This window comes from Coccinella septempunctata, chromosome 1, assembly GCF_907165205.1.
Source record: "Coccinella septempunctata chromosome 1, icCocSept1.1, whole genome shotgun sequence".
NCBI lineage: Eukaryota > Metazoa > Arthropoda > Insecta > Coleoptera > Coccinellidae > Coccinella > Coccinella septempunctata.
In genome coordinates, this window is record NC_058189.1 from 19,175,698 (window position 1) to 19,247,786 (window position 72,089).

General features: G+C 37.4%; 4 protein-coding genes and 1 pseudogene across 4 annotated transcripts; 2 read left to right on the forward strand and 3 right to left on the reverse strand.

Moving 5' to 3' along the window:
• Positions 1-5,125: 5,125 nt before the first annotated feature.
• Positions 5,126-5,859, reverse strand: LOC123318848 (histone H1B-like). Its single transcript, XM_044905609.1, has one exon. It carries the CDS (start codon positions 5,851-5,853, stop codon positions 5,188-5,190), a length of 666 nt encoding a protein of 221 aa, XP_044761544.1. The 5' UTR covers positions 5,854-5,859; the 3' UTR covers positions 5,126-5,187.
• Positions 5,860-9,805: 3,946 nt separating this feature from the next.
• On the reverse strand, positions 9,806-10,335 carry LOC123318886 (histone H3). Its single transcript, XM_044905658.1, has one exon. It carries the CDS (start codon positions 10,262-10,264, stop codon positions 9,854-9,856), a length of 411 nt encoding a protein of 136 aa, XP_044761593.1. The 5' UTR covers positions 10,265-10,335; the 3' UTR covers positions 9,806-9,853.
• Positions 10,336-10,481: 146 nt separating this feature from the next.
• On the forward strand, positions 10,482-10,845 carry LOC123319030 (annotated as a pseudogene).
• Positions 10,846-12,436: 1,591 nt separating this feature from the next.
• Positions 12,437-27,780, reverse strand: LOC123322901. Its single transcript, XM_044910983.1, has 3 exons — positions 25,971-27,780; positions 23,817-24,041; positions 12,437-12,788 (listed from the first exon to the last, which is right to left on the reverse strand). The coding sequence occupies exons 1-3, from the start codon at positions 27,778-27,780 to the stop codon at positions 12,487-12,489; spliced, it is 2,337 nt and encodes a 778-aa protein (XP_044766918.1). The 3' UTR covers positions 12,437-12,486.
• An 8,087-nt stretch (positions 27,781-35,867) lies between these two features.
• Positions 35,868-36,247, forward strand: LOC123322903 (THAP domain-containing protein 1-like). Its single transcript, XM_044910984.1, has 2 exons — positions 35,868-36,009; positions 36,132-36,247. The coding sequence occupies exons 1-2, from the start codon at positions 35,868-35,870 to the stop codon at positions 36,245-36,247; spliced, it is 258 nt and encodes an 85-aa protein (XP_044766919.1).
• Positions 36,248-72,089: the final 35,842 nt, after the last annotated feature.

Genomic DNA, 72,089 nt, shown 5'->3' on the forward strand with positions numbered 1-72,089 from the left:
CATCTGCTTGTTCTTAGATCTTTCAGGGCATTTTTCAGAACTTGGCTATGTCGGTTGAGGTTCCTTCTATTCAGATCATTTTTGTTCATCCTATATATTCTTCTTAGTCTTCGATTTTCTTGTATAAGATCTTTTACTTCTTTAGGCGTATCGCCATGCGGATGACTTGGAGCTGGTCTCTTCACTCTTCTCGTGCTTTTTTCGTAAGCTTTCAATATAATCTCTTCCAGTTTATCAACCGCACATTCCAGATCGTCTGGAGTGTTTATTGTTGGAATTTCTGTTATTTCCGATTGTATTAAATGGCTGTATTTAGTCCAATTGGTATATTCTCTTATTTCCAACAGTTTTTCTCTTGGTTCTTCTCCAATTGTCAATTCCACGGGATTGTGGTTTGAGGTTCCATCTTCCAAAGTTTCAATCGAGAATTCTTGACTTATATTTTTCAATATCGCGATATCTATTACATCTGGTATTCCTCTTCCAAAAGCAAGATATGTCGGTAGCTCTGGTCCAATAACTATGGCATTTTGTTTTTCGGCGAAATCCTTGAGTTTTTTGCCATTTCTATTCTCTGTTATGCTATTCCATAATGGGGATTTACAGTTGAAATCTCCGATGGAGATTTTCGGGTTTGATCCTTCCAACATGTTGTTTATCTCTTCTTCCAATAGATTGTTTTGTGGTGGCTTATACGCCGAGGTTATTTCGACTCTTTGCCGATTTAATTCGGCAACAATCGTCACTTTTTCTGTTTTTCCTTGTGTTTCGTCGGATCTACTTTTAAAGTAGTGTTTCAGATCTGTTCTCACCAATATTGCTACTCCTCCTCCGGTGTTTGTAATTCTGTCACATCTATATGTTTCATAATTCATGAAATTCAGTCTTCTGTTCCGGTTTATTCTTGTTTCCTGTAGGGCTATAATATCAGGTTGTCTTTCTGATATTATTTGTTCTATCTCGGCTTTCCGAGTGTTGATCCCGTTTATGTTCCACGAGATTATCTTGAGGGATTTCTTCCTAATATCCGTAAGGTCCATTAATTCAGTTTACTGAATAATGCTTGGAGTTTTTTCTCCATTTCCCTCTCAATTTTCAACATTATCTTGTTGAAAATTTTTTCTGTGAAGATATCTAAATCATCGGCTGATTCAGATATCTTTTTCTTATCTTGTTGACTGTTCACAGCTTGTTTCATTGTAAGCTTTTTCTGTCCTTCTTTTTTCTGGACGGGTTTCGGAGTCTCCCTCTTCTTTTCCTGCTCTGTAGGTTGGGTCTTCGCTACTTCCTGAATTTTTTGTTCAGAAGTTGTTGTTTTTGTTACCTTCTTTTTCTGTTCAACTGATTTTCGGGAATTTTTCTTTCTGGTCACCAACTTGAACTCGCTACATCCTTTGTAGCTAGCTGGATGGCCCTCTTCTCCACATAAGACGCATGTGGCATTTCTCTCTTCACCTTTTCTGGTGAGTGTGCAGTCATTGCTGCTGTGGCTTCCTGAGCACTTTACGCATCTCCACGGGAAGGAGCATTTGTTTTGTGCATGCCCGTACCTTTGGCACCTAAAGCACTGGCTTGGACTTTCAGGCCTCTTTTTATGCTCAACCACAATACAGAGGTTGTAGAGTCGCTTCACTTCGAATATTTCCTTTTTCTGGGTTTTAACCAGGTAGAGAGGTATTTGTTTCTTTGTCTTGTTCGATGTCATTCTGGACACCTCAGCGTCTGTTATTCCCTGGAATATCAGGTCGTCCTTAATCAACGCAAGATCAGCGTCGATTGGTAAATGCCTAATAACGGCATATATCTTCTTCTCCTCCTCCATTTGGTAGGTAAAAAATTCTTTACCACGCTGCTCGAAGAATTTCGTGATTTTTCTAAAATCATCTACGGTTGACGCGATGATTTTTATACCGTCTTTAACTGTAGTTGCACGGTTGTAATTTATCCTTTTTGTGTAGAGAGCTTTAGATATCTCTACCCAATCTGAGGTGCCCATCATCGTGATGGGTGGAATTTTATCTTTTTTAGGCACTTCCATTGCCTTCTTGACAGTCTCCTCATCAGAAGAGGAGCTTTCTTTTCGCGCGCGTTTAGTTGGGGGCGCGTTTGGGGCCTTCGCGACTTGGGTTGTATCATTTTTCCTTGTTTCGGGTTGTGAAACAGTTCCTATTAGGGAATTATTCTTGGAACCCTGTACCGGCTTTGTGATTGCGGCGTACGTGGGAGGTTTCGTCATATTGTTGCGGGTCATTTCCTCCCTCAATAGGCGCATCTCACCGACCAACTGTGACACAGTTTCAGTCAGTTTGACTATTTGAGCTTTCAACTGCCCATTTTCTTCTCTGAGCTTTACAAGCTCCTCGTGTTCGCCTTCGCTGAACTCTTCAGCATCGGTCGCTTCCATGTAGGAGCCCTCATTATCTGAGGTTTCCGACATGGTTTTATAATCAAAAATCTCAAAATAATAAAATATTCAGAAATCTTCACTAAAATAGTCTAGTATAAAACTATGGTATAAAGTCGAATGTTTTATACGCTATGATAAAAATCAGAAAAGAGATACGAAAAATAAGCTCACCTGATGTTTTCTGCAGTACCAACGAGAAATTCTCTGGACACTTAGGATGAACACCAACTTTGAGAATTTTAACGAATTAAAATTCCGATAACAAATATAGAACCTACAAAAACTTCGCAGACGGAATCAAATATTCCGTAGCTTGGTTAGTGGGCACTTTCACCTCCGCTTTCTCTTTTACGGCACTGTGACACTTCGACTTTCTCGTCCGCTTTCTCTTTTATAGCACTAGGAGCACTGTAGCACGTCTTCTCCTGTCAAGTGAATGACTCGGAATGAAAAAATGGTCCTCTTACCGACACAAAATATGAGATAGGAAAATCTCACATTTTTGGCTCCGCCCATGAGTTATATACATTTTTTATATTTGATAATTTTTTATTCAGTACCTACCATTTGAAAATTCGAGTAACCTAAAATGTCCGTAAATATTAAAATTTTAATGAATCTTTTTTAAAATGATATTCAATTAACAGATTTCTGCAGAATACAGAGTATTTTCTGAGAATTCAGTAATAACAGTACCTAATATAAACTGGACCTGTACTTAATTACCCTCGTGCTTATAGGCACCCTTTTCACAAATGTTTCATTCTGTAACAGAGATGCCATAAATCTAAAATATACAACTTTGTCGGCATTCTCTATAAGTTACGTTTCTTTTTATGGGGCGGCTTCTTTCAGAGCTGTCAATCTTTGCTTCTTTCAAGCCCCCTGCCGAATATCTGGAATATTGTTGGGGTTTATTGATTCTTAACACATGATAATTGTTATTTTTCATATTCAGTTTCTTCATAACTAAACAAACAGAAATTATGAATAAGTTGAAATTTCCAAAATGACCTTCATAAATATCAAAATGCAATTAAAATTAGCTTAACCCAAATGTTTTGTCCTGTCATTTGTAAACATGCTTCGGAGTTGGTTTATAGTACCACGGTCTCTAGAAATTTTATGAATGCAAAAATCCGGAAACCACCCCAGTTCAATATTCCAACAATTTTGGCTTTTCCAAACTAGTTGGTTTATAAGTACCAAGGTTTCTTGAAATCTTATAAAAGCAAAAAGTTTCATTTTTGGTTTCATTTGTAAGTTGAGACTCAACGATTAGTGTATGTGTTACTTCACAGTAAAGGTGCTTGAAATTTTTTTACTTTTTTTCATAACTTCGCCAGTTCAATAGTTCCAGTAGAGTTGAGTCGATACGTGAAACAGGTACCTTGTACCGTGAACAATGCTATCAGGATATACCTTCGAGTGCGTGTTTCGATCTTTCTGCTAAGATGTCGAATAAGAGAAGCCCGATACGGCTTTATTTTTCTATCGTAGACCTTGAAAAAATAATGTGTTCCTGCGACATCTGTAAACAACAACTGTCTTACAAACATTCAGTGTCCAATTTAAAAAACATTTCAAGCGAAAACCTGCCTTTGTGGATATTTTTCCCAGAAATTCAAGCGATGAAAATAATCCTTCTACCAGTGCTTCGAAACGTCCATTACCCAGTGATGAGGATAATGAGAAAAATAAGGATACTTCCGAAGAACCTAGTTCTAAAATAACTAAATTGGACGGTGTTGTGATTGTAAATACCTAGTGATAATAATTAACCGAAAAAAAAAGTTCAAGATGAAATCGTCACTTTTCTACATGAAAAAATTACAGGACAAGAAGCAGTTAAGGGTTTTTAGTGGGTCTCGAGCTCAAGAGAGTGAGAATCCCCAGAGGGTGGTTCGTCTGACTTGCAGATTTTCCCCCTGCTACACAAAAAAAAAGAATTCCGTGCATTTGCCTATAAACCTTTCATCTTTTAGTCTGTTTTCTTCTCACACACTATATTGCTGGGATTTATGTGTTTATCCTCTATTGGATATCACTTTATTCGATTTTCAATAAGTTTCTGTTAGTATATTAAAATCTTTTTAATTGATCTCTTGGTCTCCTTCGGTAAATTCGCATTCTCCTTTTGTCTTCATTTGGGTCGTAGTTCACTAGTCTGCTGAGTTCTTGATTCGGATGGTTTTTCGCTGTTTCGAATAATTTCTCTGCTTTTTTGTTCATGAATTCCGTTATGGTTTCCCATTTTAGGTCCCTATAAATCTGTCTATTCATGACAAACCAAGGTGCATCTATTGCACATGGTAGCAGCTTGTTTTGATTTTAATGGTCAATTAGTCAAATAACGAGTTCAATTTCGAAAGAACTGAACTTAAACTCGTAATGAAACGTAGTTTTTCAATTGCGATGACTATGTTGAGTACCTCGGAAAAGATATTAAATTTCTGCCGTATATTAATTTTCATGATTTTTTGATCAAGATCGCTATCATTCGATAGCTAGAGTGAAATTCTGAATATTCTGCACCTGAAATTATTCGGCTAAATTCCTGACCGTCAAGTGATTTTCAGAATTCGGGACTTATGTGATAGCATTTTCAAAAATATTTACATTTTCCGAAAAAAATTACCTACCGTGTTCGATGGAAACATCTTTTCTGACATCGTTTCTCTAGCGAGTGAAAATCTATAAAAGTAATATTTGATAGAAAATTGTAGAGGCCCTGAAAAGGGCCGGTTTAAAATGTTTATCCTTCCAAAATTATATACGTTTTACTTTTTCTTTTTGGGAGACGTTACTTTCTTCGGAGCCGTTACTGATTTGACCGTTTTTGGTTTCGGTGCTTTGGGCTTCTTCGTCGGCGATTTGATTGCCTTCTTAGCTTTCGAGGGAGATTTCGTTAATTTTGGCTTCTTTTTTTCTGTAGCAATTGCCGCTCTCTTTTTCGACTTACTCACTGTAGTTGTAGACCTGGCAGGGGATTTGTTCTTCTTCTCGGCTGCCGTTGTAGATGACGCATTCTTATTTGCTCCATCGGCCGACTTGACCAATTTTTTCGTAACCTTCTTCGACGCGTTTGTTGTAGATCCGCCAGCGGCCAATTTGAAAGAACCAGACGCTCCTTTTCCTTTGGTCTGAATCAGGGAACCGGACTGTACAGCGGACTTCAGATATTTTCTTATGAACGGTGCAAGTTTTTCAGAATCGACCTTGTAATTCGAACCGATGTATTTCTTGATAGCTTGCAACGAGGACCCGCTCCTTTCTTTCAATCCTTTGATGGCACTGTTAACCATATCGGAAGTTGGAGGATGGCTGGGTTTGACATGTTTAGACTTTGCTGAGGTTTTTTTCTCGGCTTTTTTAAGCGTCTTACCAACAGCACTAGCAGGCGTAGTTGCCTGTCGCACTTCAGACTCGGAGGTTGATAATGACATTGTGTTAAGCACTTCGGGTTTGGATTACTTCCGATAGTGGGATCCATATTACCGAAGTTGACGGAAATTTGACGGGCGATTGGCTCGTAAATTATTGCTAAGGACTTGAAATTGCAAGTTTACTGCGTAATCTCACGGAATTTAAAGCTTTTTATTTGTACCAATTATTGGGTTCATCATTGCATCGTATTTCGGACGAATGCGATATGGGAAATAGGCCGATATATCATTTTTGACGGACCGAAATGATTCTTCCCAGACTTGCCAAAGTCGCTCTTGTCATGGTTCCTGGATATTCTTATCATTAGTTATTATTTCGAAATTTGATTCTCCTTGATCGAACAGCTCATGATGAATAGAACTTATTCTTTTATTCATTGACCATCAGAATCGACCATCAAAATCCGCATTTTTACTGGAAGTAGCGAAATTTTCTAATACTTTGTCGAATCGACCACTGAAAACTGAATTTCTATCATAGTATCGACTGAAATTCAACGTATGTGTCTCAATTCCAAAACTTCGTATAGTTTCAAGATTTGGCTCGAATTGATCTAACAGTTCCTCGGAAATTGATCTCATACTTTGTCTAATCGGCCACTGAATTTCTATCGAGAGTATTGAACTGAATTCGAAAACTATAAATATGAGATTCTAGGATTGAACGCCCACACTAAACCTCTCCGAAACCAGCCCTAAACAAAACTTCAGGAAATTTCAACAAAAGATGCCAAAGAAATCAAGGTTGGAAAGAAGATATAAAAGGTGGAAACCATCAAGAGAATTTCATTAAAGGTGAATATTGGCACAAGGAACAAATCAAAACAACTATTCTCTCAGCGACGTTTCGGAAATTTTATTTCCTTCATCAGGCTACAACAAAAGGTAATCATTACATTCAGATGGACTCAAAAAACAAAGAAAAGGTTGTGAAAAAAGTGGTCAAAAATATATAAACTAATATATGAATATATATTTATATATATTTAGACTGATTCAAAAAAATCGACTTTCTTTTTTTTCGGCAAACACACCCCTTATTATCTTCAGGGCATCGAAAAAAAACGTCTGTGAAGATATTAGCCAAAAATCTTATTATTTAGAGGTCGCTCTTCGAGGATTTCTATTTTCCCTACTAATAGCAGGGGAAAATAATTTATTTCTAGTTAAAAAATTCCAGTTCGCAAACCAATGGACGGATACCATTGAGCGATATATTTTTATGTAGGGAGTTTAGTGGTCTACAAAAACTGCCCCATAAAATTTTTGCATAAAACGGCTTTTCGAAAAGTTATTAGAGCTTGAAATTAAATTTTTGTCGAAGTAGCTGTTTTTACTCGGATATCGGGAAGCAGTTATTGGAATTTACTTTGAAAATCAGGAAATCGTTCTCGAAAGTTACAATTGATATGATTTTATTCAGATTTAAATCATTCATGACATCCCCAAATTGTCAACCTCAACAATTGTTAGGGTGTTTCATACTCTTCAGAATCAAATTATTTAGCATCTCTTTTTTCTCATTCACTTGGGTCAGAAAGAATGATTGGTTTTGTGCTTGTGATTAGTGTTTGATCTTAAACTCGGTACTTGTCTTCAGTTTCATCCATAATACAATTTTGTGTATTCATTATTTTTGCAAACCCAAAATGGCCGCATTTGCAAAATTCTCGCTATATGATTTCATTGGAGAAGACATTACGTAGTGAAAGTAACATATAGATGATAGGATCTTTCTGTTGTTAACGATTTAACGGAGCGAGTTATTGGTTTAATTGAAGAATGTAATAACTACTAAAAGAAGAATGAAGAATTAACAGTTACAGTTTCTTTTACAATTGATCAACGAACATCGTCATCGTTTTCCGGATTGCAACAAAAAAAAATTGAAATTATCTGTTTAGAACATATTATCTATTATAGATGTTGAATATACCAACACCAATATTATTTCCCACAACCGAATGAATGCTTTCTATATGCGACTTATTTCTAATATCATTAAACCTACCAATTCCACAAATATCGAGATATTTGTTGAAAAATTGTTGAAGTTCACTCTTTTGTGACAGCGGCCATTTTGGGTTTATAAAAATAATGAATACAAAAAATTGTATTATGACTGAAACTGAAGTACCGGGTTTAAGAACAACACTAATCTGAAAGAGAGCATAAAACCATTCATTCTTTCTGACCCAAATGAATGAGAAATAAGAGATGCTGAATAATTTGATTCTGAAGAGTATAAATTTCTAACTCTCTAACAATTGTTGAGGTTGACTATTTGAGGATGTCATAAATTATTTGAATCTACATAGAATCATATTAATTGTATCTTTCCAGAACTATTTTCTGATTTTCAAAGTAAATTCCAATAATTTCTCCCCGATATCCGAGTAAAAACAGCTACTTCGATAAAGATTTCATTTCAAGCTCTAATAACTTTTCGAAAAGCCGTTTTATGGAAAAATTGTATGGGACAGTTTTTGTAGAGCACCTGATTCCCTACATAAAAATATATCGCTCAACGAAATCCGTCCATTGTTTTGCGAACTGGAATTTTTTAACTAGAAACAAATTTTTTTCCCCTGCTATTAGTAGGGAAAATAGAAATCCTCGATGAGCGACCTCTAAATATTTTCGGATAATATTTTCAAAAACGTCATTTTTCAATGTCCTGATGATAATAAGGAGTGTGTTTCTCGAAAAAAAAGAATGTCGATTTTTTTGAATCAGTCTAAGACATATTTTATCTTTTGAATGTCAGCAATACATTTTTAGCTATCAAACAATATAGCATATGTACGAGTTTTAGCAAAGGTTAGTGCAACGGGGTACCATACAATTTGGAGTATGATACAAGAGCTTAGTGAAAAACCTCAGTAAAAAAACCCTGTCTCTCCGTGAGTAGTGTAGTGATGTCAAATATATGAATAAAATGTGAATAACCGAATGACTGAAAAGGAGGAATCAAAATTTTTTTTTGATAAATTATGTAAAAGCGAAACATCGAATAAAAACTGACATACATTCATTCGTCCTAAAAATATCATCTCTTCAATAGATCTTACAAGATTTTGTTCTCTACATAGCAGAGCATTATTTTCATAGTGCTGTAAAATGAAAGTAGAAGTGAAAGTGCCCACTAGCACAGCTGCTACGGAATTTTTGATTCCGTCTGTGAAGTTTGTGTAGATTCTATACGCGTATGTATTATCGGAATTTTAATTCGTTAAAATTTTCGAAGTTGCTGTTCATCTGCCAGTCCAGTCCAGGTCTAGTGAAATAGGCCAAGAGGTGAAACTACATTGTTTAAGTCTGATCAACTGGGTGAGATAAATACATTAAATGTGAGCTGACCAATAGTTATGATGCGAGTAGGAGCAGTGAATGAATCGTACAAGTTAAAATGAGAAAAGAATAGTATTATTAATATACATGATATTTATCATTGAGCAACATTTACAGAGACGAACTGCTTACAAGTGAGCACGATTAGAACGTCCATCGGAAAAACAGAAGATACAATTGATGAATTATGAGAAGTGCAAAACGAGAGTACTGCGATAACCACTAAACGTTGGTTTCAAGAGGTGCAGAAGGCTGAGAGCCAACATGTATATCGAGTAAGATGAATGAACGTGAGAATGTATCATGAGAGCACAAATTTATAGTGAGTAGATTGTCAGGAATAGACAGATTTATAGGGACCTAAAATGGGAAACCATTTCAACACGAATTGATCAAACAGTTGGTGGTTTTATAATTTGCCGAATCGGCAAACTACAATTCGGAAAATTTTCAAGAATTCGTCTGATGAAGGATTCTGATGTGACTACGCAACATTAAGAAATCTTACCAAAAATTCCCTTTTCCGTTCAGTGTCAGTTTCGTACCGAACTGTATAACCGTGGCGATCGAAGTATCGTACGAGTAAAAAAGTCATCTAGAATTTTGTGGTTCTGAAAAGAACCGATATGCAAGATTCCCGAATCGAAATTTAGGCACGTTCACCCCTGATACGTCTAGCAAGTTGAATGTCCTTCGGCATGATAGTTACTCTTTTGGCGTGGATCGCACACAAGTTTGTATCCTCGAAGAGTCCAACCAAATAAGCTTCGCTAGCTTCTTGAAGTGCCATTACGGCGGAACTTTGAAATCTGAGATCAGTTTTGAAATCCTGAGCGATCTCACGTACCAACCTCTGGAAAGGCAACTTACGGATCAACAACTCGGTACTCTTCTGATAACGTCGTATTTCACGTAAAGCAACGGTACCCGGACGGTAACGGTGAGGTTTCTTCACACCGCCTGTGGCTGGAGCACTTTTACGTGCAGCCTTGGTGGCTAATTGTTTTCGCGGAGCCTTACCCCCGGTCGACTTTCTAGCAGTCTGCTTAGTACGAGCCATAATGAATGTTAGTGAATTCCTCTACACGAACAGGTCCGCGACGCAATCTGAACAATTCTATCCGTCCCCACCACCGTCGGCCCATATTTATAGACTACGTTGCCGTTCCAATGCGTATCTGAAAATCTATTGGATGCTACGGAATTACTGTGGTGGGGCGGCTGTAGTTTATAAATACTGGTCAGAGACTACGTTGCTCTTATTCTGTTTTCGCTTACGTATCGACTTTCTACTTCGACCCTTTCTAACGTTCTACAGACATGACCGGACGAGGTAAAGGTGGTAAAGGTTTGGGCAAAGGTGGAGCCAAGCGTCATAGGAAAGTACTCCGAGATAATATCCAAGGTATCACCAAACCCGCTATCAGGAGATTGGCTAGGCGTGGAGGTGTCAAGCGTATTTCTGGTCTCATTTACGAAGAAACTCGTGGAGTGTTGAAGGTGTTCCTGGAAAATGTAATCAGGGACGCTGTCACATACCGAACATGCAAAGAGAAAAACTGTTACCGCCATGGACGTTGTATATGCCCTCAAACGTCAAGGACGTACATTGTACGGTTTCGGCGGTTGAATGAGTCATTATTCAGGTTGAAGTATAAACGGTCCTTCTCAGGACCACAACCATTTAATGTTTGTTTTATCCAATATCAATGTCGATTGCTAATAAATACTTCGTACTAAATTCTTGAGGATATGTACGTATTATTTCACTATGATCACTAAGCCCGGATATGAAGAGAATCCTTCTTGGATTCTGTGGCCAAACCCTCCGTCCATCCTCAAGATGAAATTTTTTTAAGTAGTTCCGATCTGAGACTCGAGGACTTGAAACCTCGGTGACCGCCGAGGTAATCCTTTCCTGAGAAAAGGTGTTTGCCGGACGATTCCAAAGTGTGCTTGGACTCGCTCATTCATGTTCGGTGATAATAACCTCTATAGAAGATCTACAAATCCACAAAGTTCGTGTGCTGAATGATATTTAATACAAATAATATAGTGCAGAAAACCCTCATTTTTTTGGTTAATTGAATTATTTGGCGTGTGTCCAGCGCCTTCTTTAATGGTCCTTCGTGGCCGAATTAAAAATTCTATTTGATATCTCATTTGTGCGCTTTGTTCCACCACTAAAATATAGCATATATGAACCGAACAAATTCGTAAACGAGATTGTTACCTGAAGTGTCGAAGTTCATTTTCTGTAAGCGGTACTGAGCCAACCCTTATCTCAACAACCTTCTGCGAAAATAGTCGTTTTTCGCTATGAATTGTCTGTATATCAAAATGTATTTCCTCAATCTTCGCCTGCAGTTTATTTTCGGTTTCTAGGGACTAATTGCTCCGCTCCGCATAATTGGTTGGCAATCTTGAATTGTATACTATCGAAGGCTTTGAAGGTAGACTCCAGGGTTTTTGTTCGATCACTTTCTGCAATGATCGCCGCATTTAGAATGCACCCAATTCGTTCAATGTAAACCTTTCGTTGTTTTTTACTAAGCAAAAGTCGTTTCTCTTCACTACTCAGAGACATTTTAACTCAGTGAATGAATTCTGCGAAAGGTAGATATTGAAAAACGACTATTTTCGCCGAAGGTTGTTAAGATAAGGGTTGGCTCTTGGCTCAGTACCGCCTACAGAAAATGAACTTCGACACTTCAGGTAACAATCTCGTTTACGAATTTATTCGGTTCGAAAATAATATATGCTATATTTTAGTGGTGGAACGAAGCGCAAAAATGTGAGAGAATTATTAATAGACGAAAAAAATGAGGGTTTTCTGCACTATATTATTTGTATTAAATATCATTCAGCAGACGAACTTTGTGGATTTGTAGATCTTCTATAGAGGTTATTATCACCGAACATGAATGGGCGAGTCCAAGCACACTTTGGAATCGTCCGGCAAACACCTTTTCTCAGAAAAGGACTACCTCGGCGGGTACCGAGGTTTCAATTGTTTTATAGGTTTCTCGTCCTGGAGTCTCAGATCGGAACTATTTCAAAAAATTTTATCTTGAGGATGGACGAAGGGTTTGGCCACAGAATCCAAGAAGGATTCTCTTCTTAACCGGGCTTAGTGATCATAGTAAAATAATACGTACATATCCTCAAGAACTTAGTCCGAAGTATTTATTAGCAATCGACATTGATATTGGACAAAACGAACATTATATCGTTGTGGTCCTGAGAAGGACCGTTTATACTACAACCTGAATAATGACTCATTCAACCGCCGAAACCGTACAATGTACGTCCTTGACGTTTGAGGGCATATACAACGTCCATGGCGGTAACAGTTTTTCTCTTTGCATGTTCGGTATATGTGACAGCGTCCCTGATTACATTTTCCAGGAACACCTTCAACACTCCACGAGTTTCTTCGTAAATGAGACCAGAAATACGCTTGACACCTCCAGGCCTAGCCAATCTCCTGATAGCGGGTTTGGTGATACCTTGGATGTTGTCTCGTAGTACTTTCCTATGACGCTTGGCTCCACCTTTGCCGCCCAAACCTTTACCAACTTTACCTCGTTTTTTTTTTCTTTTTTTTTTGGTGTAGCAGGGGGAAAATCTGCAAGACAGTCGAACCACCCTCATCTCCTGAGGGGGAACAGTGTGGGGTTTCTCACTCTCCTGAGTTCGAGACCCACTAAAAACCCTCAACTGCTTCTTGAATTTTGGTTCCGGGCATTTGCCTATAAACCGTTCATCTCTTGATCGGTTTTCTTCTCGCACACTATCGTGCTGGGATTTATGTGTTTAACCTCTATTGGATTAACACTTTATTGAATTTTTCAATAAGTTTCTGTTGTTATTTTAATCTCTTTTTAATTGATCTCTTGGTCTCCTTCGGTAAATTCGCATTCTCCTTTTGTCTTCCTCTGGGTCGTAGTCCACTAGTCTCCTGAGTTCTTGATTCGGATGGTTTTTCGCTGTTTCGAATAATTTCTCTGCTTTTCTGTTCATGAATTCCGTTATGGTTTCCCATTTCAGGTCCTTATAAATCTGTCTATTCCTGACAAACCAAGGTGCATCTATTGCATATCGTAGCAGCTTGTTTTCAGTGGCCTGAATTCTTTTGATATGGCTCTTTGCCGCGAAACCCCAGGCAACTGATCCATAAGTCAGTTGAGGCCCAGCAACGGCTTTGATTATCTTCAATTTTGTCTCTTTCGACATGTGGCTTCTTCTTCCTATTAGAGGATAGAGTCTATTCATCGCTGCTTTCGTTTTGTCGATTGCTTGTTTGATATGACTATTCCAAGTAAGTCCTTTGTCAAGCGTTATTCCTAAATATTTGGCTTCATTTTTCCAGTCGATTTCTTCGCCGTCAACATTCAGTTTCGTTGTGGGTCGCAGTCTTCTCTTCTGTAGTAATATTGCTTGGCTCTTTTGTCCATTGAGCTTGATTTTCCACTTTATGCACCAGTCATTTGTTTCGTCAATCGTCTCTTGTAGAACTCGTTCTATTACTTCTGGGTTGCGGTGTCGAGTTGCTATGCCTGTGTCGTCAGCATATAACGTTAGCATGGTTCTTGGATTTTTCGGAATATCGTGGATGTATATGTTGTACAGAAGTGGACCAAGTACTGATCCTTGGGGTACTCCAGCCTCTATATCTCTTGTTGAGGAGCATTCTTATGCATATTTTGATCGAATATCCAGCACATCTCATCTTATATATTAATCCTTCATGCCATACAAGACCTGTAGCTTGTTTATTTTGGAATCCCTCTGTTATGTACTCTGTGAGCCTTAATAATTGTTGTTCAGTTGAATGCTCTCTTCTGAATCCGAACTGTTCTGGTGGTATTAGTTTCAGATTTTCGGTTTCCTCATTTAGCCTCGTGGCGATAATTCTTTCTACTACTTTTCCTAACGCCGACAGTAGACTTATCGGTCTGTAGTTTTGTGGAAACTTCTCCTCTTTGAATGGTTTATTGAATACTATGACTTCTGCTGTTTTCCATTTTTCTGGGTAGTGTTCTGTCCTCATAATTCCATTCGCGATATTTGTTAGAGCGGCTATACCTTTTCTAGGTAATTTCTTTAACATAACATTCGTTATTTTATCGCTTCCGGGAGCTTTCCTCTTCTTCAAACTTCTAATTATTTCCCTGATTTCATTTGGCGATGTTGGCTTGTCTATTTCAGCAGTCGCTGGTAATTCATCCATTTCTTCATCATTTTCTTCAACCAGTTCTTCCAAATCTTCATTATCGTCGTCTATCCTGTAATTTATTCTCGATTCTCGTTCGATCGAGTCCGCCAATGCATCTGCCTTATCAGTATTGGTATACTCCATTCCCCTTTCTCCGTGTAGGGGTGGAATTTTAGTGTTTTCTCCTCGTAGGCTTTTTTGCATTCTCCATGCAGAATGATCGATTGTATTCAGTTCTTGAACCCTTTTGTTCCATCTGCTTGTTCTTAGATCTTTCAGGGCATTTTTCAGAACTTGGCTATGTCGGTTGAGGTTCCTTCTATTCAGATCATTTTTATTCATCCTATATATTCTTCTGAGTTTTCGATTTTCTTGTATAAGATCTTTTACTTCTTTAGGCGTATCGCCATGCGGATGACTTGGTGCTGGTCTCTTCACTCTTCTCGTGCTTTTTTCGTAAGCTTTCAATATAATCTCTTCCAGTTTATCAACCGCACATTCCAGATCGTCTGGAGTGCTTATTGTTGGAATTTCTGTTATTTCCGATTGTATTAAATGGCTGTATTTAGCCCAATTGATGTATTCTCTTATTTCCATCAGTTTTTCTCTTTGTTCTTCTCCAATTGTCAATTCGACGGGATTGTGGTTTGAGGTTCCATCTTCCAAAGTTTCAATCGAGAATTCTTGAGTTATATTTTTCAATATCGCGATATCTATTACATATGGTATTCCTCTACCAAAAGCAAGATATGTCGGTAGCTCTGGTCCAATCACTATGGCATTTTGTTTTTCGGCGAAATCCTTGAGTTTTTTGCCATTTCTATTCTCTGTTATGCTGTTCCATAATGGGGATTTACAGTTGAAATCTCCGATGGAGATTTTCGGGTTTGATCCTTCCAACATGTTGTTATCTCTTCTTCCAATAGATTATTTTGTGGTGGCTTATACGCCGAGGTTATTTCGACTCTTTGCCGATTTAATTCGGCAACATTAGTCACTTTTTCTGTTTTTCCTTGTGTTTCGTCGGATCTACTTTTAAAGTAGTGTTTCAGATCTGTTCTCACCAATATTGCTACTCCTCTTCCGGTGTTTGTAATTCTGTCACATCTATATGTTTCATAATTCATGAAATTCAGTCGTCTGTTCCGGTTTATTCTTGTTTCCTGTAGGGCTATAATATCAGGTTGTCTTTCTGATATTATTTGTTCTATCTCGGCCTTCCGTGTGTTGATCCCGTTTATGTTCCACGAGATTATCTTGAGGGATTTCTTCCTAATATCAGGAGGTGAGGTGCATTAATTCAGTTTACTAAATAATGCTTGGAGTTTTTTCTCCATTTCCCTCTCAATTTTCAACATTATCTTGTTGAAAATTTTCTCCGTGAAGATATCTAAATCATCGGCTGATTCAGATGTCTTTTTCTTCTCTTGTTGACTGTTCACAGCCTGTTTCATTGTAAGCTTCTTCTGTCCTTCTTTTTTCTGAACGGGTTTTGGAGTCTCCCTCTTCTTTTCCTGCTCTGTAGGTTGGGTCTTCGCTACTTCCTGAATTTTTTGTTCAGAAGTTGTTGTTTTTGTTACCTTCTTTTTCTGTTCAGCTGATTTTCGGGAATTCTTCTTTCTGGTCACCAACTTGAACTCGCTACATCCTTTGTAGCTAGCTGGATGGCCCTCTTCTCCACATAAGACACATGTGGCATTTCTCTCTTCACCTTTTCTGGTGAGTGTGCAGTCATTGCTGCTAGTGCTATGACTTCCTGAGCACTTCACGCATCTCCACGGGAAGGAGCATTTGTTCTGTGCATGTCCGTACGTTTGACACCTAAAGCACTGGCTTGGACTTTCAGGCCTCTTTTTGTGTTCAACCACAATACAGAGGTTGTAGAGTCGCTTCACTTCGAAGATTCCTTTTTTCTGGGTTTTAACCAGGTAGAGAGGTATGGGCTTCTTCGTCTTGTTCGATGTCATTCTGGACACCTCAGCGTCTGATATTCCCTGGAATATCAGGTCGTCCTTAATCAACGCAAGATCAGCGTCGATTGGTAAATGCCTAATGACGGCATATATCTTCTTCTCCTCCTCCATTCGGTAGGTAAAAAATTCTTTAACACGCTGCTCGCAGAATTTCGTAATTTTTCTAAAATCATCTACGGTTGACGCGAAGGTTTTTATACCGTCTTTAACTACAGTTGCGCGGTTGTAGTCTATCCTTTTTGTGTAGAGAGCTTTAGATGTCTCTACCCAATCTGAGGTGCCCATCATTGTGATGGGTGGAATTTTATCTCTTTTAGGCACTTCCGTTGCCTTCTTGACAGTCTCCTCATCAGAAGATGAGCTTTCTTTTCGCGCGCGTTTAGTTGGGGGCGCGTTTGGGGCCTTCGCAACCTGCGTTGAATCATTTTTCCTTGTTTCGGGTTGTGAAACAATTCCTTTAAGGGAATTATTTTTGGAACCCGCTACCGGCTTTGTGATTGCGGCGTAAGTGGGAGATTTCGGCATATTATTGCGGGTCATTTCCTCCCTCGAGAGGCGCATCTCACCGACCAACTGTGACACAGTTTCAGTCAGTTTGACTATTTGAGCTTTCAACTGCTCATTTTCTTCTCTGAGCTTTACAAGCTCCTCGTGTTCGCCTTCGCTGAATTCTTCAGCATCGGTCGCTTCCATGTAGGAACCCTCATTATCTGAGGTTTCCGACATGGTTTTTATTTGAAAATCTCAAAATATCAAACAATTGGAAGAATAGCTGGCGTTTGAGATTAAACTCTTTTGTGAACTAAACCCGTTACAAAGTTGCCGTTCCAATGCGTATCTAAAAATCTATTGGATGCTACGGAATTACTGTGGGGGCGGCTGTAGTTTATAAATACTGGTCGGAGAGTAAGTTCCCGTCACCAGTGTCCAGAATTTGTTTTTCGTTGGTACTGCAGAAAACATCAGGTGAGCTTATTTTTCGTATCTTTTTTTTCTGATTTTTCTCATAGCTTAGGAAACTGTTGGCTTTATACCATAGTTTTATATTAGACTATTTCATTGAAGATTCCTGAATATTTTATTATTTTCAAATTGCTTGATATTTTGAGAAATCTGAGTATAAAACCATGTCGGAAACCCCAGATAATGAGGGTTCCTATATGGAAGCGACCGATGCTGAAGAATTCAGCGACGGTGAACACGAAAGCAGTTGAAAGCTCAAATTGTCAAACTGACCGAAACTGTGTCACAGTTGGTCGGTGAGATGAGCCTCTTGAGAGAGGAAATGACCCGAAAGAATATGCCGAAATCCCCCACTTATACCACAATTACAAAACCGGTAGCGGGTTCCAAAAATAATTCCCTTAAAGGAATTGTTTCACAACAAGGAAATATGATACAATGTTGGATGCGAAGGCCCCAAGCGTGCCCCCAACTAAACGCGCGCGAGAAGAAAGCTCCTGATGAGGAGACCGTCAAGTCTATTCCTGACAAACCAAGGTTCATCTATTGCACATCGAAGCAGCTTGTTTTCAGTGGCCTGAATTCGTTTGATATGGCTCTTTGCCGCGAAACCCCAGGCAACTGATCCATCAGTCAGTTGAGGCCTAGCAACGGCTTTGATTATTATCTTCAATTTTGTCTCGTTAGACATGTGGCTTCTTCTTCCTATCAGAGGATAGAGTCTATTCATCGCTGCTTTCGTTATGTCGATTGCTTGTTTGATATGACTTTTCCAAGTAAGTCCTTTGTCAAGCGTTATTCCTTAACATTTGGCTTCATTTTTCCAGTCGATTTCTTCGCCGTCAACTTCCAGTTTCGTTGTGGGTCGCAGTCTTCTCTTCTGTAGTAATATTGCTTGGCTCTTTTGTCCATTGAGCTTGATTTTCCACTTTATGCACCAGTCATTTGTTTCGTCAAAAAGAAGAACAGAAGAAGCCTCCAATAAAACAGGCTGTAAACAGTCAACAGGAGAAGAAAAAGATATCTGAATCAGCCGATGATTAAGATATCTTCACGGAGAAAATTTTCAACAAGATAATGTTGAAAATTGAGAGGAAAATGGAAAAGAAACTCCAAGCATTATTCAGTAAACTGAATTAATGGACATTACGGATATTAGGAAGAAATCCCTCGAGATAATCTCGTGGAACATAAACGGGATCAACACTCGGAAAACCGAGATAGAAGAAATAATATCAGAGAGACAACCTGATATTATAGCCCTATAGGAAACAAGAATAAATCGGAACAGACGACTGAATTTCATGAATTATGAAACATATAGATGTGACAGAATTACAAACACCGGAGGAGGAGTAGCAATATTGGTGAGAACAGATCTGAAACACTACTTCAAAAGTAGATCCGACGAAACACAAGGAAAAACAGAAAAAGTGACGATTGTTGCCGAATTAAATCGTCAAAGAGTCGAAATTACCTCGGCATATAAGCCGTCACAAAACAATTTATTGGAAGAAGAGATAAACAACATGTTGGAAGGAACAAACCCGGAAATCTGCATCGCAGATTTCAACTGTAAATTCCCATCATAACAGAGAATAGAAATGGCAAAAAACTCAAGGATTTCGCCGAAAAACAAAATGCCATAGTGAAATTGAAAACATTCATATTAAATTCTAAAAATTAACGAACTATATTTTTCTTCAAACCATATAGGGCCCAAAAGTATTCCCTGGACCCTCTGAGTTTTGAAGATATTACGAATATAAAATATTGAATACATAGATGAGGATTTTCTATAAATTTTTATCCTGTTACCCGGTGCCGAAACAATGCTTGAAAAATACCGAGTTACAGAACTTTTCAAATTGATAACTTATTTTGCACAAGCAATAAATAATATAATTGATTGATTCAGGAATGAACTCTGAACTTTTCGTTTCTTTTCGTACGAATACTGAATATTCATATGTAAATAAAATACTTCCTGAAGTCTTTCACACTCCACCCCGGAATCAACTTTCTGTATTCTGATTGGAGAATTGAAAATGAAAATAATTTCGGAAATGTGAATGAAGCCGCCCCAAAAACCCAACAGTAGTCGGCCATATTTATCAAAGCGAAGCCGAAAACTTCGATAAGTTATATTATAACATAAATAACTCTTAAAAGTGGCCACTACAGTGCGGACCGTATAGGCTGTCTGGGATATTTATGAGAAGAATGCGAATGCGGCACCTTTGATGGTTTTTTTATTACCCCTGCATATTGCGTTCACCAATGAGTCCGCGCCTAAATATATTTCTTGGTATTCCTGTTGTTGCTGACTGAACTGCATTTATTTTCATTCGGTACATAAGTTGATTTTTTTCATGTCTAAGCTCAAAATGCCGCCCCTAAATCCTAGCGCCTTAGGCGGCCGCCTACCCTGCCTACCCCCTAGCGACGGCCCTGCCAATTCGGCATCATTCGGATAGCTTCGGAAAAAACGATTCCTTCAACCAATCGTTGCATTTGGTTCATTGTTTTGGTTTTGATCAAAATATAAATGAAATATAATATAAGCTATCTTTTTTCGAGGACGTTTCCTCTCTCACTATGCTCTATCTTGGTGTGTAATATCTTTTGTTTCTAGTCGCTCCTGGTTAACTTGGCAGTGAAATCTGTCCCATTTTAAGGAATTCGTGCATCTCTCTCTCTTGTGTTATCTTCCCATAGACATAGAGACATGGACTGTGCCTTCCCTTTATATCTATGCATGAAATACGGTCAAAAAAAGTGACAGAGAGAAAAACACGTCGGGAATGCAGTTGTCTTTTTCTAGAATTTTGATTGGTCTACACTCACCTCTATGTGAACAAAAAAGAGAAAGGTATGTCCCGACGAGCTTTTCTCTCTTTCTAATAAATAGCCAATTTCATGCTGGCATTGCTCAGTCCATGTCTCTATGTCTATGTATCTTCCATAAGTCTCTCTTCGTTCAATTATGGGAAAGCATTTGTAGCAAAGATATTACACACCAAGATACAGCATAGTGAGAGAGAAAACGGTGTGTATTATCTTTGATTTGTAGAGCTCGCCCCAGTAGGAAACATTTCGTAGTTGTCACATGCGTCATTTGATAATTTTGACATGACATGTGTAAATTTGCATGATTTTCAATTCTTTTCTGTTTATTCCAAGTTTCGGGGTTACTTAGTTATCTGTTAGTTAGTTCTGGAGTTATTTTGACAATTTAAAGACAATATTCCATGATAGCAAAATGCCAAGCTTGCTTTGTTTACTTTGTGGTGGTGATGAGACAAATGTTCAAAAATTGCATAATTATCCCCGTAATCTAGGAAGGTGAGTTAATATGTAATTATTGCTAAGGTTTCTATGTTTCTTAAATCAAAGAACTAATAATGTCGGAGTTCGGTGCGGAGAGCGGATCGGTGCGGACCTAACCAATTTCGATTCTTCCTGGTGGCGTGTTATTTCCCCTATTGCAAGGTGGTGAGATAGTTCAAAAACAGGTGTCGAATTATTACTTTTTGATTTAAGGTTTCATTGGGATACTTTAAGTTATTTTTCATTTGTTTTTGGGGTTTTTCTTGTATATTTTTTTCTTTCTTATATACCTATTTAAAACTGTACGTGAAGTACACTTCTTTTTGAGAGTTGATGAAAAAGGAAAAAACATCAGTAGAAAGGGATAAAAATGGCAAATAATAGTCCGGGGATTTATCCCCGGATAAAAACGGCAATTACTCCGAAATCGATAAAAACATTGGAGAATATACAGGAAAATAGTGAGCAATTTTCTTTCGCAGATTTAATAATACTTAAAAATGAATTAGATGAACTGAAAAAACAGGCAATTTTGAACGAAGACAGCGAGTTGAATACTCAAGTCGACATATTATCACAATCTTTAACATTGAAAAAAGATGCGAACGAAAATAAACACATATTCAAATACGGAGTTAATGAAGGGACCATATGTTGTTTTTGTAGAAAGTAAGATTGGTAACGTGGGAAATCTAAACCCATTGACTAAAGGAAAAATTTTTTTCGAAAATAACAACTTTGAATTAAGAATAAATAAAATATCCAAAAAAGGTAGAAATAGAATAGGAATAGAGTTTTCCACGGCCGAAGATGCAAACAAGTTTGTATCAAATAATACTTTTCCAGCTTATAATGTATACATCCCTGCAGTATATTTAACAGTCAGGGGTATCATTTCGGGAATAGATGTAGATATAGATGAACAAGAAATTATAGATTTTGGAAAATCCGATTACGAAATAATTAATGTTCGAAGACTAAAGAAAAGAATTATAATCGATGGCGAAGTACAATACAAAAAGACTAAATCTTGCGTAATTACGTTTAGAAGTACTACATTACCTAAATATATAACATTATACCATAATTTTTTAGAAGTCTCGCAATACGTGTATCCTGTTATACAATGCTTTAATTGCCTACGTTTCGGACATACGGCACATTTATGTAAAAGTAGTAGGAGATGCAGAAATTGTGGTGAGGATCATGAATATGTAAACTGCCCTAATGAAACAAAATGTATATTTTGTGGAGAAGGGCATACGGCGATGGAACGAACCTGCCCGGAATACGAACATCAAAAATTGATTAAAGAAGCTATGGCAGTATATAAATATACCTTTTATGAAGCGAACCTCATGCTTCGAAAACGAAAAAATTTCAATATAGGTACGAGTGCATGCAGGAAAATAACATCAAAACACTCCCGGTAACAGTTAACAGAATATCATATGCGGACGAAACAAAGGCATCAAAAAAACATTCAGATAATAAAACAAATGAACCCCACAGAATTACCACCTTTTCTCCTAGGAAAAGAATAGCTCCTCAAAAACCAGCATATGACAGAGATGAAATTAAAAAATGCCTGATCGAATATGAACCAAATTACAACATGAATAATAGAGAAAAAATTTATAATACCCAAAACTCAGAAATGGATATATCTATAAACTCAGATGATATTAATCCAACAAATGAAATAGAAACTCAATCGAACTATTCAAATTTCGAAGAGAATATTATAAATAATGAGAGAAAAATAATTATTCACGATGTACAAATACATAAACCTCCAGAGTATAAAATAGAAATAGATGATACATCTATGGATGAAATTGGAGAATATTAACCCTTCATTATATCATGCCCACCGACAAATATATGTGTATATGTAAACCGCTTTATTATTTTATTTACCTAACTAGTCTCAAATATATTCAATATGTTTATTATACAATGGAATATAAGATCAATAATAGCTAATTATAACGAACTTATGGGCAAGCTGACAATGTCTATGCCGGATATGATAGCCTTGACTGAAACCCTTCTTGATAAAGATAAAATAATTAAAATAAAAAATTATAAAATCATCAGAAATGACAGATATGACCGTTGGGGAGGAATAGCCCTCTTAATCAAGGAAAATATAAAGTTCAAAATTATAAACATAAATATCCAAAATATGCCAAAAAAATTCCAATTTCAGATAGTAGAAGTAAACAAGGTCTGGTTTATTAACATATATAACCCACCAGATACCAAATTAGACAAGAAAATATTGATTAAAATAATAGATTCAAGCCCAGGTCCTTTTGTGATCATGGGAGACCTGAATGCGCAAAACTTCATGTGGGGGTCTCAGTCCATAAACCCCAATGGTAGGATTATTCAAGAGCTAACTGAAGATCGGGATATAATTATACTAAATGATGGATCTGCGACAAGACTGACGAAACCAAATGAAAAGAAAAGTGCACCAGACCTGACTATTGTACCGACTAATCTCGCCAACAAGTTTTCGTGGATGGTAAATCATGATACAGGACAAAGCGACCACTTCCCAATTCACATACATTTTTCAGAAGAACCAAATATAAAAACGACAAAATTTTATTCTACAAGAAAATTTAAAACTTCCAAAGCTGATTGGCCTAAATTCCAAACGAATATAAACAATTTCATGAGTGAGAATGAAATAAACAACTTAAGTGAATTCGATGATATGATTAAGATATGTGCGGAAAGAAGCATCCCCATTGTAATGTCTTGAGGTTTCTTAGAAAATCAAACACTCTGAGGGTGATCTCATTTATTTCCACATTAGACATTCGGTCATCTTACATACCCATTTTCAACTGGTTCGCGTTAACAGTATGTGTTCGCTCCATGCAATCATAACGCATGCGCACAAGAATAAAGTGCGTACATTACACTCTCCCCTCCTTATTTGGTTATTTCCCGATAAATCAATATTACATTCTAATACAATAATTCACAAAATTTGAATCAATAACGCCACCCATCTGGCGACTTTCTCAATCTTTTAGGTCTATTCTGTACCAGCAATGATGTGCGTTGCGGTGTCACTTTCTGAGCCCTATTTCCTTCCTCAATCATTCTACCGTCAACATCGCTCGGCAATTCATCACTGATACCATTTTCCAAACAATGCTCATTTGAAACATCATTATTACAGTGATCATAAGAATCATTGGCAACTTCATCATTATCGTCGAAACTAGAATCTATATCTCCGACATTGGATATATCAAAACTGACCAGTTGATTCTGATGTCTTTTCCAAACCAAATCGGTGTTGTAAACTTTCACTAAATACACATTTTTACCTAAAATTTTCATTACATGACCAACTACCCAATTTGGTTTGGTTACATTTCTAAAGTCCTTCGCATAAACACATTGTCCCAAAGTGAATCTCTCTCTCCTTCCTCCTCTAAAATACTTTAAGTTATTACTCTGAGATTTTCTTAAATTATTTTTTACAGTTTCAATATCTTTAGGTGGTTTTTGAACATTATCGGGTTTAAGAAGGTCAAATCTGGTTCTGATCTGTCTTCCAAAAAACAAACGTGAGGGGGATTCACCCGTTGAACAATGTTCAGTTATTCTATAAGTCATCAGTAACCTACACAGTGAACGATTCATATCGAAGTTACTGTTACGATTTTGCAGCTCTTTTATGAGAAAATTTTTCACAGTTTTTACACTGTTTTCAGCAGCACCATTAGAAGCTGCATGGTAGGGAGGTGAAGTTATATGCTGTATACCATTTTGTGTCAAAAAGTTTTCAAATTCCTCCGAAACTAACTGGCGTCCATTATCAGACACTAATATCTTAGGTATACCAAAACGAGAAAAAATTTCAGTTAATTTTTCAATTGTGTGACTTGTTGTGATACTATTCATTACAAAAACCTCCAACCATTTCGAAAATGAGTCTAAAACAATTAAACAATATTTACCCATTATGGGACCTAAAAAGTCTATATGCACTCTTTCCCATACTTCATTAGATATAGGCCAGGATTGTAACTGTCCTTTGTTAGGGTTTCTCTGTACTGATTGACAGACCGTACATGATTTACACATCATTTCGATGTCTTTGTTGAGACAGGGCCACCAAACATATGATCTTGCTAATGACTTTGTTTTTACTATTCCCATGTGACTATTATGGAACATTTTTAGAACTTCCTTTTGGAGATATCCCGGAATAATGACTCTATGCCCCCACATTAAAACATTATTTACTATAGATATTTCGTACTGCCTTCTTAAGAAGGGTTTCAAATGAATATCCGCTACTTCTTTCGGCCAACCTGACAATGTATATCTATAAACTTTCGATAAAATTTCATCTATTTGTGTTTCATTTTCAATTCTTTTCAAATCTATTTCTATCTCATTACAACCGCTAACATAATTTATACTATACAAATCTTTGTTAATCTCGGAATCCATCGCATTCAATGGTAATCGTGACAAAAAATCAGCAATGTTCTTACTAGATTTAACATATTTAATTTCAAAATCAAATCCGCTCAAAAAACAGGCATATCTTTGAAGTCTATTTGCTGCCATGATAGGGATCCCCTTCTTAGGACCAAATATTGAAACCAGGGCTTTATTATCAGTGACCAACGTGAATTTATGACCGTATAAGAACTGATAATACCTTTTCACTCCAAAAATTATACTATATGCTTCCTTATCTATCTGACTCCACCTTTTTTGTTGATCGTTCAGAGTTTTCGAAGCAAAACAAATTGGTCTTTCCACACCGTTTTCGAAAATATGCGACAGAACTGCGCCGACTCCATAGTCTGATGCATCCACTGTTAAATTCAGTGGAAGCTCTGGATTGAAATGAACCAGAAAGTTATCCGACTGCAATATTTCTTTGACCGTATCAAACGAATTCTGACATTCTTGATTCCAATTCCAAATTGAATTTTTTTTTATCAAATTATAAAGTGGATGTAATACTGTTGGTACATTCGGGATGAACCTATTGTAATAATTTATTGCCCCTATGAATGAACGAATTTGTGACACATTCTGAGGAATTGGAATATTTTTTATAGCCTCCAACTTCTTTTTAGATTTATGTAACCCTTGCTGACTAATTTCGAATCCTAAATACGAAACGGAATCTGAAAAGAAGGTACATTTTTCCATTTTAATCGTTAAACCGCAATCCTGTAATATTTGCAAAACTTTTTCTAAATTTTCTACATGAGATTTAAAGTCTTTACCCGTTATAAGTATATCGTCAAGAAATACGCAAACATCTTCCATATCACCGAAAAGTTGATCCATAATTCTCTGAAACTTTCCTGGTGCACATTTTATACCGTATGGTAACCTATTATAAAAAAATAGACCTTTATGAGTCGATATTGCCGTTAATTCCGCCGATTCGTTTTCAAGTTCTATCTGTTGATACGCTGTGCTCAAGTCTATTTTAGAAAATTGTTGACCACCATTTAATTTAGCATATAAATCATCAATTCTCGGAATTGGATATTTATCGTCATTTAAAACAGGGTTCAAAGTTAATTTGTAATCCCCGCAAATGCGGACAGAACCATCTTCTTTGAGAACTGGTACAATTGGTGTACCCCAATCACTATGTTCGATAGGTGTTAGGATATTTATGTCAACTAACCTATTCAGTTCCCTTTCGACCTTTTCTTTAAGAGCATATGGCAGTGGCCTTGCCTTGAAAACTTTAGGAACGGAATTTTCTTCCAGAAACAATTTCAATTTGAATTTATTAAAACAACCAATTTTATCAGTAAAAACATCTGGAAATTTCAATTTCAATTTCTCTATCCATGTATTATTATTAGCTATGTGATTTACAGCTTGAAATTTTATATTGAAAGCAGATATGAAATCACGACCCAAAATTGCAACAGTACTTTCTTTGATAACACAAAATTCTATAAATTTGATTTCATTATTGTACTTAACTTCGATATTTATTTTTCCAAGGGGAGAAATTCTTCCTCCTGTGAAATTTATCAAGGTAATACTAGTAGGATTTAGTGTATAATATTCAAAATATTTTTGATAAACTGAATATGGTAAACAAGAAACTGCAGCGCCAGAATCTAATTCTAAAATAAATAACTTATTGTTTAAAAGAACTTCAATTGTCATTGGATTCGAAACATTTGATTCTACAGTAAATATTGGAAATTCTTCTATATCACAATTTTCATTTGAATGGTCAAGTTGTACATTATAAACTTTTTCCTTTTTATTCCTACAATTCGACGTGTTGTGAGTTTTAGTACTACAATGAGCGCAATACCTTGGTTGTTGTTCCTTGTTTTTAAAGAAACATTTACTTTCTGGATGTTTACCCCTACCGCAAATGGAACACCAATCCACCTCTCGGTTTCTGGCAGGCACGACTGCGCTGGAACGCGCTCTCGCTGCGCTGCGTTGTACCTCTCTGCGCGGGGGAGTCCCTTGTACCCGGTAGATTTCCCGAGGTTCTTCTCTGATAAATGATGGATCGGCATTTTCATCTTGATTTCTCCATGTAATTTCAGCTGCTGTAGCCAAACTGACGGCCTCTTCGAATGTTGTCGTAGCCCGACACTCACTCAACATTTTGTCCATTATTTTTCCCGGATTCAAACCACATATAAACTTATCACGGAGAATATGTTTCAATTGATCACCGAACTCGCATTTCACACACAAACTGCGAAGCTTCACTGCCCAGTCTTGAATGTTCTCGTTCGGAGATTTTCTTGCCGCATAAAACTGGCATCTTTCAGCAAAAACGTTGGTTTTCCTACAGTAGTACTCGTTCAACAGTTTAACGACTTCCTCGTAGACATTTTCTTGTGGTTTTCTTGGCACGCAAAGATTTTGAAGAAGGATATATGCCTCTTGAGACAATCCATTTAACAGAATTGCACGTTTAATATCACTGTCTGTTATTGTGTTCGCCACGAAAAACTGTTCGAGACGATTGATGTGCACAGTCCAGTCATGAATTTTTGGATCAAATTCTAATTGCAGACCCACAGTTTTAGGAGTCGCCATGTTGATCACACACGTGTTGTCCCGAAAAATTTATTTCGATACACGACACACGTTATCAATTTGTAGTAATTTTATTGAGTTCGTTAATAATCCTCGTCGCCACTTGTAATGTCTTGAGGTTTCTTAGAAAATCAAACACTCTGAGGGTGATCTCATTTATTTCCACATGAGACATTCGGTCATCTTACATACCCATTTTCAACTGGTTCGCGTTAACAGTATGTGTTCGCTCCATGCAATCATAACGCATGCGCACAAGAATAAAGTGCGTACATTACACCCATCAAAATGGATAGAAAAACCAATAACCATAAGATTGCGATATGGTGGACTGATAAACTGACGAAGGCAATACTCCAGCGAAAAGATGCCTTTGCGGAATATATAAGAGAACCCAATTTGGAAAATTATATCAGAGTAAAGGAATTGAAAGCCAGAACCAAACGTATGATCAAAACCGAAAAAAGGAATAGTTTCAGAAAATTTACTGAGAGTATAAATTTCAACAATAGCAAGAAAGCATGGAATACCATAAAAAAAAATTCAAAGGTAGTAAAGACGGACATACCTGCAATAACCAACCCGAGGTTGAAACCGTGGAAAAATTAATGATCAAACTAACAGAAAATAAATCACCCCTGATATCTTTTAACCTAGAGAACAACCTTTCCCCTATGATCACCCCATTGGAAATTCGTAAACTTATACCGGAAAAAGACTCTGCTCCTGGAATGAATTCGCTGACATATCCAATGTACAGAAATCTACCTATAATGGCTTGGGAAAAATTAGCGGAAATATTCAACAAGCTACTTGTAAATCCACAAACTATAAATACCTCAATGAAATTTTTGATACTCCCTTTCGGCAAACCAGGTAAAGACGTCAACAATGTAGACAATTTACGACCCATCTCGTTGGCACCCTGCTCAGTGAAAATATTGGAGTCAATAGTAAAACACAGGATAGAAAAAATAACAGAGAAAAATATAGAAAAAAATAATCCCTACAGTTTCGGTTTTAGACGAGGAAAATCTATTTACGACAATCTCTTGGTGGCATGCTCCAGCATCTATGAATCCTTTATACGGAGAAAATTCACTATCATTATTTTGCTGGATATAAAAGCAGCTTATGATAATGTGAACCTACATATTCTTAAGGATGATTTATATGATATCGGCATACCAGTAGACATCGCAAATCTGATTATAGCTTTAATGAATTATCGGGAATTACATTTTCATGATAAAGATGCAGACAGCATAAAGGGACCCTGGATAGCGCATGAAGGATTAATACAGGGATCATTACTTAGCCCTACATTATTATTTAATGTATATCTCTTGAAAGTTGGGGTGTGCGCAGCGGGAAATGTTAAGATTTTTCAGTATGCTGATGATCTGTTTTTAGAATGTACAGGATGGGACATAGGAGAGATATGGGAAAATCTAGATAAAACCTTAAAAAATCTAGGAGAATGGCTGGGAAAGAGAAACCTCAAAATGTGTGCAGAAAAATGTGCTGCAATGTTATTTGCACGTAGACCCATACCTGAACAAATACCAAAGTTCTCCATCGAAGAAACAGAAATCCCCTGGAAACAAGAGATAAAATATCTAGGAGTAACATTAGATCAAAAACTCAATTGGACAAAACAAATAGATGAGGTCTGCGGTAAAGCAATGAAGAACTGTAACATACTGAGAACATTATGTGGAACCTGGTGGGGTGCCCAACCTGGAGTACTGTTGGGGATATATAAATCGCTGATCCGACCACAGTTGGATTTTGGGGCTCTATTGTATGGAACATGCTCTGTGACCTCTCTGAGGAAGTTAGACAGGGTACAATATCATGCACTAAGAATAAGCTTGGGACTTATGCGATCTACGCCAATAAACATTATCCTTTCAGAAAGTGGAGAAATGAAACTGGAAAAAAGAAGAATATTACTATCGTCAAAATATATACTAAAAAGAATGAGATGCAGAAATGACCCAATACTGCAAAACATTGAAGAATTAACACTTTTCAAAGGTTTTTGGAACAATAATAGAAAACCACCCTTTGTAGAAGCGTATGAAAGAGTAAAGCCCAGAATTAAACTCATGGAGAGATCACAAAAACTTCCAGTCTACAACTTAAATATTGATATGCACATCAGGGACCATGATATAGTGGTAGCTCCAATAGAAAAAAATAGCATCGACGCACCTTTGAAGTTCCAATCCTTTTGCGAGAGGCATATTAAATCCCCATATCAGGCTATTTATACCGATGCATCAAAACAGGACAATCCTCGGACCGTTGGAGCTGGAATATACTCTGAAAATATATCGGCATCTTTCAGATTACCAGATCATTGGGCTATATACACAGCAGAAATGTTCGCAATTGGATATGCCTTAGAGTGGTCCCTGAAGAACAACCCTAGAACAAATATCATCATTTTCACGGATTCACGAAGCGCAATTATGAAACTTGAAAACTGGAAAATAAAAACTGACATACATGCTATAGAAATTAGGGTTAAAACACTGCTAATAAGAGCAGAGGAGATGGGAATTAATGTTAAGTGTGTGTGGATCCCCAGCCATTCTGGCATAGCTGGGAACGAGGAGGTAGATAGGCTGGCTAACAGAGGGAGAGAAAAAGAGGTAACAAAATACGAGGGTAGCTACCAGGATGTTTACAACATGATTAGACAAGAAGTCAAGAATGGAAGGAAATGGGCAGAAGTAAGGGAAAAACCAAAACCTACGTCAATATGGTGGGAGTTAAGGATAACATTACGGGAAACAAGTTAATAGGAACAAATATTTCAAGAAAAACATTAACAACAATGATTAGATTGAGATCTGGACATGTGCTATCACCCCAACACCTATACAAAATAAAAATCAAAGATGAGGAAAAATGCCATTGTGGCGAACGCGGTGATATTGACACATATTTTTCGAATGCTCATTGAATCAGGAAAATTGTTCACTATTTTATACAAGATTAGAAGCATTCTCCTTTCAACACCCAATTAATCTGAATGAGGTCATTTTCAGCTCCTCTCCTGATTTTGCAAAACTCATATCTGAGTTCCTCAGGGCCTCAAACATCAAGCTGTAATTTCGATTTGACTCCTGTTAAAAGACCTAATAACATATCATGTTTGTTTGACAGTAACAAGTTGTTGTTTTCCTATGTCAGTGATGTCAACCTGTTCCTGTGTAAACACCGAACCCGAGACCGAACGTTTTGACACATGATACTGGGTGCATGTCCAATGGACGAGCCCAAGGTTTCCCAACGTGACAGCTTGGGAAACAAGGAAGAAGAAGAAGAAGAAGAACTAATAATGTCTTCCGTGAATGTTATAGAATGATATGTAAAATAGTCATAAGCACAGTCGATCTATGAATGGAATTAGCAATGTGCTAATATTGTTAAACTTTCAGATCTAAGGAATGGCAAGAAATACTAGGAATGGAATTCACGGGTGAATCTCTATATTCATTCAAGATCTGCAATAAGCATTTTTCACCAGATTCATATATGGATCTAAACAGATTTAAGCTTCACAGATCCGCAGTTCCTATTCCTCGGCAAACCTCTGCAAGAACTATTAAGACACATGAAGTAAATATGGAATTTCATCTGTAGAATCTGAAAAAGGTATTTGAAAATTGCGATTTTGTGCATACGCCCTTCTGGCACGAAACCCTTCATATGATAACACATAACATCTCAACTCATTTTGCAAAAGTTTTGTTTTTTGTAGTTGTTGAAAAATAGTTATAAATTGTTTCAGAAATTATGACTAAAGTGACTAAGGCAGCTTTGGATGATCCAAGCCCTAGCTCAAAAATCCCACATTTGGCCACACCGAATATCAAGGACGAAAATATTCAGAAATTTTGATGAACTTTCAATAATGGACAGTAGGTACACCAAGAAAAAAGCAATTGATGAAAATCATTCATAGAAGGGAGAATAATATGAGGAAGATTAAAACCTTATGTAGGGAAAATCTCAAGATTTAAAAGCTCTCACAAATGTATGTGAAACTAGTGTGGTATGTAAAATTATGAAATTAATGAAATTAGAAAAGGGAAAAGACAGTGAAAAGAAAAATAAATATAATTCAACATTGAAAAATTTCAAATTCATTAATTTCAATTTTTTTTTTCTCCAAGTTCCATTTATTTTGTATTTCATTTGTAAAATAAAATTTAGCTATTGTATATACATAAACCTATACTATACATACATATACATACATACCTATACCTATATTTGTTAATTATTGAATTGTTTCTTACTTAAATTGTGCTGGGACTTTTTTGGAGTTGAAATATAGCTATGAATCTTACTGATGTAGTTTTACATTTCCTATTTCCTCAGTGAATAAATGAGAAACTTTGCATTTTTGAAATCTGAAAATATTCCTTGATGAAAATTTGTCAATAAAGGCAATATTTATCAGATAGGACATTTTCCGTTCGTCAAAAATGCAAAATTTCTCATAAAACAATGTTGGCTCTTCGAACTGAATAAAATCGGCAATGCGCAGTTCAAATTTCCCGCGCTTTTGCGAGAAACTGCATGCAGCGCCTCTACAAATGCTTTCCGAAAAAATTAGGGAGATGGAGAACTAGGATCTGACTTCATTTTAGCAGGTAGTTGACCATCTCGTTTGTCTCTGGTCAAAATCAATTCAGTATATTTCTCAAGAATATTCGACTATTCGAGATGGATAATGAAAAAAGAAAGTGCAAATTTACGGAAGATCTTCCAAAAGAATTTCCATTCCTTATAAAACAAAACTTGATTCTGAAGTCCAATGTAAGAAGTGTTTGGGTCAATTAAGCACTGCATTTGGAGATAGAAGGGATATTGTAAGCTATGTTTCAAGTTACAAACGTAAAAAAAATGGTTAATGCAGCAGCGTTTTTCTCTCTGATCAAATATTTCAGACATTCAAATTTTGTTGGTTTATGAGTACCATGGTCTCTTGAAATCTCATAAAAGCAAAAAGTTTCATTTTTGCTTTTTTGAATAAGAGAAGCCCGATGATATGGCTTTATTTTTCAATCGTAGACGTTAAAAAAATAATGTGTTCCTGCGACACATTTCGGACGTCCCGAGAATTGTTCTAGAACTGCGCAAAACTGTTGCGCCCTAGTATCGAATACTCTGCGCAGTTCTAGAACCATTCTCGGACTGTCCGAAATTCGAACCCGAATACAGCTATTCTATTGATGAATAAATTGGTAATGGTAATACCATTGTATGAAGATAATTCTGGTGCAGTTGCCATTGCTAAATACGGCAACTCCACAAAAAACTCTAAACATACTGAAGTGTAGTATCATTTAATTAATGAGAATTATGAGAAGGGTGTGATTGATATTGTAAAGATGAAGTCTAAATTTAATTTAGCAGACATGTTGAATGAAAGTTTATATAAGAATTCCCAATTAGTATGAACCCAAAAATAAGAATAAGTTTTTAAAAAACAGAGTGGAGTTAGGATTGGTTTAATTTTCTTGAAATGTGTTTTAAAATTTCATGTAAAGGATCTATATTATAGATTTAAGGAGGCGTGTTGTAAGTGTCCGGATATGTATCTCATAAATACTATAATATTGACCTTATCAAAGTGTTTCGTGGCGCCACCAGTCATACTATATTCCAGTTTGGCAACTCTGTGTTTAAGTCATTTTGAGTGACACATGTGATGATATTGACATATTTATAGGAAAAATCAGTCAGCCAGCCAGTTTTTGTAAAACGTTCTTCGAATAGAGATTGCAGATTTGATATGAATCTATAATTCAGTTATGAGCAATTATGACCTATTTTCGAATAAGGAAATTGTTGACTGGAAATCGCATAACTGAAAAAAAATTGAAGAGAAATTCAAGGTTTTTTGATACCCTCTCAAAATTTGGAAATCGTCCGCAACTAAGCTTTTGCGTGCCTATTTTTATATGAAATTTTTTAAATAAAATTATTCAGGAAACATACTTAAAGTTTTGGACCTATCAAATTGTTCAACACCCCGTATATGGTCAACACTGTGTTTTGTACAATTAATTCAAGACAAAAAATCTTACTCCGAAGCAAATTAAGGTTATTTTCGTGACAAAAATTCTACGCTTTATTTACTAACAATATTCGAAATCACAATTATACTTTTTTCAGAGTGTTCATCAGAAATTTCAATTGATATCTATTTCAGGATCATAAGATAATTTCATTCGAAGCTTTGAGTATTCGATTAATACACTCAATGTTCAGAAGTACATATACTAAACTAAAGCTGTCTTTCTATATAGAATTTTTGTGTTCAAAGTTTCTCCGAAGAGAATGAGAACTATCGTATATTCCAACGGATTAAAAAACAATCATATAACCTTGAATATTGAATCACTTCATATAAGACATCAAGCAATTAAAACAGAATTATTCTTCACCTCTAACAAGAACAATCAAATAAGGCAACATCAAGATATCATCAGATCGATCGTTACCGGACCGTTTTGAACAGGGGGGGCCATAAAGTGTCATAAAACATAAAAGTTGAAAGTTTATTGCTTCTATTGTCGAGAAGGCCGTAATCACCATTCCAAATATTCTGTTACAAGAATAACGTGCCTGGCAAGTCTTGCTTTTTTGAACGAAACAATATCTTTGAGTATTCTCAATGATAATATGTATCGAAATTCTCCAGAAAAATTTTTCTTCGGAATACAAAAAATGAAGAATTATGAGAAAGAGAATTTTTGAATGATCTTCCTTACAAAATACTTATTGCAGAAAAATCACGTGGTGAATAAGAATATCGTTAATGGAGATGAGGGGTTGAAAAAAATATGCGAAAAACAACTACATATTGCTTCACATTATGTACAGAGTTAAATCGTCAACACTTTCTAATAGTGTTTTGGAAGGGTGGCAATTTCGAAAAAATATTATATGATGTACCCTTAGTTATGTATTTTCATCGAAAAAGCGAGTCTGCCATTTATTCCCAGACGTACTTAAGAAGACTCTCGTTTTCTTCTTTCCTTCGAATAATATGAATTTCTCAAGAAAATACAACAGAAATAAACCAGAATAGTCTGATTCAGAGTAGTTCGGAAATATTCACGTAAAATACATGTCATCAACTCTGTTGTTATGAAAGGCCTATTTTATGCAAATATTCTTCTAAAATTGTGCTTCGCCGGCCTTATTTGAGCCATATATAAAGCAATAAAAATTTCCGTTGTTCAATATAATTGAATTCTTGGAAATTATACCTACACCTATAAACCAGGAATTACACAGTTGTACTCCTTACCCTCTCAAAATTTCAGGTAATGATGATGAAAAAAGGGGGGTGTATTTAAATAAAAGGAGGATTCGATAAATACGAGTTTCATTTTGAACCCTACCGTTGAGTATTGTGTGTCTTGTGAAAAATTATCAAGAAATCTTCAGTATATCTATTTATTTGTGTTCTGTGATATCTATCGATAATAAGGTGAGTGAACATCAACATTAATTGTTTAAAACTTAAAAGCTCACTTCCTCTCAACCTCATGTAAGTGTACGTTTATGGCAATCAGGACGGTGAAAAAAATCAGCAAATCTTAGCTAATTCCAACGTTTCGCAACATATATTGTCGCTTCTTCAGGGCTAAAATATGTACCATCTATTTTTTGAAAGCATAATTTGACTTTGGTAAGTGTGTCTCAGTGCGTATCGTGACTCTGCAATTGTCTGTTTTATTATATTCATGTTGATTTGTTTTTTTTTCTGTGTGTGTTGTCGTTTTTCGTTTCTATTCACGATGATCTGTATTTTTTTCACCTTCCTAATTCCCATTAACGTACACTTAGATTAATTGTTTAACATGCTACACTTAATTGTTTAAATTGGTCCGGACATCCGGAAGAGTTGCCTACAAACTTTTTCACTAGTTCCGTACAATTAGTATAATTTTTCTCATTTCAAAAAACGAATGTGGAAATATGACTAGCTTGCGTGTTTATCCTGGATTTAGAAATTGGATTCTGCGAATTTAATTGTTTTTTTAGGGAAAATGTCTACAGTAATGTGCACATATGTTGGATGTTCTAAGAAAATATCCACCGAGAAATCCATCACATATTTCAGATTTCCAGTGAAAGATGAAGAACGTTGTCGAAAGTGGATTCAGCATTCTGGAAATACCGAGCTTTTAGGTAGGTAATCGTTTTATTCATAAACATTGTTTTCACTCCGGGTAATTACTGACGTGATAAACTTTTTGATTAATTTACTGCTGTCATATCGAATCAAAAACTAATATTCATCATATTTTCAGATATGGATGAAAAACAATTGATATACAGAAAAATTTGCGAAGGGCATTTCGAACAGAATGCCTTCACTAACCATCTCCGTCAAAGATTGGTGAAGACAGCTGTCGCTATACACTGAGGAGTTCCAGGATTTTTCGGTAAGTTTGCGATTGATATGTTTGGTGTCAGGCAAGGATTATTTTTAGTGAGGCATTTCGTGTGAATCAGTTATTTAATCAACTAGGCTATTAATGAAAGCGATTAATGATTGAGATATTTTAATTTTAATGTTCGAGATTATTCATCGCTCAATTAATGATCGAGTTGATTACAAGATTTTTCCGTCGACCACATTTTGAATTGAATGTGAATTCCTGATTGCAAAAATTTTCTATCGATACCTATCATAGAAATCATTTTATATATTATTACTCTAGAATGCAAATCCAGTAGTAAAAAATTCGGCGAAAAATTGACAGTGGTCGTTAATACGAATGCGCATAATTAGTTTATGCAAGAAGGGTGTGATTGATATTGTAAAGATGAAGTCTAAATTTAATTTAGCAGACATGTTGAATAAAAGTTTAGATAAGAATGAGCATAAGTAAAACTATTATCAGGTATTTGGATTATCCATTTCACCACTCCCTATTCATATGAACCCAAAAATAAGAATAAGTTTTTAAAAAACAGAGTGGAGTTAGGATTGGTTTAATTTTCTTGAAATGTGTTTTAAAATTTCATGTAAAGGATCAATATTATAGATTTAAGGAGGCGTGTTGTAAGTGTCCGGATATGTATCTCATAAATACTATAATATTGACCTTATCAAAGTGTTTCGTGGCGCCACCAGTCATACTATATTCCAGTTTGGCAACTCTGTGTTTAAGTCATTTTGAGTGACACATGTGATGATATTGACATATTTATAGGAAAAATCAGTCAGCCAGCCAGTTTTTGTAAAACGTTTTTCGAATAGAGTTTGCAGATTTGATATGAATCTATAATTCAGTTATGAGCAATTATGACCTATTTTCGAATAAGGAGAATGTTGACTGGAAATCGCATAACTGAAAAACAATTGAAGAGAAATTCAAGGTCTTTTGATACCCTCTCAAAATTTGGAAATCGTCCGCAACTAAGCTTTTGCGTGCCTATTTTTATATGAAAATTTTTAACTAAAATTATTCAGGAAATATACCCCTAAAAGTTCTGGACCTATCAAATTGTTCAACACCCCGTATATGTTCAACACTGTGTTTTGTACAATTAATTCAAGACAAAAAATCTTACTCCGAAGCAAATTAAGGTTATTTTCGTGACAAAAATTCTACTCTTTATTTCGAAATCACAATTATACTTTTTTCAGAGTGTTCATCAGAAATTTCAATTGATATCTATTTCAGGATCATAAGATAATTTCATTCGAAGCTTTGAGTATTCGATTAATACACTCAATGTTCAGAAGTACATATACTAAACTAAAGCTGTCTTTCTATATAGAATTTTTGTGTTCAAAGTTTCTCCGAAGAGAATGAGAACAATCGTAAATTCCAACGGATTAAAAAACAATCATATAACCTTTAATATTGAATCACTTCATATAAGACATCAAGCAATTAAAACAGAATTATTCTTCACCTCTAACAAGAACAAACAAATAAGGCAAAATCAAGATATTCCAATCTGCTCGATCGTTACCGGACCGTCTTGAACAGGGGGGGCCATAAAGTGTCATAAAACATAAAAGTTGAAAGTTTATTGCTTCTATTGTCGAGAAGGCCCTTATCACCATTCCAAATATTCTGTTACAAGAATAACGTCCCTGGCAACTCCTGCTTTTTTAAACGAAATAATATCTTTAAGTATTCTCAATGATAATATGTATCGAAATTTTCCTGAAAAAATTTTCTTCAGAATTAAAAAAATTAAGAATTATGAGAAAGAGAATTTTTGAAATATCTTCCTTACGAAAAATCACGTGGTGAATAAGAATATCGTTAATGGAGATGAGGGGTTGAAAAAAATATGCGAAAAACAACTACATAGTGCTTCACATTATGTACAGAGTTAAATCGTCATCACTTTCTAATAGTGTTTTGGAAGGCTGGCGATTTCGAAAAAATATTATATGATGTACCCTTAGTTATTTTCATCGAGGAAGCGAGTCTCAAAGTTTCTGCCATTTATTCACAGAAGTACTTTAAGAAGACTCTCGTCTTTTACAATTTGTTTCTTTCCTTCGAATAATATGAATTTCTCAAGAAAATACAACAGAAATAACCCAGAATAGTCTGGTTCAGAGTAGTTCGGAAATATTCAGGTAAAATACATGTCATCAACTCTGTCGTTATGAAAGGCCTATTTTATGCAAACATTCTTCTAAAATTGTGTTTCGCCGGCCTTATTTGAGCCATGTATAAAGCAATAAAAATTTCCGTTGTTCAATATAATTGAATTCTTGGAAATTATACCTACACCTATAAACCAGGAATTAGACAGTTGTACTCCTTACCCCCTCAAAATTTCAGGTAATGATGATGAAAAAAGAGGGGTGTATTTAAATAAAAGGAGAATTCGATAAAATATGAGTTTCATTTTGAACCCTATCGTTGAATAGTGTGTGTCTTGTGAAAAATTATCAAGAAATCTTCTGTATATCTATCATTTGTGTTCTGTGATATCTATCGAAAATAAGGTGAGTGAACATCAACATTAATTGTTTAAAACTTAAAAGCTCACTTCCTCTCAACCTCATGTAAGTGTACGTTTATGGGAATTAGGAAGATGAAAAAAATCAGCAAATCTTAGCTAATTCCAACGTTTCGCAACATATATTGTCGCTTCTTCAGGGCTAAAAGATGTACCATCTATTTTTTGAAAGCATAATTTGACTTTGGTAAGTGTGTCTCAGTGCGTATCGTGACTCTGCAATTGTCTGTTTTATTATATTCATGTTGATTTGTGTTTTTTTCTGTGTGTGTTGTCGTTTTTCGTTTTTATTCACGATGATCTGTATTTTTTCACCTTCCTAATTCCCATCAAGGTACACTCACATTAATTGTTTAACATGCTACACTTAATTGTTTAAATTGGTCCGGAAATCCGGAAGAGTTGCCCACAAACTTTTTCACTAGTTCCGTACAATTAGTATAATTTTTCTCATTTCAAAAAACGAATGTGGAAATATGACTAGCTTGCGGGTTTATCCTGGATTTAGAAATTGGATTCTGCGAATTTAACTTTTTTTTTAGGGAAAATGTCTACAGTAATGTGCACATATGTTGGATGTTCTAAGAAAATATCCACCGAGAAATCCATCACATATTTCAGATTTCCAGTGAAAGATGAACAACGTTGTCGAAAGTGGATTCTGCATTCTGGAAATACCGAGCTTTTAGGTAGGTAATCGTTTCATTCATAAACATTGTGTTCACTCCGGGTAATTACTGACGTGATAAACTTTTTGATTGATTTACTGCTGTCATATCGAATCAAAAACCAATATTCATGATATTTTCAGATATGGATGAAAAACAATTGATATACAGAACAGAATGCCTTCACTAACCATCTCCGTCAAAGATTGGTGAAGACAGCTGTCGCTATACACTGAAGAGTTCCAGGATTTTTCGGTAAGTTTGCGATTGATATGTTTGGTGTCAGGCAAGGATTATTTTTAGTGAGGCATTTCGTGTGAATTAGTTATTTAATCAACTAGGCTATTAATGAAAGCGATTAATGATTGAGATATTTTAATTTTAATGTTCGAGATTATTCATCGCTCAATTAATGATCGAGTTGATTACAAGATTTTTCCGTCGACCACATTTTGAATTGAATGTGAATTCCTGATTGCAAAAATTTTCTATCGATACCTATCATAGAAATCATTTTATATATTATTACTCTAGAATGCAAATCCAGTAGTAAAAAATTCGGCGAAAAATTGACAGTGGTCGTTAATACGAATGCGCATAATTAGTTTATTTTCTAGTAGAACGTTGCCGAATTTCTGAATATTCTGTCGATCGCATCCTATGCAGAGGGACCGGTGTTAACTTAGCAGCCACTTCAGATCTAGCGGCCGTTTGACCAGTGGCGTCGGGTACTTTTTTTTTCGCGTACTGTGCATACTGAAATCGTTATTAGGTCTCGGAAATGAATGAATTCTTTCAAACTCAGAGTGCTCATTCATTAGAATATCATAAATACTATTTCAAAGATTTTGTATTCCTAGAATGTTGAAGTGTGAGTTCCAGCCGTGAAATGGATATTCGAAATATAATCGAAAATAGGTCTAAAAAATGAATAAATGGTTTGAAATTCAGTGTACGTAATAAAAAAACACTATTGAACGATATTCCGACAGCTTTTTGATTTGCAAGACTTGGAAGGGTGACTTTCAACCCCTCATCTCAGAGTCCACAAAATATTTCGAAAATCGGTCTAAAAAATGGATAAAGGGTTTGAAATTCGGTTTGCATATTTATAAGGCACTATATAACGATATTCCAAGAGGTTTTTTTTATTTGCAGGACTTGGAAGGGTGAATTTCACCCCTATTTCTAATAATGAAAAAAACATCGAAAATAGGTCTCAAAAATGAATAAAGGGTTTGAAATTCGGTGTATGTATTTATAAACCCTCAAGGAACGATATTCCAAGAGCTTTTTCATTTGCAGGACTTGGAAGGGTGAATTTCACCCCCTCTTCTCAGAGTCCATTGAATAAATCGAAAATAGGTCTTAAAAATGAATTAATAAAGGGTTTGAAATTCGGTGTATGTATTTATGAACCCTCAAGGAACGATATTCCAAGAGCTTTTTCATTTGCAGGACTTGGAAGGGTGAATTTCACCCCTATTTCTAATAATGAAAAAAACATCGAAAATAGGTCTCAAAAATGAATAAAGGGTTTGAAATTCGGTGTATGTATTTATGAATCCTCAAGGAACGATATTCCAAGAGCTTTTTCATTTGCAGGACTTGGAAGGGTGAATTTCACCCCCTCTCCTCAGAGTCCACAGAATAAATCGAAAATAGGTCTTAAAAATGAATTAAGGGTTTGAAATTCGGTGTATGTATTTATAAACCCCCAAGGAACGATATTCCAAGAGCGTTTTCATTTGCAGGACTTGGAAGGGTGAATTTCACCCCCTCTCCTCAGAGTCCACAAAATAATTCGAAAATAGGTCTTAAAAATGAATAAAGGGTTTGAAATTCGGTGTATGTATTTATGAACCCTCAAGGAACCATATTCCAAGAGCTTTTTCATTTGCAGGACTTGGAAGGGTGAATTTCACCCCCTCTCCTCAGAGTCCACAGAAAAAATCGGAAATAGGTCTAAAAAATAAATAAAGGGTTTGAAATTCTGTGTATGTATTTATAAACCCTCAAGGAACGATATTCCAAGAGCTTTTTCATTTGCAGGACTTGGGAGGGTGAATTTCACCCCCTCTCCTCAGAGTCCACAGAATAATTCGAAAATAGGTCTTAAAAATGAATAAAGGGATTGAAATTCGGTGTATGTATTTATTAACCCTCAAGGCACCATATTCCAAGAGCTTTTTCATTTGCAGAACTTGGAAGGGTGAATTTCACCCCCTCTCCTCAGAGTCCACAAAATAATTCGAAAATAGGTCTTAAAAATGAATAAAGGGTTTGAAATTCGGTGTATGTATTTATAAACCCTCAAGGAACGATATTTTTAGATTTATATTTATTTATATTTTTAGACCTATTTTCGATTTTTTCTGTGGACTCTGAGGAGAGGGGGTGAAATTCACCCTTCCAAGTCCTGCAAATGAAAAAGCTCTTGGAATATCGTTCCTTGAGGGTTTATAAATACATACACCGAATTTCAAACCCTTTATTTATTTTTTAGACCTATTTCCGATTTTTTCTGTGGACTCTGAGGAGAGGGGGTGAAATTCACCCTTCCAAGTCCTGCAAATGAAAAAGCTCTTGGAATATGGTTCCTTGAGGGTTCATAAATACAACCACCGAATTTCAAACCCTTTATTCATTTTTGAGACCTATTTTCGATGTTTTTTTCATTATTAGAAATAGGGGTGAAATTCACCCTTCCAAGTCCTGCAAATGAAAAAGCTCTTGGAATATCGTTCCTTGAGGGTTCATAAATACATACACCGAATTTCAAACCCTTTATTTATTTTTAAGACCTATTTTAGATTTATTCTGTGGACTCTGAGGAGAGGGGGTGAAATTCACCCTTCCAAGTCCTGCAAATGAAAAAGCTCTTGGAATATCGTTCCTTGAGGGTTTATAAATACATACACCGAATTTCAAACCCTTTATTTATTTTTTAGACCTATTTCCGATTTTTTCTGTGGACTCTGAGGAGAGGGGGTGAAATTCACCCTTCCAAGTCCTGCAAATGAAAAAGCTCTTGGAATATGGTTCCTTGAGGGTTCATAAATACATACACAGAATTTCAAACCCTTTATTCATTTTGAGACGTATAAGCCAATACTGTATGGAGATATCAACATACAGGTTCCAATTATTCAACGATTCGAGCATTCTAAGAATCGAATATTTCGAGCCGTTTGAATGAAAATCGTCTATTTAGTGAGTAAACACAATAAGGCACAATATTGATCTACCTCATATGGTGTATTCAAAAGCACTCACAATATTCTCATCAAAATATCGACACTACAAAATCCTCGACAAAATCGGTCTGAGCCAAAAATCGGATGGACGATTTTTATTCAAACTACGTCAATACTGTATGGAGATATCAACATACAGGTTTCAATTGTTCAACGATTCGAGTATTCTAAGAATCGAATATTTCCAGCCGTTTGAATGAAAATCGTCTATTTATTGAGTCAACACAATGAGCACAACATTGATCTACCTTATACAGTGTATGTAAAAGCCCGCACAATATTCTCATCAAAATATCAACACTACAAAATCGGTCTGAGCCGAGCATCTGATGGACGATTTTTATTCAAACTAAGCCAATACTACATGGAGATATCAACATACGGGTTCCAATTATTCAACGACTGGAGCATTCTAAGAATCGATTATTTCGAGCCGTTTGAATGAAAATCGTCTATTTAGTGAGTCAACACAATAAGGCACAAAATTGATCTACCTCATATGGTGTATTCAAAAGCACTCACAATATTCTCATCAAAATATCAACACTACAAAATCGGTCTGAGCCGAACATCTGATGGACGATTTTTATTCAAACTAAGCCAATACTGTATGGAGATATCAACATACAGGTTCCAATCATTCAACGATTCGAGCATTCTTAGAATCGAATATTTCGAGCTGTTTGAATGAAAATCGTCTATTTAGTGAGTCAACACAATAAGGCACAATATTGATCCACCTCATATGCTGTAGTTAAAAGCACTCACAATATTCTCATCAAAATATCAACACTACAAAATCGGTCTGAGCCGAACTTCTGAAGGACGATTTTTATTCATACTAAGCCAATACTGTATGGAGATATCAACATACAGGTTCCAATTATTCAACGATTCGAGCATTCTAAGGATCGAAAATTTCGAGGCGTTTGAATGAAAATCGTCTATTTATTGAGTCAACAAAATAAGACACAATATTGATCTACCTCATATGGTGTATTCAAAAGCACTCACAACATTCTCATCAAAATATCAACACTACAAAATCGGTCTGAGGCAAACATCTTATGAACGATTTTTATTCAAACAAAGCCAATAGTGTATGGAGATATCAACATACAGGTTCCAATTATTCAACGATTCGAGCATTCTAAGAATCGAATATTTCGAGGCGTTCGAATGAAAATCGTCTATTTAGTGAGTCAACACAATAAGGCACAATATTGATCTACCTCATATGGTGTATTCAAAAGCACTCACAACATTCTCATAAAAATATCAACACTACAAAATCGGTCTGAGCCAAACATCTTATAAACGATTTTTATTCAAACTAAGCCAATAGTGTATGGAGATATCAACATACAGGTTCCAATTATTCAACGATTCGAGCATTCTAAGAATCGAATATTTCGAGGCGTTCGAATGAAAATCGTCTATTTAGTGAGTCAACACAATAAGGCACAATATTGATCTACCTCATATGGTGTCTTCAGAAGCACTCACAACATTCTCATCAAAATATCAACACTACAAAATCGGTCTGAGCCAAACATCTGATGGACGATTTTTATTCAAACTAAGCTAATACTGTATGGAGATATCAACATACAGGTTCCAATTATTCAACGATTCGAGCATTCTAAGGATCGAAAATTTCGAGGCGTTTGAATGAAAATCGTCTATTTAGTGAGTCAACACAATAAGACACAATATTGATCTACCTCATATGGTGTCTTCAGAAGCACTCACAACATTCTCATAAAAATATCAACACTACAAAATCGGTCTGAGCCAAACATCTTATAAACGATTTTTATTCAAACTAAGCCAATAGTGTATGGAGATATCAACATACAGGTTCCAATTATTCAACGATTCGAGCATTCTAAGAATCGAATATTTCGAGGCGTTCGAATGTAAATCGTTTATTTAGTGAGTCAACACAATAAGGCACAATATTGATCTACCTCATATGGTGTATTCAAAAGCACTCACGACATTCTCATCAAAATATCAACACTACAAAATCGGTCAGAGCCAAACATCTGATGGACGATTTTTATTCAAACTAAGCTAATACTGTATGGAGATATCAACATACAGGTTCCAATTTTTCAACGATTCGAGCATTCTAAGAATCGAATATTTCGAGGCGTTCGAATGAAAATCGTCTATTAAGTGAGTCAACACTATAACTCACAATATTGATCTACCTCATATGATGTATTCAAAAGCACTCACGATATTCTCATCAAAATATCAGCACTACAAAATCGGTCTGAGCCAAACATCTGATGGACGATTTTCATTCAAACTAAGCCAATACTGTATGGAGATATCAACATACAGGTTCCAATCATTCAACGATTCGAGCATTCTTAGAATCGAATATTTCGAGCTGTTTGAATGAAAATCGTCTATTTAGTGAGTCAACACAATAAGGCACAATATTGATCCACCTCATATGCTGTAGTTAAAAGCACTCACAATATTCTCATCAAAATATCAACACTACAAAATCGGTCTGAGCCGAACTTCTGAAGGACGATTTTTATTCATACTAAGCCAATACTGTATGGAGATATCAACATACAGGTTCCAATTATTCAACGATTCGAGCATTCTAAGGATCGAAAATTTCGAGGCGTTTGAATGAAAATCGTCTATTTATTGAGTCAACAAAATAAGACACAATATTGATCTACCTCATATGGTGTATTCAAAAGCACTCACAACATTCTCATCAAAATATCAACACTACAAAATCGGTCTGAGGCAAACATCTTATGAACGATTTTTATTCAAACAAAGCCAATAGTGTATGGAGATATCAACATACAGGTTCCAATTATTCAACGATTCGAGCATTCTAAGAATCGAATATTTCGAGGCGTTCGAATGAAAATCGTCTATTTAGTGAGTCAACACAATAAGGCACAATATTGATCTACCTCATATGGTGTATTCAAAAGCACTCACAACATTCTCATAAAAATATCAACACTACAAAATCGGTCTGAGCCAAACATCTTATAAACGATTTTTATTCAAACTAAGCCAATAGTGTATGGAGATATCAACATACAGGTTCCAATTATTCAACGATTCGAGCATTCTAAGAATCGAATATTTCGAGGCGTTCGAATGAAAATCGTCTATTTAGTGAGTCAACACAATAAGGCACAATATTGATCTACCTCATATGGTGTCTTCAGAAGCACTCACAACATTCTCATCAAAATATCAACACTACAAAATCGGTCTGAGCCAAACATCTGATGGACGATTTTTATTCAAACTAAGCTAATACTGTATGGAGATATCAACATACAGGTTCCAATTATTCAACGATTCGAGCATTCTAAGGATCGAAAATTTCGAGGCGTTTGAATGAAAATCGTCTATTTAGTGAGTCAACACAATAAGACACAATATTGATCTACCTCATATGGTGTCTTCAGAAGCACTCACAACATTCTCATAAAAATATCAACACTACAAAATCGGTCTGAGCCAAACATCTTATAAACGATTTTTATTCAAACTAAGCCAATAGTGTATGGAGATATCAACATACAGGTTCCAATTATTCAACGATTCGAGCATTCTAAGAATCGAATATTTCGAGGCGTTCGAATGTAAATCGTTTATTTAGTGAGTCAACACAATAAGGCACAATATTGATCTACCTCATATGGTGTATTCAAAAGCACTCACGACATTCTCATCAAAATATCAACACTACAAAATCGGTCAGAGCCAAACATCTGATGGACGATTTTTATTCAAACTAAGCTAATACTGTATGGAGATATCAACATACAGGTTCCAATTTTTCAACGATTCGAGCATTCTAAGAATCGAATATTTCGAGGCGTTCGAATGAAAATCGTCTATTAAGTGAGTCAACACTATAACTCACAATATTGATCTACCTCATATGATGTATTCAAAAGCACTCACGATATTCTCATCAAAATATCAGCACTACAAAATCGGTCTGAGCCAAACATCTGATGGACGATTTTCATTCAAACTAAGCCAATACTGTATGGAGATATCAAAATACAGGTTCCAATTATTCAACGATTCGAGCATTCTAAGAATCGAATATGTCGAGCCGTTTGAATGAAAATCGTCTATTTATTGAGTCAACACAATAAGGCACAATATCGATCTAACTCATTTGGTGTATTCAATAGCACCCACAATATTCTCATCAAAATATCAACACTACAAAATCGGTCTGAGCCAAACATCTGATGGACGATTTTTATTCAAACTAAGCCAATACTGTATGGAGATATCAATATACAGGTTACAATTATTCAACGATTCGGGCATTCTAAGAATCGAATATTTCGAGCCGTTCGAATGAAAATCGTCTATTTAGTGAGTCAACACAATAAGGCACAATATTGGTCTACCTCATATGGTATATTCAGAAGCACTCACAATATTCTCATCAAAATATCAACATTAGAAAATCTGTCTGAGCCAAACATCTGATGGACGATTTTTATTCAAACTAAGCCAATACTACATGGAGATATCAACATACGGGTTCCAATTATTCAACGACTCGAGCATTCTAAGAATCGATCATTTCGAGCCGTTTGAATGAAAATCGTCTATTTAGTGAGTCAACACAATAAGGCACAATATTGATCTACCTCATATGGTGTATTCAAAAGCACTCACAATATTCTCATCGAAATATCAACACTACAAAATCGGTCTGAGCCGAACATCTGATGGACGATTTTTATTCAAACTAAGCCAATACTGTATGGAGATATCAACATATAGGTTCCAATCATTCAACGATTCGAGCATTCTTAGAATCGAATATTTCGAGCCGTTTGAATGAAAATCGTCTATTTAGTGAGTCAACACAATAAGGCACAATATTGATCCACCTCATATGCTGTAGTTAAAAGCACTCACAATATTCTCATCAAAATATCAACACTACAAAATCGGTCTGAGCCGAACTTCTGATGGACGATTTTTATTCATACTAAGCCAATACTGTATGGAGATATCAACATACAGGTTCCAATTATTCAACGATTCGAGCATTCTAAGGATCGAAAATTTCGAGGCGTTTGAATGAAAATCGTCTATTTATTGAGTCAACACAATAAGACACAATATTGATCTACCTCATATGGTGTATTCAAAAGCACTCACAACATTCTCATCAAAATATCAACACTCCAGAATCGGTCTGAGCCAAACATCTGATGGACGATTTTTATTCAAAATAAGTCAATACTGTAAGGAGATTTCAACATACAGGTTCCAATTATTCAACGATTCGAGCATTCTAAGGATCGAAAATTTCGAGGCGTTTGAATGAAAATCGTCTTTTTAGTGAGTCAATACAATAAGACACAATAATTATTTACCTCATATGGTGTATTCAAAAGCACTCACAACATTCTCATCAAAATATCAACACTACAAAATCGGTCTGAGGCAAACATCTTATGAACGATTTTTATTCAAACTAAGCCAATAGTGTATGGAGATATCAACATACAGGTTCCAATTATTCAACGATTCGAGCATTCTAAGAATCGAATATTTCGAGGCGTTCGAATGAAAATCGTCTATTTAGTGAGTCAACACAATAAGACACAATATTGATCTACCTCATATGGTGTATTCAAAAGCACTCACAACATTCTCATCAAAATATCAACACTACGAAATCGGTCTGAGCCAAACATCTTATAAACGATTTTTATTCAAACTAAGCCAATAGTGTATGGAGATATCAACATACAAGTTCCAATTATTCAACGATTCGGGCATTCTAAGAATCGAATATTTCGAGCCGTTTGAATGAATATCTTTTATTTAGTGAGTCAGCACAATGAGCACAATATTGATCTACCTTATATAGTGCATTTAAAAGCACTCACAATATTCTCATCAAAATATCAACACTACAAAATCGGTCTCAGCCGAGCATCTGATGGACGATTTTCATTCAAACAAAGCCAATAGTGTACGGAGATATCAACATACAGGTTCCAATTATTCAAAGATTCGAGCATTCTAAGAATCGAATATTTCGAGCCGTTTGAATGAAAATCGTCTATTTAGTGAGTCAACACAATAAGGCACAATATTGATCTTCCTCATATGGTGTATTTAAAAGCACTCACAACATTCTCATCAAAATATCAACACTACAAAATCGGTCTGAGCCAAACATCTGATGGACGATTTTTATTCAAACTAAGCTAATACTGTATGGAGATATCAACATACAGGTTCCAATTATTAAACGATTCGAGCATTCTGACAATCGAATATTTCGAGCCGTTTGAATGAAAATCGTCTATTTAGTGAGTCAACACAATAAGGCACAATATTGATCTACCTCATATGGTGTATTCAAAAGCACTCACAACATTCTCATAAAAATATCAACACTACAAAATCGGTCTGAGCCAAACATCTTATAAACGATTTTTATTCAAACTAAGCCAATAGTGTATGGAGATATCAACATACAAGTTCCAATTATTCAACGATTCGAGCATTCTAAGAATCGAATATTTCGAGGCGTTCGAATGAAAATCGTCTATTTAGTGAGTCAACACAATAAGACACAATATTGATCTACCTCATATGGTGTATTCAAAAGCACTCACAACATTCTCATCAAAATATCAACACTACGAAATCGGTCTGAGCCAAACATCTTATAAACGATTTTTATTCAAACTAAGCCAATAGTGTATGGAGATATCAACATACAAGTTCCAATTATTCAACGATTCGGGCATTCTAAGAATCGAATATTTCGAGCCGTTTGAATGAAAATCGTCTATTTAGTGAGTCAACACAATAAGGCACAATATTGATCTTCCTCATATGGTGTATTTAAAAGCACTCACAACATTCTCATCAAAATATCAACACTACAAATCGGTCTGAGCCAAACATCTGATGGACGATTTTTATTCAAACTAAGCTAATACTGTATGGAGATATCAACATACAGGTTCCAATTATTAAACGATTCGAGCATTCTGACAATCGAATATTTCGAGCCGTTTGAATGAAAATCGTCTATTTAGTGAGTCAACACAATAAGGCACAATATTGATCTTCCTCATATGGTGTATTTAAAAGCACTCACAACATTCTCATCAAAATATCAACACTACAAAATCGGTCTGAGCCAAACATCTGATGGACGATTTTTATTCAAACTAAGCTAATACTGTATGGAGATATCAACATACAGGTTCCAATTATTAAACGATTCGAGCATTCTGACAATCGAATATTTCGAGCCGTTTGAATGAAAATCGTCTTTTTAGTGAGTCAACACAATAAGGCACAATATTGATCTACCTCATATGGTGTATTCAAAAGCACTCACAACATTCTCATAAAAATATCAACACTACAAAATCGGTCTGAGCCAAACATCTTATAAACGATTTTTATTCAAACTAAGCCAATAGTGTATGGAGATATCAACATACAGGTTCCAATTATTCAACGATTCGAGCATTCTAAGAATCGAATATTTCGAGGCGTTCGAATGAAAATCGTCTATTTAGTGAGTCAACACAATAAGACACAATATTGATCTACCTCATATGGTGTATTCAAAAGCACTCACAACATTCTCATCAAAATATCAACACTACGAAATCGGTCTGAGCCAAACATCTTATAAACGATTTTTATTCAAACTAAGCCAATAGTGTATGGAGATATCAACATACAAGTTCCAATTATTCAACGATTCGGGCATTCTAAGAATCGAATATTTCGAGCCGTTTGAATGAAAATCGTCTATTTAGTGAGTCAACACAATAAGGCACAATATTGATCTTCCTCATATGGTGTATTTAAAAGCACTCACAACATTCTCATCAAAATATCAACACTACAAAATCGGTCTGAGCCAAACATCTGATGGACGATTTTTATTCAAACTAAGCTAATACTGTATGGAGATATCAACATACAGGTTCCAATTATTCAACGATTCGAGCATTCTAAGAATCGAATATTTCGAGCCGTTTGAATGAATATCTTTTATTTAGTGAGTCAGCACAATGAGCACAATATTGATCTACCTTATATAGTGCATTTAAAAGCACTCACAATATTCTCATCAAAATATCAACACTACAAAATCGGTCTCAGCCGAGCATCTGATGGACGATTTTCATTCAAACAAAGCCAATAGTGTACGGAGATATCAACATACAGGTTCCAATTATTCAACGATTCGAGCATTCTAAGAATCGAATATTTCGAGCCGTTTGAATGAAAATCGTCTATTTAGTGAGTCAACACAATAAGGCACAATATTGATCTTCCTCATATGGTGTATTTAAAAGCACTCACAACATTCTCATCAAAATATCAACACTACAAAATCGGTCTGAGCCAAACATCTGATGGACGATTTTTATTCAAACTAAGCTAATACTGTATGGAGATATCAACATACTAGTCCGGGAGGTGGCGTCACTTTTGAACTAGTGATCGATCTTCATACGAATTTTTTAGGATGAGTAGTTCTCCACTTGTACATATGAGGTCCGCGCGTCAGTCAGTCCAATAGCGGTGGGCATGGGCGTGGGAGGCGGTGAAACTCGCCAGAAAAATCTCAAAAAAAAGTGATTGATCTGCACGTGAAACTTTGTGATAATGTGAATTATTCATGATTATGAGTGACAATGGGCGTCAGTCACTTTCCCGATGGTGGAAACATCGTCAGTCAGGCGGTTGAAGTGGTGGGAAAAATCTGAAAATGACCCATCTTCACTTGAAAATTTCAAAAATGATTATTTAAATCAAATCGAACGTAAAAATGGACGTCAGTCACGTTTATAGTGCTGGATTCTCAGTCAGGCTTCCAAAGTCAAGGGCAGTGACCAGCTTCCTTTGGCGCGCTGCACCTTATCCAGTTCGAATGACGCATATTACACCATCATCGTGCCGGCTGACGATTATTTATCGAGTGTACATAACAATTACTTGTTTATACAGGGTGTTTCATCATATAAATAAATAAATAAAATTCATTGATCCTTTTGGACCCTTAAGAAATGTATAGGACAAGTCATATATTATGACAAATACAAGAGAAAAAAAATAACAAATTCAACAAATGGACTCCTTAAGGAACTCCTCCACACTATAGTATTACCTGTTAGTTAAAAGGAACTTAGCTTCTCTTTGAAAGATTTTCCAATCATTGATTTCAAGCGACAGGGCAAATGGTTTTATAATTTGATACCTATATAACTCGATGGGGACTCATTTTCAACTGTATGATGCCTGGGGAAGCTATGGTATCAGTGTGTCATGTTTCGTACCCATAAAAATCAGAGCATTTCCTGTATTTTCCGATGATCAGGTGGATATAAACAAGACAATTAAGGATGAATTTACAAGGGAAAGGAAGAATACGAAACTACCTGAAAATCGGACGACATGAATCACGTGACCGAAGTTTGAATATAAGCCTTATGACGCGTTTCTAAGAAATGAAACCTCGAAATTGTTGAAATGTTTCCTGATTGTAGGAAACTACAAGGAAATTGTTCGAAAATTGTATTCATTCAGAAAATGAAATTCAATTTGGAAACCAAAAAAAAAATCACGAACATCGAAGGTTTTCCGCCATTTGGAAATTTTTTTTTTAATTTCTTCATCTTTTCTGAATTGCGCACTCAAAAATACTCTGAGGTGACCAGAACCGTTACTTTGTGGTTTATACATAACTGAGCACACTCAATAGAATATTGCTCAAATACGACGTTGAACACCTTATTCCTGGCTTATGCGTCGAAAACGGGGTACATGTCATAAGGCAAAAGTGATTCTCCCGGTGTCATTTACCCACTATATATGTTTGTCCATTTTATGATGAAACACCCTGTATAAACAAGTAATTGTTATGTACACTCGATAAATAATCGTCAGCCAGCACGATGCCGGTGGAATATGCGTCAGTTGAACTGCATAAGGTGCAGGGCGCCAAAGGAAGCTAGTCACTACCCTTGACTTTGGAAGCCTAACTGAAGCAGAATCCACCACTATAAACGTGACTGACGTCCATTTTGACGTTCGATTTGATTTATATAATCATTTTTGAAATTTTCAAGTGAAGATGGGTCATTTTCAGATTTTTCCCACCACTTCAACCGCCTGACTGACGATGTTTCCACCATCGGGAAAGTGACTGACGCCCATTTTCACTCATAATCATGAATAATTTACATTATTACAAAGTTTTACGTGCAGATCAATCACTTTTTTTTGAGGTTTTTCCGGCGAGTTTCACCGCCTCCCACGCCCATGCCCACCACGGTCGCGCTGACTGACTTTCGATTTCGAGTACAGTAATAGTGTATCTCTCTAATTAATCACATTTGAGTTGCAGATAAATCACTAATAAAAAAGTGACACCACCTCCCGGACTATACAGGTTCCAATTATTAAACGATTCGAGCATTCTGACAATCGAATATTTCGAGCCGTTTGAATGAAAATCGTCTATTTAGTGAGTCAACACAATAAGGCACAATATTGATCTACCTCATATGGTGTATTCAAAAGCACTCACAATATTCTCATCAAAATATCAACACTACAAAATCGGTCTGAGCCAAACATCTGATGGACGATTTTTATTCAAACTAAGCCAATACTGTATGGAGATATCAACATACAGGTTTCAATTATTCAACGATTCGGGCATTCTAAGAATCGAATATTTCGAGCCGTTTGAAAGAATATCTTTTATTTAGTGAGTCAGCACAATGAGCACAATATTGATCTACCTTATATAGTGCATTTAAAAGCACTCACAATATTCTCATCAAAATATCAACACTACAAAATCGGTCTCAGCCGAGCATCTGATGGACGATTTTTATTCAAACAAAGCCAATACTGTTCGGAGATATCAACATACAGGTTCCAATTATTCAACGATTCGAGCATTCTAAGAATCGAATATTTCGAGCCGTTTGAATGAAAATCGTCTATTTAGTGAGTCAACACAATAAGGCACAATATTGATCTTCCTCATATGGTGTATTTAAAAGCACTCACAATATTCTCATCAAAATATCAACTCTACAAAATCGATCTGAGCCGAACATCTGATGGACGATTTTTATTCCAACTGAGCCAATACTGTATGGAGATATCAACACACAGGTTCCAATTATTCAACGATTCGAGCATTCTAAGAATAGAATATTTCGAGCCGTTTGAATGAAAATCGTCTATTTAGTGAGTCAACACAATGAGCACAACATTGATCTACCTTGTATGGTGTATTCAATAGCACTCACAATATTCTCATCAAAATATCAACACTACAAAATCGGTCTGAGCCAAACATCTGATGGACGATTTTTATTCAAATAAAGCCAATACTGTATGGAGATATCAACATACAGGTTTCAATTATTCAATGATTCGGGCATTCTTAGAATCGAATATTTCGAGCCGTTTGAATGAAAATCGTCTATTTAGTGAGTCAACACAAGAAGCCACAATATTGATCTACCTCATATGGAATATTCAAAAGCACTCACAATATTCTCACCAAAATATCAACACTACAAAATCGGTCTGAGCCAAACATCTGATGGACGATTTTTATTCGAAAAGCCAATACTGTTTTGGGATATCATGTGACAAAGCAAATTTTCAATTAGTTTTGTTTCCGAATTATTCATTTTCATATTTCCGTAACGTGAATTGATTAAGTCGACCGGTTTCAGGCCGCGCGGACCCATGTGTTCCCGGATCGCGATGTCTTCAACGTGAGTTGAAGGGGGGATATCGTATGCCGAATTTGTTTAATTGCGCATTTGACAATTGTACAAAAAAGGGCCGTGCCGGCAGGGCCGTCGCTATAGGGGGGGAGGGGGGGAGCGTCCCCCCCCGGAACACATTCGAAAGGGCGCCAAATAGACCGCGCAGGCGCGAAATCATAACAAACTGCGTGCCCCGCCATCTAGTCGATTCATGGGAACTACAGTGGCGGCATTGTTAAGTCTCGTTGTCAGAGCGGTCAGCGGTGTGAACACATGAGTTTAACCATTTAAAAGCATTTTATCGTATTATGGATCCCTGCCAAAAAAAGCTCAAACCGTCTGGAGCGGAATTCAGAATAAGGCGCAGAAAAGGAAAATTGAGACGGAAAAAGCCGCAAATGTGATGGATACATGGCTGGAAGCAAGTTGTTCGAAAGAAGTGGGGAATATTCTTGAAGAGAGCGAAAAAGCTAAATTTTGCTGATTACTAACACAAAGTTTTCGAGCTTATTCTAGCTTTGAATATGGATACAATAAAATTCGTTAATTTTCATTTTTATACTTTGAAATATTCTCAGCATATTCGAAGCTTGAAGTACCTATAAGTAATTTTTGTCGTATATACATAGACTCTTTTCGCCCTCGATCTCTTGAGACATGTGAACCTCTGAGAAAAAATAAAGCAAAATCAAATTCACCAGATTATTTCAAGGCTTTTTTTTCAGATAATAGCCATGAAATCGAAATGGAACAAACAACTAGTAATACTGAGAACATTTCCGGCGAAACCAGAAATTCTGAAATTTGCGATTCACTCACGCTGAGTATGTCGCGGGAAAAACAATGTTTCAATGTATTCAGTTCATCTGAAGAGATATCGTGGACGGCATTCTCCGCCAAACTTTTACAGGTCATTGATGACTGTAAGACTTTCGAAAAATACGAAAAGATAATAAAAGATTCCAAAGGAGAAGAACTTTCAATTATTATTGAGACCGTATCTTATTTGAAAATGATGAAAAAAGATTTTGAAAATTGCATATCTGTCGGCGAGTCAATGATTAAACAGTTTGAAATTCAGGAACCATCTACAATTAAATCTTGTGAAGATGAAGGAAGCCGTTTAGTTTCTCATGATCCTGGGCTAAGAACTAAATCGCTATCAGAATCTCAAAAAAAATACTTGATTACTTTGGGACCTCATCAACCCAAATTATCATTATTTCCTAGTGATGGTAAAAACAGATTCAATTCCTCGTGGTACAGAGAGTATAATTTTCTGGAATACAGCACCGTTAAAGACAGAGCATACTGCTTCGTTTGCTGTTTATTTCCACCAAATAAGTCTCATAATGCAGAAGATAATTGGTTTAATGAAGGAGTTAAGGCTTGGGGAAAAATGAAAAGTAGTGGCAAGAACAAACTCGGGAAACTTCCAAGCCATTTTTCTTCGCAACACCACATCGCAGCAGTACAAAACTAGTGCAATTTTGTGAATAGTACTCATCATATTGATATCATTCTGGATAAAAATGCCGAATTGAGACAAATTGAACAAAAAAAAATATAACAGTACAATAGAAAAATCATTTCCATGCTTCTGGATATATCTTCAACACTATGTCGTCAAGGCTTAGGATTTCGAGGAGATGCGCAAGATGATGTAGAAACGGGAAATTTTTATGAATTCGTCCACTTATTAGCTCGTCACAATCCCTTGCTTCAACAGTGGTTAGATAATGCTACTATGCGACCCTACCATATTACATACAACCTAAGCCCTACATCACAGAATGAATTCATAAGTCTGTTAGGAGGAAGTTTAAGAAAACATATCGTATCGGAGATCAATAATAGCTCTTTCTACACCATTATGGTTGATGCAACACCAGACCACTCTCACAAAGAAATGATTTCAATTGTTGTGAGATTAGTTGATGAGCATTCCAAACCAAATGAACGCCTGTTAGAAGTTATGGTGCCTACTGGAAAAACGGGAATGGATATTGCAAGTGACATCGTTAATTGTCTAAACAAATATGAGATCAATTTGTCGAAGCTCACATTTCAGTCCTATGATTTCGCTGCAGCAATGTCGGGTAAACATAAAGGTGTTCAACAAAAATTGTGTGAATTGATCGGACACAAAGTTCCGTATATTCCTTGTCAAGATCATAGAGTGAATACAGCAGTAGAGCACTGTAGTAATGCTAGCTTTTTGGTAAGAGAATTTTTCAATTATTTGGAGGAGTTGTATACGTTTTTCACTTTGAGTACTAAAAGACACCAGATGCTCGAAAAAAAAATAGATAAAATTGAAAACTCTTTGAAACTCAGAAATTTGTCTAGAACACGCTGGGTTGCTAGAGCTGAAAGCATAAAGGCCGTCAATATTTCCTACGAAGAGATAGTTCAACTCCTCCAAGAAATTGCCGAAAATACTGACTTTGACAGCACCTCTAGAACAAAAAGTTCAGGATTGAGAAAGAAAATTTTGAATTTTGACTTCATTGTAACCCTTTATTTCATGAAAAATGTGATGTTCAAACTAAAAAATTTGATTGAATCTATCGAGACTCCCGAAATAAATGTGATCGATTGCAATAATATATTAGAATTACACATTCAAATTTTGAAAACAATGAATGAAAATAGCTCATCTATCGATGATTTGATCGCCAGCGCAAAGCAGTTTGCTGAAAAATTCGACATCAATGTTGAAGAAGACTTTAAAAAATTTCATCGGCGTCGATTAGGACCCCAAAAATTCGATAGCAGAAATGAAAATGAGACAATTTTAGGTTTATATACATTTTATAGAAAAGAGTTCAAACAAGTATTAGACACGCTCATTAATAATTTATCATTGAACGTGAAATCAGTAATAGAAACGTTAGATCCAATATTTAAAGTTTTCCATTTTCCGCTGAAATCACAAAATTTGAAACTGGAGTACTTAGAAGCATTGATCAATATGATTCCGCCAAAGCTAGATAGGCCAGACCCACAAGCATTACTTACCGAACTCATGATTCTATTTTCTGATTGCGAATCATGTAAATCATTAACTGAAGTAGCTGGTGTATTGGCAACGAAATATAAAATGTTGAAACTGGCCGATTACATTTTAAGATTTGCCGTAACCGCTGGTTATGGTACCAGTACTAACGAGAGGACGTTTAGTCAACTTAAGTTATTAAAAAATGTTCTCAGAACAACAATGTCTGATCAGCGTCTGAACGATTTGCTTCTACTGAAATGCGAAAAAAAAATCGCAGCAACTCTTTCTCTTGAGTCAATAGTGACTTCTTGGAGCCTATTAAAAGAACGAAGAATTAAAGTGTAATTTGAATAGCAATATTTATGAGAATATTTTCTTGTTTCTTAGATTAGTTTGATTAATCACAGATTTATTATTACACTTGTTACTTAAAATATACTTAAAATATTTGTGAAGTATTTTCATTTATACTCATGTTCATTCATAATTATTTCTTCAAAAAACTGTAGGTACATATTTGTATTACCTATTATAATACACCTTTTCCGTGTTGTTTGTTTTTTTCGATATCCTGTGAATTTTTTTTAAAGAGGGGCGCCAAAATTCGAATTCCCCCCCCCTCGGAAAAGCTCTTCGCTACGGCCCTGCGTGCCGGGTATAAATTCGAGCGATTTCGTAAATTCAGTCAATGAAGCCAGAGTGTTCCGACCGTCCGAGAAGTATACCAGATAGTGAGTACATTCAAGGGTTACACATGGGCAAGGTCTCAGGTATGATTATTTCAATCACTCTTTTGGTTAATTTGCCGGTTTATTTCTTTTCCCACATACCCTTCTTTCCGCCGTGGAGTTGTGTAGTAGCTTCAAATGGCCTACACTACTCCATGGACTTTCCCAGTATGCGTAGGTGTGTACGCTAGCTTCAAATGGCGCGTACATGCTTCCGTGTCATCCTTCCACCGTACCGCCCGGGTCCTGGAGGCCATGCATTAGCTTGAAACGGCCTGCATGTCTCCTGGTATCCTAAAAGTACAGGGGTGTACGATGTTAGCTTCAGACGGCCCATCCTACAATCTTGTCAGGTACGTTCCGCCGTCTCTAGCTCAGCCCACCCTTACCGTACCGCCTGAGTTCCTAGAGGTGATGCATTAGCTTCAAATGGCCTGCATCTCTCTTGGGATTCCGAGTGTGCGGGAGTGTACGATGTTAGCTTCAGACGGCCCATCCTACACAACTGTCTAGTATGATCCCCTTCGAACTAGGCCACCCACCGGGGTTACGGGGGTGGGTACAGCCCCCGTGATTTCGGAACACCTTGGATTGCGAGGGCACCCTTGCGGGTGTGTTCGTCGTCCTTGTTCCGTGGTTTAGTTTTTCCCTCGGTTCACCAAAGTATACCGGCAAACCGCCGTCCGTCTTAACACCAGTCTCGCTTATAATAACCGACTTTGCCCATGTTACTACCCGCCGCTTGTACGCAACGTAGAGTTAATTTGCATTATTTCACTTACGCTCTTGCTTCATTCTAACTCCGACCGCTTCATCCCGCATTCTTACTTTGCTCACTCATCATGTTTCGACATTAAAAGCACGTTACATCCCGCTTCTGCTTCTGCACCGCTTATTCACCCTATACCCTGTACGACATCATCATGTATATAGAAGATATTGAATGGAAGTTTCATGGTTTTTGTGTGTTTTATTTTTCTCCCGAATAGAGTTTTTAAGATATTTCAGAGATAGGGGACTGTCCGAACTTCATGAACATCTGACCCCTGGACATAACTTTCTCTGACTGTAGCTCCTGGTCACCTGTGGGATACCGCCTACAGGTTCCGAGTGTCCTCAACACTTTAAACTAGAGGTGGCGCCCGAGGTTTCTATCTTCGGAGATGAAGACGGCAACAGATGGAGACAGGAGGTCGTCACAAAATGGCGCCCGAGCAGGGACCGTTGTTTGTGAAGAGCTGCCAAAGCGTCCCAACAACTGGACGGGAGAAGAGAGGTGTCGAAGACTTGACCTGGAGATGAGTGAGCGCCGACCAAGAAGCAACCGTTTTCCGTCCGAATAACCGTATTCCGCCCGAATAACCGTATTCCGACCGAGTAACCGTATTCCGACCGACCGTAGCCGTAGCGACAAATGGTGGAGGCTCCTGGGAAACACTCTGAAGATCTGCGCACGGAAGTTTCCCCTACTACCTCCTAGGTGGGGGAAAAAGTATAAATGGAGCGGTGTAAGTGGCTAGGAAGAGAGTTGAAGACCACCAAGAGGAAGGCAGACAACTAGGAATCCAGTTAGCCTAGGAAGAGAACTATTGACTAGACCGAGGACCGGACATGACCAGTAACGCCGAGGAAACCCAGCCGATCACCGCCCCTATGGACCAGAGTACCAGCTGGATTTACAAGTTGAGGAAGGAAGAACTTGAGGTGGAATTGGATAAATTCCATCTTCGCAGGGATGGGACGGTAGACGAGATGAGGAAAAGGTTGGCGAAGTTCATCAAGAATGGCCAAGCGACCCCAAACCCAACTATCCACTTGGCACCACCTGTGTTACCGACACCACCGCCGCAGAATACCTCCAGCCACGCCGACCCCGTGGACTTACACAAGTATGGAGTGAGCTTCGATGGACTACAAGATCCGGCTACATTCTTAGAAAGGATAGAAGAAGTCCGTCACCAACTTAACCTAGATCCAGAAAGGATATTGGCAGGCCTACCGCAAATCTTGACCGGAGATGCTCCCCTATGGTTCAGGAACAATAAACGCAGCCTCACTACATGGTCTGCTTTCACCGAAGCTTTCAGGACTTTCTATTTTCCGACCGACTATTACATCACCCTGGAGGAGGACATCCGCCGACGTCAGCAACAACCCAACGAGGCCGTTACAAAATATATAACCGACCTCCAGACTATGATGAGGAGACACGGAGGGTATAGCGAAATTCAAGAATTTTCCTTACTTCAGAGAAACCTGCTACCTGACTACCGCCAAATGCTCTGGGGCCAAGACGTCCAAGATATACCCACGTTCCTGAGAAAAGTCCGGGAAATAGAGACTCTCAAGATGGAAATCCGCCACCAGAATGACCCGTCGACAACCGGAGAGTCCGTGAGAAGATCACCGGCATCAACAGGAACACGAGCGACATATCCTACAAAACAAGAGCATCCGGCCAGATCTCCGACTTGTTAGAAATGCGGACAAACCGGCCACTTAAGAAGAGATTGTAGGAACCGAGCAGTGTTGTTTTGTTCAAGATGCGGACGAAAGGGAATTATGAGTCGCGATTGTGACTGTCCCAGGTCGGGAAACTAAGTAGGGAAAGGTTTGCTACGAGGCCATGCCCGACCCCTGTTCCCTCCGCCTCGTGTGCCGTCACCGAACACCAGGGAGACAGCCGTCCTCATATCAAGGTCGGGATATTTGGGAATGTGTTCCGAGCTCTTTTGGACACTGGAGCCTCCAGATCGTACTACGGGGACACCGTTATGGAACTGTGCAAGGCCAAAAGACTGCCTACAACCCTGGAACGGATACCGAACGCCCTACTAGCTGACGGAAGTATAGCAAAAATACCGTTGTCCGTCAAGCTTCCGCTCAACATCCAAGGAGAATCGTACGAGATGCCCCTGATGTACTTGCCGGGGCTGAGTCATGATGTCCTGCTGGGGATGGATTTCCTTATTCCGAACAACGTACAAATATTTCCGGCCGCCGATGAAATTATTATCAACGGAAAACCGCTACCGACCCAGTCTCTTAACACTATTGCTGAGAGGCCGACGGGATCCCACTTGGAGCTGACACCGAGGGAGCAGCAACAACTGCAAGAATTCTTAACGACGGAATTAGCCAAGTTCAAGGACATCAAAGTAACAACACCGCTAGTGGAACACAAAATACATCTCCTAAAGAAGGAACCGATAAAACAGCGTTACCGGCCCCAAAATCCCAAAATGCAGCAGCTCATCAACCAGGAGGTAGACCGAATGCTGGCTGAAGGAATCATCGAGCCATCAAAAAGCCCTTGGAGCAGCCCGGTCGTTATTGTGAAGAAGAAGGATGGAAACCCCCGATTTTGCATCGACTTTCGCCAAGTAAACGAGGTCAGCCGTAAAGATGCGTACCCACTACCATATATCTCGGCCATACTCGACCGACTAGGAGCCGCAAAATATATTTCGAGCATCGATCTAAAGCAGGGATATTGGCAGATTCCGTTAGCAGAAGAATGTCGACCAATTACCGCTTTCACTGTACCATCTAGGGGTTTGTTCCAGTTCAAGTTATGCCCTTCGGATTACACTCAGCGGCCGCAACGTTCCAACGACTATTGGATAGCATCATCGGACCGGATATGGAACCCCAAGCATTTGCATACCTGGATGATATCATCGTCTTGGGTAAAACATTCGAGGAGCATTTAGAAAACCTACGAGAAGTATTTCGCCGACTTCGAGAGGCCAACCTACAGCTTAACCCAGAGAAGTGCGAATTTGGAAAACGCGCCCTCAAATACTTAGGTCATGAGGTCACGGCCGAGGGAATCCGTACCGATCCGGACAAGGTTAGGGCCATCTTTGAAATGAAAGCACCTACTACCGTTCGTGCATTGCGACGATTTTTAGGCGTTTGTTCCTGGTACCGAAGGTTCATAGCTGATTTTTCAAAAGTAGCAACTCCGTTAACGAGCTTGTTGAAGAAAGGAAGGAGATGGTCCTGGGGTGAAGCTCAACAAAAATCCTTCGAGGATCTAAAGAAATGTCTCACGGAATCCCCAGTACTAGCATGTCCCGATTTCGATCGACCCTTCCAATTGCAAACAGATGCTTCAGAAGACGGACTTGGAGCGGCGCTATTACAGAACCAAGAGGGACACGACCGTATAATCGCCTACGCCAGTCGCACGTTACAACCTGCTGAACGTAACTACTCCGTCACGGAAAAAGAATGTTTGGCTATAGTATGGGGAATCGAGAAAATGAGGCCTTACTTGGAAGTATATCATTTCACCGTTATTACCGATCACCAGAGTCTGAAATGGCTTCATTCCATCAAGAGCCCAACAGGACGTATAGCCCGGTGGAGTGTTTTTCTGCAGCAGTACGATTTTGACATCAAGTACCGAAAGGGAGTCCTGAATAAAGTGGCCGACGCCCTATCCCGAGAACCTTTGCCGGAGCCGACCAACACAATACACACCGCTAAAACCGGTAAGGAAGAGAAGGGTACCCAGAACTGTTCTTGGTACGTCCGGAAAATAGAGGAAGTCCAACAGCAACCAGAAAATTATCCAGACTATGCGGTTCGAGAAGGAAGACTTTTTCGCCATTTCTGGGATTTTAGCGACTTAAAAGAAGAGGAAGATACAGAACCGTGGAAATTGTGTGTACCGACCTATCAACGGGAAGCTGTCTTGAACGAAAACCATGATCAACCAACGGCAGGACACCTAGGGATCGCTAAGACCGCCGCTCGCATAGCCCGCCATTACTACTGGCCCAATATGTATCGAGAAATCAGCAAGTGCGTCCGGAACTGCCCCACCTGTCAGGCGTATAAACCACTGCAACAACAACCACCAGGAAAAATGCAGCCGAGCCCGGTATCCCAACCATGGGAAACTGTGAGCACAGATCTGATAGGACCGCTACCCCGATCATCTAAAGGGAATGTTTACCTGGTTATGTTCCACGACCGTTTTACTAAATGGACTGCCTGCCGACCTATTCGCCGGGCCACCGCAGCGGCCGTAACCAAAGCACTTTATGAAGAGATCATCACTCGCTACGGGTGCCCCAAAACAGTCATCTCCGATAATGGATCACAATACACTGGCAAGCTTTTTCGTGGAATGATGGATGAAATGGGTATTCAACATAGAGTCACACCAGTTTATACACCCCAGTGTAACCCCGTAGAGAGGACAAACCGAACCTTGAAGACCATGATAGCGCAGTTTTGTGAGAACAATCATAAGCATTGGGACAGCCATCTGCACGAACTCACTTTCGCCCTCAATAGCTCCCGCCAGGAATCCACAGGCTTTACTCCCGCCTTCTTGAACTTCGGCCGAGAATTGGAAGCTCCAAAGACGATCTATCGCGAGGCCACGAAGGACTACAGAGAAATCGATGACACCGACCCTAGTCCGACCACCATACAAGAACGCGCCAACCGCTTGGGTAGACTGCAAGAAATCTTCACTCTAGTACGTCGACACTTGGCCCAGGCTTTCGACAAACAGAAAAAGCACTACGACCTACGACACCGCGCTTGGAGATGCCATATCGGTGATAGGGTGATGAAGCGGGAGCATCCTCTTTCGCGCTCCGTTAACGATTTTACCGCAAAATTAGCCCCTAAATTCACCGGACCGTTTACTGTTTGCCGGGTGCTGCCACCCGTGGTTTATGATTTGCGAGATGAGCGCGGAAAGTTAGTCAGGCAGATCCACGTCAAGGATCTCAAACCCTACAATGAACCCCTCAACTATTTTCCAGAAAGAATGTCCAAGTCGACCAAACCCCTGAAGATGAGACCACCACAGAGGAAAAGGGAATGGAAACCGCTGTTCCCCGACCTTGTGGTGGTCAGGCCGATAAGCCCGTTACCCCCAACTCCTCCGCCGCCTCCGCCTACCAGGGAGGAATTATTGGCCGAGTTCGGCCATTTACTTTCCCAGACACCCCCGGGAGAGGCGAACTGGACGCCGTATATGCGAGACCTGGCCAGGAACCTGCGTCCGGTAAATTGGCCGGCAGACCGATACTTCCGCTTGAAGCTGCTGGTGGGAGGACGACAGCGGTGGATCAAATCCCGGCCAATATTTAGCGCCTACTTTAGTTTTTTTCATTTTGTTTTGTTGGTGCCGAATTAAAGTTAATTTGAAGACTGCCTTTACTTGTTTTTGTAGACCTTTGTCCCGTGTGCTTCCAGATTATTCAATATGGGAGATGCGGACATTTTGGTGCTGCAGGAGGAGGTGGAATTGGCCCCGGTTTACCTACCGGTAGCAAGGTACCCGTTGTGCTGGCGCTGCGGATACCCGGACCACGACCGGCGAACCTGCAGAAGAACCCCATTAATATTCTGCTCCAGGTGCGGACTGGTGGGAATCCGGTCCAGGGATTGTGGATGCCCGAAGGAAGCCACCGAAAGGCCCAGGAAAAAGGACACGGGAAAGCAGTGCGAATTAATCCGGGTGACCGCATCCGGGGCTCCAGCCTGGTCACCCGGAAAGTGACCGTTCGTTTTGTTTTCTTCTTTTTTTCTTGTAATTTTAGAATAAATTTTATTTTGTCGTAGAGATTATAAAAAAGTTTCTTTTTTTAGCCGAAGAAGGAGGGGGATGTAACAAAGCAAATTTTCAATTATTTTTGTTTCCAAATTATTCATTTTCATATTTCCGTAACGTGAATTGATTAAGTCGATCGGTTTCAGGCCGCGCGGACCCATGTGTTCCCGGATCGCGATGTCTTCAACGTGAGGTCAAGGGGGGATATCGTATGCCGAATTTGTTTAATTGCACATTTGACAATTGTACAAAAAAGGGCCGTGCCGGGTATAAATTCGAGCGATTTCGTAAATTCAGTCAATGAAGCCAGAGTGTTCCGACCGACCGAGAAGTATACCAGATAGTAAGTACATTCAAGGGTTACACATGGGCAAGGTCTCAGGTATGATTATTTCAATTACTCTTTTGGTTAATTTGCCGATTTATTTCTTTTCCCACATACCCTTCTTTCCGCCGTGGAGTTGTGTAGTAGCTTCAAATGGCCTACACTACTCCATGGACTTTCCCAGTATGCGTAGGTGTGTACGCTAGCTTCAAATGGCGCGTACATGCTTCCGTGTCATCCTTCCACCGTACCGCCCGGGTCCTGGAGGCCATGCATTAGCTTGAAACGGCCTGCATGTCTCCTGGTATCCTAAAAGTACAGGGGTGTACGATGTTAGCTTCAGACGGCCCATCCTACACTCTTGTCAGGTACGTTCCGCCGTCTCTAGCTCAGCCCACCCTTACCGTACCGCCTGAGTTCCTAGAGGTGATGCATTAGCTTCAAACGGCCTGCATCTCTCTTGGGATTCCGAGTGTGCGGGAGTGTACGATGTTAGCTTCAGACGGCCCATCCTACACAACTGTCTAGTATGATCCCCTTCGAACTAGGCCACCCACCGGGGTTACGGCGGTGGGTACAGCCCCCGTGATTTCGGAACACCTTGGATTGCGAGGGCACCCTTGCGGGTGTGTTCGTCGACCTTGTTCCGTGGTTTAGTTTTTCCCTTGGTTCACCAAAGTATACCGGCAAACCGCCGTCCGTCTTAACACCAGTCTCGCTTATAATAAACGACTTTGCCCATGTTACTACCCGCCGCTTGTACGCAACGTAGAGTTAACTTGCATTATTTCACTTACGCTCTTGCTTCATTCTAACTCCGACCGCTTCATCTCGCATTCTTACTTTGCTCACTCATCATGTTTCGACATTAAAAGCACGTTACATCCCGCTTCTGCTTCTGCACCGCTTATTCACCCTATACCCTGTACGACATCATCATGTATATAGAAGATATTGAATAGAAGTTTCATGGTTATTGTGTGTTTTATTTTTCTCCCGAATAGAGTTTTTAAGATATTTCAGAGATAGGGGACTGTCCGAACTTCATGAACATCTGACCCCTGGACATAACTTTCTCTGACTGTAGCTCCTGGTTACCTGTGGGATACCGCCTACAGGTTCCGAGTGTCCTCAACACTTTAAACTAGAGGTGGCGCCCGAGGTTTCTATCTTCGGAGAAGAAGACGGCAACAGATGGAGATAGGAGGTCGTCACAATCAATATACAGGTTCCAATTATTCAACGATTCGAGCATTCTAAGAATCGAAAATTTCGAGCCGTTTGAATGAAAATCGTCTATTCAGTGAGTCAACACAATAAGGCACATCATTTATCTACCTCATATGGTGTATTCAAAAGCACTCACAATATTCACATCAAAATATCAACACTACAAAATCGGTCTGAGCCAAACATCTGATGGACGATTTTTATTCAAACTAAGCCAATACTGTATGGAGATATCAACATACAGGTTTCAAATATTCAACGATTCTGGCATTCTGAGAATCGAATATTTCGAGCCGTTTTAATGAAAATCGTCTATTAAGTGAGTCAACACAATGAGCACAATATTGATGTACCTTATATAGTGTATTTAAAAGCACTCACAATATTTTCATCAAAATATCAACACTACAAAATCGGTCTCAGCCGAGCATCTGATGGACGATTTTTATTCAAACTAAGCCAATACTGTATGGAGATATCAACATACAGGTTTCAATTATTCAACGATTCGGGCATTCTAAGAATCGAATATTTCGAGCCGTTTTAATGAAAATCGTCTATTTAGTGAGTCAACACAATGAGCACAATATTGATGTACCTTATATAGTGTATTTAAAAGCACTCACAATATTCTCATCAAAATATCAACACTACAAAATCGGTCTGAGCCGAACATCTGATGGACGATTTTTATTCAAACTAAGCCAATACTGTATGGAGATATCAACATACAGGTTCCAATTATTCAACGATTCGAGCATTCTAAGAATCGAATATTTCGAGCCGTTTGAATGAAAATCGTCTATTTAGTGAGTCAACACAATAAGGCACAATATTGATCCACCTCATATGCTGTAGTTAAAAGCACTCACAATATTCTCATCAAAATATCAACACTACAAAATCGGTCTGAGCCGAACTTCTGATGGACGATTTTTATTCAAACTAAGCCAATACTGTATGGAGATATCAACATACAGGTTCCAATTATTCAAGGATTCGGGCATTCTAAGAATCGAATATTTCGAGCCGTTTGAATGAAAATCGTTTTTTTAGTGAGTAAACACAATAAAGCACAACATTCATCTACCTCATATAGTGTATTCAAAAGCACTCACAATATTCACATCAAAATATCGACACTACAAAATCGGTCTGAGCCAAAAATCGGATGGACGATTTTTATTCAAACTACGTCAATACTGTATGGAGATATCAACATACAGGTTTCAATTATTCAACGATTCGAGTATTCTAAGAATCGAATATTTCGAGCCGTTTGAATGAAAATCGTCTATTTAGTGAGTCAACACAATGAGCACAACATTGATCTACCTTATACGGTGTATGTGAAAGCCCGCACAATATTCTCATCAAAATATCAACACTACAAAATCGGTCTGAGCCGAGCATCTGATGGACGATTTTTATTCAAACTAAGCCAATACTGTATGGAGATATCAACATACGGGTTCCAATTATTCAACGACTCGAGCATTCTAAGAATCGAATATTTCGAGCCGTTTGAATGAAAATCGTCTATTTAGTGAGTCAACACAATAAGGCACAATATTGATCTACCTCATATGGTGTATTCAAAAGCACTCACAATATTCTCATCGAAATATCAACACTACAAAATCGGTCTGAGCCGAACATCTGATGGACGATTTTTATTCAAACTAAGCCAATACTGTATGGAGATATCAACATACAGGTTCCAATCATTCAACGATTCGAGCATTCTTAGAATCGAATATTTCGAGCCGTTTGAATGAAAATCGTCTATTAAGTGAGTCAACACAAGAAGCCACAATATTGATCTACCTCATATGGTGTATTCAAAAGCACTCACAATATTCTCATCAAAATATCAACACTACAAAATCGGTCTGAGCCAAACATCTGATGGACGATTTTTATTCAAAAAGCCAATACTGTATGGGGATATCAATATACAGGTTCCAATTATTCAACGATTCGAGCATTCTTAGAATCGAAAATTTCGAGCCGTTTGAATGAAAATCGTCTATTTAGTGAGTCAACACAATAAGGAACATTATTGATCTACCTCATATGGTGTATTCAAAAGCACTCTCAATATTCACATCAAAATATCAACACTACAAAATCGGTCTGAGCCAAACATCTGATGGACGATTTTTATTCAAACTAAGCCAATACTGTATGGAGATATCAACATACAGGTTTCAATTATTCAACGATTCGGACATTCTAAGAATCGAATATTTCGAGCCGTTTGAATGAAAATCGTCTATTTATTGAGTCAACACAATAAGGCACATCATTGATCTACCTCATATGGTGTATTCAAAAGCACTCACAATATTCACATCAAAATATCAACACCACAAAATCGGTCTGAGCCGAACATCTGATGGACGATTTTTATTCAAACTAAGCCAATACTGTATGGAGATATCAACATACAGGTTCCAATTATTCAACGATTCGAGCATTCTAAGAATCGAATATTTCGAGCCGTTTGAATGAAAATCGTCTATTTAGTGAGTAAACACAATAAGGCACAATATTGATATACCTCATATGGTGTATTCAAAAGCACTCACAATATTCTCATCAAAATATCGACACTACAAAATCGGTCTGAGCCAAAAATCGGATGGACGATTTTTATTTAAACTACGTCAATACTGTATGGAGATATCAACATACAGGTTTCAATTGTTCAACGATTCGAGTATTCTAAGAATCGAATATTTCGAGCCTTTTGAATGAAAATCGTCTATTTATTGAGTCAACACAATGAGCACAACATTGATCTACCTTATACGGTGTATGTAAAAGCCCGCACAATATTCTCATCAAAATACCAACACTACAAAATCGGTCTGAGCCGAGCATCTGATGGACGATTTTTATTCAAACTAAGCCAATACTACATGGAGATATCAACATACGGGTTCCAATTATTCAACGACTCGAGCATTCTAAGAATCGATTATTTCGAGCCGTTTGAATGAAAATCGTCTATTTAGTGAGTCAACACAATAAGGCACAATATTGATCTACCTCATATGGTGTATTCAAAAGCACTCACAACATTCTCATCAAAATATCAACACTACGAAATCGGTCTGAGCCGAACATCTGATGGACGATTTTTATTCAAACTAAGCCAATACTGTATGGAGATATCAACATACAGGTTCCAATCATTCAACGATTCGAGCATTCTTAGAATCGAATATTTCGAGCCGTTTGAATGAAAATCGTCTATTTAGTGAGTCAACACAATAAGGCACAATATTGATCCACCTCATATGCTGTAGTTAAAAGCACTCACAATATTCTCATCAAAATATCAACACTACAAAATCGGTCTGAGCCGAACTTCTGATGGACGATTTTTATTCATACTAAGCCAATACTGTATGGAGATATCAACATACAGGTTCCAATTATTCAACGATTCGAGCATTCTAAGGATCGAAAATTTCGAGGCGTTTGAATGAAAATCGTCTATTTATTGAGTCAACACAATAAGACACAATATTGATCTACCTCATATGGTGTATTCAAAAGCACTCACAACATTCTCATCAAAATATCAACACTACAAAATCGGTCTGAGGCAAACATCTTATGAACGATTTTTATTCAAACTAAGCCAATAGTGTATGGAGATATCAAAATACAGGTTCCAATTATTCAACGATTCGAGCATTCTAAGAATCGAATATTTCGAGGCGTTCGAATGAAAATCGTCTATTTAGTGCGTCAACACAATAAGGCACAATATTGATCTACCTCATATGGTGTATTCAAAAGCACTCACAACATTCTCATAAAAATATCAACACTACAAAATCGGTCTGAGCCGAACATCTGATGGACGATTTTTATTCAAACTAAGCCAATACTGTATGGAGATATCAACATATAGGTTCCAATCATTCAACGATTCGAGCATTCTTAGAATCGAATATTTCGAGCCGTTTGAATGAAAATCGTCTATTTAGTGAGTCAACACAATAAGGCACAATATTGATCCACCTCATATGCTGTAGTTAAAAGCACTCACAATATTCTCATCAAAATATCAACACTACAAAATCGGTCTGAGCCGAACTTCTGATGGACGATTTTTATTCATACTAAGCCAATACTGTATGGAGATATCAACATACAGGTTCCAATTATTCAACGATTCGAGCATTCTAAGGATCGAAAATTTCGAGGCGTTTGAATGAAAATCGTCTATTTATTGAGTCAACACAATAAGACACAATATTGATCTACCTCATATGGTGTATTCAAAAGCACTCACAACATTCTCATCAAAATATCAACACTCCAGAATCGGTCTGAGCCAAACATCTTATAAACGATTTTTATTCAAACTAAGCCAATTGTGTATGGAGATATAAACATACAGGTTCCAATTATTCAACGATTCGAGCATTCTAAGAATCGAATATTTCGAGGCGTTCGAATGAAAATCGTCTATTTAGTGAGTCAACACAATAAGGCACAATATTGATCTACCTCATATGGTGTATTCAAAAGCACTCACGACATTCTCATCAAAATATCAACACTACAAAATCGGTCAGAGCCAAACATCTGATGGACGATTTTTATTCAAACTAAGCTAATACTGTATGGAGATATCAACATACAGGTTCCAATTATTCAACGATTCGAGCATTCTAAGAATCGAATATTTCGAGGCGTTCGAATGAAAATCGTCTATTAAGTGATTCAACACTATAACTCACAATATTGATCTACCTCATATGATGTATTCAAAAGCACTCACGATATTCTCATCAAAATATCAGCACTACAAAATCGGTCTGAGCCAAACATCTGATGGACGATTTTTATTCAAACTAAGCCAATACTGTATGGAGATATCAAAATACAGGTTCCAATTATTCAACGATTCGAGCATTCTAAGAATCGAATATGTCGAGCCGTTTGAATGAAAATCGTCTATTTATTGAGTCAACACAATAAGGCACAATATCGATCTAACTCATTTGGTGTATTCAATAGCACCCACAATATTCTCATCAAAATATCAACACTACAAAATCGGTCTGAGCCAAACATCTGATGGACGATTTTTATTCAAACTAAGCCAATACTGTATGGAGATATCAACATACAGGTTCCAATTATTCAACGATTCGGGCATTCTAAGAATCGAATATTTCGAGCCGTTCGAATGAAAATCGTCTATTTAGTGAGTCAACACAATAAGGCACAATATTGATCCACCTCATATGCTGTAGTTAAAAGCACTCACAATATTCTCATCAAAATATCAACACTACAAAATCGGTCTGAGCCGAACTTCTGATGGACGATTTTTATTCAAACTAAGCCAATACTGTATGGAGATATCAACATACAGGTTCCAATTATTCAACGATTCGGGCATTCTAAGAATCGAATATTTCGAGCCGTTTGAATGAAAATCGTTTTTTTAGTGAGTAAACACAATAAGGCACAACATTCATCTACCTCATATAGTGTATTCAAAAGCACTCACAATATTCACATCAAAATATCGACACTACAAAATCGGTCTGAGCCAAACATCTGATGGACGATTTTTATTCAAACTAAGCCAATACTACATGGAGATATCAACATACG

Coding starts and splice junctions, on each gene's coding strand:
- LOC123318848 (XM_044905609.1), bottom strand. CDS start 5,853: ATGTCATTATCAACCTCCGAGTCTGAAGTGCGACAGGCAACTACGCCT.
- LOC123318886 (XM_044905658.1), bottom strand. CDS start 10,264: ATGGCTCGTACTAAGCAGACTGCTAGAAAGTCGACCGGGGGTAAGGCT.
- LOC123322901 (XM_044910983.1), bottom strand. CDS start 27,780: ATGGCGACTCCTAAAACTGTGGGTCTGCAATTAGAATTTGATCCAAAA. Junction 24,042..25,970: donor TGACGATATACTTATAACGG/GTAAAGACTTTA, acceptor TGAAAATTTTAG/GTAAAAATGTGTATTTAGTG. Junction 12,789..23,816: donor ATTGCCGAGCGATGTTGACG/GTAGAATGATTG, acceptor AAAAAAAACGAG/GTAAAGTTGGTAAAGGTTTG.
- LOC123322903 (XM_044910984.1), top strand. CDS start 35,868: ATGTCTACAGTAATGTGCACATATGTTGGATGTTCTAAGAAAATATCC. Junction 36,010..36,131: donor TGGAAATACCGAGCTTTTAG/GTAGGTAATCGT, acceptor TCATATTTTCAG/ATATGGATGAAAAACAATTG.